At 40.4% G+C, this 72,089-nt stretch overlaps 1 protein-coding gene and 1 pseudogene across 1 annotated transcript; one reads left to right on the top strand and one right to left on the bottom strand.

The window, feature by feature from the left end:
* The first annotated feature begins 29,031 nt into the window (after positions 1-29,031).
* Positions 29,032-38,998, top strand: LOC106374610 (non-specific lipid-transfer protein 2-like). The gene is made up of 2 exons (XM_013814602.3): positions 29,032-29,043; positions 38,424-38,998. The coding sequence occupies exon 2, from the start codon at positions 38,483-38,485 to the stop codon at positions 38,774-38,776; it is 294 nt and encodes a 97-aa protein (XP_013670056.2). The 5' UTR covers positions 29,032-29,043; positions 38,424-38,482; the 3' UTR covers positions 38,777-38,998.
* A 4,625-nt stretch (positions 38,999-43,623) lies between these two features.
* LOC125586939 lies at positions 43,624-46,492 on the bottom strand (annotated as a pseudogene).
* Positions 46,493-72,089: the final 25,597 nt, after the last annotated feature.

The following is a 72,089-nucleotide window of genomic DNA, read 5'->3' as shown; positions in this document are numbered from 1 at the left end:
AGCTTCATCTGGAAGTCACCTTCATTCTTTTCTTGGGCTCCACAAACTCCATAAAGCATCTCATTGATCTCATCCTTGGTGTAGATCTCGGGTACTAGCTTGGTTTGTGTGAATGACCTAGCATGTTCTGGAAGACATAGGTAGTTGTGCTCATCCATTGAGGCTCTTTCCAGAAGACTTCTGATGTCATCCTTGGATACATGAATGATGTGTCCATCTCGATCTCTAGCATGTCCATGATCATCTCTGTAGACTCCATATTCATCATTCTCCTCCCAGTGGAATCTCCTAGTGCCATCACGGTCATAGGCTCTTTTTCCAAACCCTGGATGTCTGTTGATCGATGTTGGGTCTCCAATGTCGATCGACGATCGAGTATGCTGTCGATGCTTCGGCCTGAAACGATCATCCACTCCACCAGCTGTGTCATAGAAATCGTTTGTAACTCTCTGCTGGTGCTCTGGAATGTTGCGTTGTTGCATGAAGAGATTTTCTGCTCCTTGCTCATGAATTGCAGTTTCTACTACATAGTTCCCGTGATAGCGATGATCTTCCCAACTGCCAATTGTGTAATATCCTTTTTGGCACGAAACCTCGGTACTCTGTAGCTCGTTCCTCCTCATAATCCTCATCATACTCCTCTGTATGCAGGGTATCTCTGGTAGGTATCGCAGTGTGTACCGCCATGGTGGAATTGTAGTAGTCATTCTCCCAATCGCCTGGACTGCTGTCGATCGATTCTTCCTTGTGAATGTCGATCGATTTCTGAGGGGCATTGTCGATTGATGTTGCGGTATGAATTTCCTTCGACGCGGAATACTCTGTCTCGTACTCTTCTCCACAATGGCATGCTGCTATGACTCCTGGATCATCAATTCTTCCGGATGACGTATGTGGCTTCATTACTAGAATAGGATCATAGTAGACATGTGGGTCTATGAGCGTCAGGCACAACTGGTTGGTTTGCATGTTGCACATTGCTCCTACTGTTGACAAGAAGGCTCTCCCAAGTAACATAGAAGAGTTCCAGTTCAACTTGATATCCAGGACATGGAAATCTACTGGAACTAGGGCATTTCCAATATGCACCTCCAGGTCTCTTACAATTCCTCCTGAGCTCCTCTGAGAACAATCCACAAAAGTGAACGATTCCTTGGAAGGCTCCAACTTCAGACCTAGATGGCCTGCCATAACCCTAGGTAAGATACTGATTGATGCTCCTGTGTCACACAGTGCATGTGGGAACTCAATACCCTTCACCGTACATGGTATTGCAAACTTCCTAGGATCACTCCTCTTCTTCAGTGTAATCCTCCTCTTCTTCATCTTTTCTCTGGCCTCATAGAACATTTTCCTAGTGTCCTCTTCAGTCTCCTTGGTCTCTCTGAAGAACATCCACAATCTTTGGGTAAAGTAGGCCTCCTCGAATTGTTTCTCCAGTGGAATCCTAAAGACTCTCTTTTGAAAACTCTCCATCTCCTTTTAATTGGCTCCCCTCTTCAGATGCTTAGCAATATTTTCCTTTCTCTTCCTCAAGGTTCTCCCCATATGAGCTTTATCAACTTCCATAGGCTCTGCTGCATCTTCTGAATGTGTACTGGTGGTATCTGGAGGGTTATCTAAAGTGGCCTGAGTGCATTGAGACGGGCGACGTCTATCATTGGTAGCTGCACTCGGTATGTGAGAGGTACGCGTCGGTCGATGGGTACTGGAGGTTGTCGATCGATGGCGGTCTCTCTTTGTCTATCGATGGCGGGGTCAGTTTGCCGATCGATGTTGACATAAATAGGGCTAGGCGGATGTGGGTGTTTTGCTGCGAACTCCTCGTGATTCAAGATCCTCGCGGCATTGCAAGATGTGGTCGACTCTGCAGGCATCGTCGATCGATGCTCTGGAGAGGCTGTCGATCGGTTCTGGTTGAAGTCATGCTTCACCACTTGCCAGAAATCATCATCTATGATGGCATTCACGTATTGCTTCATCACATCATTTCCTACACTTGTTAAGGCTTCTTGCCTCTTAACAGTTTCTCCTGTCTGAACAACCTGCATCTCCAGCTTCTTCATATGAGTGCTCAAAGTGTTGTGTTCAGGTTGTTGTACACACCGTCGATCTTCTCATTGAAGTCCACCGTCATGTTTGTTGGGGTCAAAATCGGTCACGACGGAATCGATGTCCGAAAGTCCTCAGAAAAACCGAATCTCGTTCAAACTTCAAAAGCCGAGGAAACAAATAGCCGAAACGGATCGCCCGGCGAGCTCGGCCGAGACACAAGCCAGCTCGCCCGGCGAGCACGACCGTGGCATGGATCAGCTCGCCCGGCGAGCGCAGCCAATTCTCCGTGGACCATTTCGAACCCGGTCCCATCCCATAACCATGCATCTTCGTCCGAAGTTTCCGTAACTCAGTCTTCGGATCCGTGGATACGACACCAATGTTCCGTCTAAAAAACATTGTCGAAAGTATTCGGAAAGTTGGGAAGGTTATGTCTCTCGAACTGTTTTCTATTCTTCATAGTAGAGCAGGTTACAGTTAACTTAACACCAACTGCCTTGGCTATGCGAAGAAACAGGGTTCCGTTGGAAGAACCATGCCTATACCAACGGCTACTGCGCGAGTAAAATTGTAAAAACGCTTAAGTCTCGATACGGCCCAAAGAGGGTCCGAATTGCGGACAACGGCCCATCTATGGTCCCAAAAGACTTGAGCCCAAAGACTGGTATGACGGTTTATCTCATCCGCGGCAAGAGATAAATGTCAAATTTCCGAAGATAATCACAAAGAAGAAGGAAATATGGAAAAGCCCGCTTCGCGACAAATCTGGCCAAGAAGAGGTAAACCGACCTAAGGAGGAGTATATAAGGAGGACCTAGGACGAAGAGGGAGAGAGAGACAAAAAAGGCAGATCAGAGCAACTTAGCACTTAGAGCAATTTAGGCATTTTTTCCGTTTTTACTAATCGAGCTGCGACTCAACTAGTTTAGATTTAGGTCGCTAGACTAGTGAACGTACCGACAGCTCTTGTAGCCTTGGTCTTTACTTGTTGTTCATGCTCAAACGCGAATTCGGAAATAAGATCCTCTTATTCTCTTTTTCTGCTTATTTTCATTTTATTCTTTCATATTGATCGTGTCGTGTGTGGCCCAATAGATAACCGGGACCTTCAGGGAAGGCTAGGTTAACTTGGCTTTCCTCCGATTAACGAAACTCGACGGTGTGAATTTCGGTTCCCACAGTTTGGCGCTAGAAGGAAGGGGGGGGGGGTACGGATCTATCTCTCTCGCAACCACACACGCTCAGTTCGATATGACGGCCAACGCTGATAAAACTTCAGCTGGAAACGTATCAACGGTCACTGCCGACACCGCGATACTAGACCAGATAAAGGAAATGTTCGCCTCCGCTCAGAAAAAGTCGGACGAACAAGGAAAACTCGTGGCCTCTCTCGCAAAACAGGTGGAAACCTTAACGGCGAAGGCCAGGAACAAAGCCCCGCGCGGGACCACAAGAGCCCGTAGCGGTAGAAGACTTGATTTTGAGACTCCGGGCAATCGAGCTGCACACGCGGACAAGGCTTCCTCAGGCCGAAACCCTGATGAAACGCTCCAGCCAGGTGCACAGCCAACTGCGGAGAACGTTCCACCTCCTACCGAGAGAAACGAAGGAGAAGAAATCGAGCGCATCGACCTGGATATAAGCGACCAGTCTGATCACTCAGACGACAGTGCTGACATGCACCCAAGAAGAACGCAAAGCCAGTCCGCTCGGCAGGACGCGTCATTCAAAAGACCCATGATCGAGGAAGAAGAAAACCTCTATTGGGTAGAACATGAGAAGCTGGCCGAAAAGCAGGCCAGGTCCCACCACAGCCAACACAGACAAGCTCGCAAGGCTGCCAGAAATCCTGATGAGATCCACGATCTCCGCGAGTACATCGTGAAAACCGCAGCAGAGGTGAAAGCGGTGAAATCACAAATCCACCACGCGATAAGCGCTGCGTCCGAGATCGATAGACTTCTCGAGGAAGCACATCAGAACCGGGCCGTTACAAAGAGGATCTTATTTCCGAATTCGCGTTTGAGCGTGAACAACAAGTAAAGACCTAGGCTACAAGAGCTGTCGGTACGTTCGCTAGTCTAGCGACCTAAATCTAAACTAGTTGAGTCGCAGCTCGATTAGTAAAAGCGGAAAAAGATGCCTAAATTGCTCTAAGTGCTAAGTTGCTCTGATGTGCTCTGATGTGCTCCGATCCCTCTTCGTCCTAGGTCCTCCTTATATACTCCTCCTTAGGTCGGTTTACCTCTTCTTGGGCCGGATTTGTCGCGAAGCGGGCTTTTCCATATTTCCTTCTTCTTTGTGATTATCTTCAGAAATTTGACATTTATCTCTTCCCGCCGATGAGATAAACCGTCATACCAGTCTTTGGGCTCAAGTCTTTTGGGACCATAGATGGGCCGTTGTCCGCAATTCGGACCCTCTTTGGGCCGTATCGAGACTTAAGCGTTTTTACAATTTTACTCGCGAAGTAGCCGTTGGTATAGGCATGGTTCTTCCAACGGAACCCTGTTTCTTCGCATAGCCGAGGCAGTTTGTGTTAAGTTAATCGTAACCTGCTCTACTACGAAGAATAGAAAACCGTTCGAGAGACATAACCTTCCCAACTTCCCGAATACTTTCGACGATGTTTTTTAGACGGAACATTGGTGTCGTATCCACGGACCCGAAGACTGAGTTACGGAAACTTCGGACGAAGATGCATGGTTATGGGATGGGACCGGGTTCGGAATGGTCCACGGAGAATTGGCCGCGCTCGCCGGGCGAGCTGATCCGTGCCACGGTTTGAGCGTGAACAACAAGTAAAGACCTAGCCTACAAGAGCTGTCGGTACGTTCGCTAGTCAAGCGACCTAAATCTAAACTAGTTGAGTCGCAGCTCGATTAGTAAAAACGGAAAAAGATGCCTAAATTGCTCTAAGTGCTAAGTTGCTCTGATCTGCCTTTTTTGTCTCTCCCTCCCTCTTCGTCCTAGGTCCTCCTTATATACTCCTCCTTAGGTCGGTTTACCTCTTCTTGGGCCGGATTTGTCGCGAAGCGGGCTTTTCCATATTTTCTTCTTCTTTGTGATTATCTTCGGAAATTTGACATTTATCTCTTCCCGCGGATGAGATAAACCGTCGTACCAGTCTTTGGGCTCAAGTCTTTTGGGACCATAGATGGGCCGTTGTCCGCAATTCGGACCCTCTTTGGGCCGTATCGAGACTTAAGCGTTTTTACGATTTTACTCGCGAAGTAGTCGTTGGCATAGGCATGGTTCTTCCAACGGAACCCTGTTTCTTCGCATAGCCGAGGAAATTGGTGTTAAGTTAACCGTAACCTGCTCTACTGCGAAGAATAGGAAAACGTTCGAGAGACATAACCTTCCCAACTTCCCGAATACTTTCGACGATGTTATTTAGACGGAACATTGGTGTCGTATCCACGGACCCGAAGACTGAGTTACGGAAACTTCGGACGAAAATGCATGGTTATGGGATTGGACCGGGTTCGGAATGGTCCACGGAGAATTGGCCGCGCTCGCCGGGCGAGCTGATCCGTGCCACGGTCGACATTCCGATTCCTAAGAGGCCCATGAGGTCGCCAAACGCACACCTCACGCCGAGCATGGTCTCTCCCGACTACCTCACGACTCTCAGGGACTTTTACCAGATTCCAAGTGGAGTAGTATTTCGGATCCTGAGTGGCAACGAGAGTGCGAAGAACCCTCCGGACGGTTTCTTTACTTGCTACGAGGCCTTCCTGGTGTATTGCCGCATGTAGTTTCCGATCCCTGGTACCATCGTCCGCGCGCTTCACCACTTTGGGCTTTCGATCAGCCAGCTAAGCGTTCCGGCCTTGCAGCATTGACTCGGCATGTTGATCTCGAGTTACGAGCTAGGAATGGATCTTAACCCTGGCGACTTTGAGGGATTTTGGTTCACGAGAGGAACGGGGCTCGATGGCTCATACCGCATGGCGCCAAAGAAGTACATGGCTATAATTCAGGGGCACACTTCACATCCAAAGACATGGTTCGAGTGCTTTTTCTTTGTCCGGATAGATGCGGAGTCTGTCGAGGAGAGCTACCTCCACCTATTCCGTCGGGAGTGGAACTTCAGCCATGGTAATATGAATAGTTATGTTTTTCGTTTTGATACTTTGAAAACATGCGAAGATGATTTTTTTTTTTTATCTTGCAGTGAACAAGATCCTTCGCCGACTCCTGCCAATCTTTTTGCCAAGCGAGATCTTCTCCGCGGCAGGCCGTTCTTCTGGAATTCCTTCACCGTTGAATGGATTCGAAGCGCGGTGGAGCTCCATCGATCTCGAGCCGTCTCTAGGCCTCTTGACGTTCCGTATGACGTAGAAACGGTCATTGATGTCTTGCCTGCTCAAAGGCAGAGAACCAGGTCTCGGAAAGGCAAGGGAGTTGCCTCTGAGAACGTCTTGGGAAACCCTCCGCTGCCAGAATGGAACCCTAGTTTCTCCCCAGGGCAAAGGAGTGGAACCAGCGAGGTTCCCCTTCCCAGCGACTTTTTTGCCGACCTCCCTCCCGGTTTTACTACTCATGAGTCGCTGGACGAAGAGTCGAGGAGAAAAGTAGTAGCCGAAGGCTCTAGCTTAATCAACGAGGTTTATCCTTTGAACTTTGATCTAAATTATATTTTTTTGTTTCCTTTTCTGATCTTAAGTTCGTGCAGGGGATGAGGGTGTTCAATGCGGCGCTCGACGGAAGTTTCCGGGAGTCGCGAATCTATCACTTCAAACCCGAGAAGGCTGAAAGAGAACTCTTTCGGCTTCGGAAGGAGGTCGAAGAACAGAGCCGGAGACAGGCTGAACTCCATTATCAGGCCCTTGTCCGTGCGAGGAGAGGAAAGAGAGTGATTGTCGCCGAAATGAAGCGGAGGGCTGCTTTGTTTGCCACCGAATTTGAGAGCTTTAAGGATGCTCAAGAATTCGTGGGCGATTTTCGCGAGTGCCGTGGCTCGGTTGCTACCCTCTACAAGTCGCAGAACGAGGACTTCTCTTTTCCTGCCGAGGTCGCTGAGATGTCGGGTCTTATGAACGGGTGTTCCCATGCCGAATCCTTGGTTCCTCCGATCGAAGGAAGGGTCCGACAGCTTTGGGATTCCATCGAGGTCTCGGAAGACACGGCGGAAGCGGGAACCATTGTTGGTGATGAAGGTGCCGGAGTCGTGGACGGAGAGGTGGACCAGCCTGCGAGCTCGTTCGGGGTCTCCATGTCCGGGTTCTTTGACTTTGAGCTTTGAGGATTGTTGGGATTATTTCCCTTAGTTTTATTTCAGGATTTGATGTATCTAGACCGAGTGTGGCCGTATTTGATTTATGTGTGTTATGGCCTTGCGAGGCTATGTGAACTATGTGTTTGAGACCGGCCGTTTGGTGGCTTTGGGTCCTAGCCGTTTTTTGCGGCTTCTATATATATGATGAATGATTGACATTCTGTGCGTTTTAGTTTATACTTCTGCCAAGTGTGAGGGAAAGATACGAGTAGTCAGTTCGTATCTTAACTCTTAGTTTATCGTCTTGTTCGTTTGCTCTTACTGAACGAGGGCGTTCTGAAACGTTTAGGAGTTTCGCGAAGTTTCGTGAGCGTATTAGATATAGACGATGGGACATGTTTTTAAGATCTTTGTCTTGGGATGTTAGTGGACCAGTAGGGCTGGGTTTAGGGCAAGACCAAGGTTTACTTTCGGCTCTAAGGCTGTGCGACGACTGATCGGCTCTCGTTTTGCCTGTGGGCGATTTCCACCTGGTTTTTTCCGATTTAAAGTCCGCGACTTGGCGCCTGCTTATATGACTTGTATGGAACGAACCGAGCACTCTCCAGAGACCGTCTGGAGTGCTGACCAAAATTTCGAATTTCTTGTATAGCGCGCTATGGTATCCTCGTCGGATGTAAGAGAACCTTTACTTTTACGAAAGGTTAGACTACGAGTTCTTTTTTAAGAACATTTTGGGTTTGTCCGTCGGGGCCAATCGACGGGCAATTTGTTTTTTTTTTAAGAGTCGCGGACGGATCGTGTGTTTGGATAATATCTCTCGAAAATATTTACGACGTCTCGCTTTTTCCGAAAGGTATATCCTTTGTAGTGAGAAAGTTACGTCTTCGTTTTTAGAGATGATGTATTTGGTCTTGCTTGACCATTGATACGCAGTGATTGTTGTTTAAGTTAGTTCCCATCCAAGGACTGCTTGAAAGGTATGCGTGTTTGGAGACCCTTGTCTTAGGTGTTTCTTAGGTTAATCTCCGATTGTTGTGGCTTATTGCAAGTGAATCGGGAGACCGAAATAAAATGAGTTTTATTGGAAAAGTTTCAAAAATATCGAGTACATGTGTGGATATTCCAAACTTGTGGGAGTATACGAGTATACGTACCCACTCCCCCCCCCCCTTTTGGAGAGGGGGATAGCTGAACTTGTCAATAGGATAAGCTGCCTACGTATCTCTTTCGAGGATCAAGCCATCTCGTAGTTCTGCTTTGTTGTTGCGGGCGTTCCTACTCATTGGATAGGGCCGTTTCTGTTACTTCGGCCGTTGAGGCTTTAGTTAAATCGGCTCCCGTTTCGTGAGTCGGGTTTTCCGCTGGTAGGGCGATGGACTCTGGGATCGCGTCGCTGTCCGGAGCCGTTGCCTGGGCGAGTGATTCTGAATCGCTCTTTGTGGAACCTTCGGGAGTACTCTGAATTTTCTTGACTCGCTTCGGGCTAATCGCAGGGGTGTTCCGAGTTTGTCGTAGCTTATGCTCGGCCAAAAAGAACAGCCTAGATTGTTTCTGGCATCCCCAGATTACTGCTGTTCCGTTTGGTGTTGGGAACTTGATGCTAAGGTGGTAAGTCGACGGTACCGCCTTCATTGCGTTGATCCATGGGGTTCCCATGATAACATTATAGATGGCCGGGTTATCGACTACAGCGAAGTCAATGATTTTCGTGACTTCCCTTGCCATGACCGGAAGTTTGATCGATCCGAGGGTCATTGATGTTGTGCCCAAAAAACCGGTCAGGGGTTTTGGTTCCGGGACGACTTCCCCGAGTTCGATGTTCATTCTCCGGAGGGTGTCGCGGAAAATGACGTTGACCATCCTGCCTGTGTCGATGAGGATTCTTCCCACTTCGAGGTCTCGAATCACCAAGTCGATGACCAGCGGGTCGCAGTGAGGTTTTTCGATTCCGACGGTTTCCTCCTCCTGGAAAACAATCGTATCATTTGGAGCGTTGTCGGTCAGGGATCGAGTCGTCCAGTTAGAACTTGTTTCCACCTTTCTTCCGTAGGCCTTGATGGATGAAACAGAGTCGCGGTAGAATTGCGATTCTCCGATGATCATGTTTATCCTCCGGCGGGTACTATTGTCTCCACAGTCATCCTGCCTTCTTCCGCGTTTCTCGCCAGACTGGTTTGCGCGTGCGTCCCTCTCGGGAGACTCTTTATCAGTCTTGGGAGGGCGGTCGGAATCCAGGATGAGGTCTTTTATGCTAGTGACCTTGGAGAGGTCACCAGCGAGGAGTTTTACGGCTAGCCTTGCCCCGAGAACTTTGCAGTTCGTAGTGGAATGACCTTTGGTCTGGTGGAACTCGCAGTAGGAGTTATCCTTGTACTGGTTCCTGGTCCAGGTGTTTCCGGAGATCTTTCCTTGTTCGGAATTGATAGTGTAGTTGTGCTCGCCCTTGACGTCTTCTCCCTCGTGGTGGACATACTTGTCGTTTCGAGAGCTTTTCTTTTTTGTGGGCGTCTTCTGCGGGTTGTACTTCTGGGAGAGGATTTTCATCTCCTCTTCCATTACGATGAAGTCCGTTGCCATATGAAGAGCATCCTGAATTGTTCTCGGTTTTTCGAGGGATATCCATTGCCGGAATTTCGACCGGTACCAGAGAGTTTTCTTCAGAGCATCGATCGCCACTTTGTCGCTGATCCCGGTGACTCTTGCCATTACTAGCTTGAATCTGTTCTTGAACTCGCGAAGTGGCTCGTCTTCTCTTTGAGACAGGCTCTGAAGCAAGTTGGCGGAAACTTCCGATGGAATTTCGTTTTAGGCGAGAAAACCATTCGAGCGCGGCTCCTTTGAGGTTTTCGATGAAGAGGAGGCAGTAGCCAGCGTCTCGTTCGTGTTCCTTGAGTTTGCACCTCCCCATCGCGATCTGGAAAGTCTGCAGGTGCGCTTTCGGGTCGGTGGTGCCATCGTAGATGGGAATTTTGATCTTCCCTGGGTCCGAGACGTTGGTCTCAGTAATCCAGGCAGTGAACGGGGATTTGCGTGCTTCCTCGAGAAGTCTGTCAATCTCGGGCGCAGCACTTGTCGCGTGGTGGATTTGTGATTTCACCGCTTTCACCTCCGCTGCGGTTTTCGCGATGTACTCGCGGAGATCATGGATCTCATCAGGATTTCTGGCAGCCTTGCGAGCTTGTCTGTGTTGGCTGCGGTGGGTACTGGCCTGCTTTTCGGCCAGCTTCTCCTGTTCTACCCAATAGAGGTTTTCTTCTTCCTCGGTCATGGGTCTTTCGAAGGACGCGTCCTGTTGAGCGGACTGGCTTCGCGTTCTTCTTGGGTGGATGTTAGCACCGTCGTCCGAGTGATCGGACTGGTCGCTTATATCTTGGTCGATGCGCTCGATTTCTTCTCCTTCGTTGCTATCGGTAAGAGGTGGAAGGTTCTCCGCAGTTGGCTGTGCACCTGGCTGGAGCGTTTCATCAGGGTTTTGGCCTGAGGAAGCCTTGTCCGCGTGTGCAGCTCGGTTGCCCGGAGTCTCGAAATCAAGTCTTCTACCGCTACGGGCTCTTGTGGTCCAGCGCGGGGCTTTGCTCCTGGCCTTCGCCATTAAGGTTTCCACCTGTTTTGTGAGAGAGGCCACGAGTTTTCCTTGTTCGTCCGACTTTTTGTGAGCGGAGGCGAACATTTCCTTCATCTGGTCTAGTATCGCGGTGTCGGCAGTGACCGTTGATACGTTTCCAGCTGGAGTTTTATCTGCGTTGGCATCGACGGGAGTCCCGTCGTGCGTTTACGGGTCTTTGTCAGCGCTGGTTGTCATATCGGACTGAGCGTGTGTGGTTGCGAGAGAGATAGATCCGTACCCCCCTCCTCCTTCTAGCGCCAAACTCTGGGAACCAAAATTCACACCGTCGAGTTTTGTTAATCGGAGGAAAGCCAAGTTAACCTAGCCTTCCCCGAAGGTCCCGGTTATCTGCTGGGCCACACAAGACACGATCAATATGAAAGAATAAAATGAAAATAAGCAGAAAAAGAGAATAAGAGAATAAGAGGATCTTATTTCCGAATTCGCGTTTGAGCGTGAACAACAAGTAAAGACCTAGGCTACAAGAGCTGTCGGTACGTTCGCTAGTCTAGCGACCTAAATCTAAACTAGTTGAGTCGCAGCTCGATTAGTAAAAACGGAAAAAGATGCCTAAATTGCTCTAAGTGCTAAGTTGCTCTGATCTGTCTTTTTTTGTCTCTCCCTCCCTCTTCGTCCTAGGTCCTCCTTATACACTCGTCCTTAGGTCGGTTTACCTCTTCTTGGGCCGGATTAGTCGCGAAGCAGGCTTTTCCATATTTCCTTCTTCTTTGTGATTATCTTCGGAAATTTGACATTTATCTCTTCCCGCGGATGAGATAAACCGTCATACCAGTCTTTGGGCTCAAGTCTTTTGGGACCATAGATGGGCCGTTGTCCGCAATTCGGACCCTCTTTAGGCCGTATTGAGACTTAAGCATTTTTACGATTTTACTCGCGAAGTTGCCGTTGGCATAAGCATGGTACTTCCAACGGAACCCTGTTTCTTCGCATAGCCGAGGAAGTTGGTGTTAAGTTAACCGTAACCTGCTCTCCTATGAAGAATAGGAAACCGTTCAAGAGACATAACCTTCCCAACTTCCCGAATACTTTCGACGATGTTTTTTGGCGGAACATTGGTGTCGTATCTACGGACCCGAAGACTGAGTTACGGAAACTTTGGACGAAGATGCATGGTTATGGGATGGGACCGGGTTTGGAATGGTCCACGGAGAATTGACCGCGCTCGCCGGGCGAGCTGATCGGTGCCACGGTCGAGCTCGCCGGCGAGCCGACCGGCAACACGTCGTGCTTGCCGGGCGAACTGGCTCGTGTCACGGCCAAGCTCGCCGGCGAGTCGACCGGCGACACGGTCGTGCTCGCCGGGCGAACTGGCTCGTTTCACGGCCGACCTCGCCGGCGAGTCGAACGGCGACACGGTCGTGCTCGCCAGGCGAGATGGCTCGTGTCGCGGCCGAGCTCGCCGGCGACTCGACCGGCAACACGGTCATGCTCGCCGGGCGAGCTGGCTCGTGTCACTTTTGGACATCGATTACGTCGTGACCGATTTTGACCCCAACAGAAGTTACGCAGGAATGCGTTCTTGATGTCGGCCCAGGATGTAAGAGATACTGGTGGTAACTCTTTAAGCCAATGCGAAGCCTCTCCAGCAAGTGTATTCTGGAAGAGCTTGCAGAATAGGTATTCCTCAGAGACTCCAATGACTATGAATAGCAGATATAAGATCCTCGAACCTCCCCAGGGTGTCCATAGGATGTTCGTTAGATAACCCATAGTAGGGTGTCTGTCCCACGAGTGTGTAGTACTGCGGCTTTAACTCGTAATCGCCCCTCTGGATAGCTGGAGGACGAATAGCTGATCTGTTGGCATAGAACTGATCTGGACGGTTGTAATCAGCCAACGTTTTGGGTCGAGCAGCCTCATCTACAGGTTGAGCAGCTAATGTAGCATCAGTATCGGGCTCAGGGATTACAACCCCCTTAGCATTTATCCTCTGACATGTTGCATTACGCAGTTGACCCTCATGGTCATGAAAGTCTCCATTCTCATCTCGCACAAGAACTAAAGTCGCAACCATGTCTCGCGGCTCAGTACCGATCGATGTTTGGGATGAAGTATCGATCGATGTCGGATGGAAGATATCGGTCGACGGAAGAGCAGCTTGGGTCGATGGTGGGGAGCAAGTATCGGTCGACGAAATTGGTGTCTGGATCGACGGTGGTTGGTGAGTGTCGATCGATGAACTAATATTATTGTCGATCGATTAGGAGCGTCTTTCTTTGCGGATCGAACGTTGCAAGCTTGCAGGATCTAATGAGAATAGCAGTGGTTGTTCCTTGTTGCTTCTGGTAATGTTGGGCATGCACCTGAAAAGACAAGAAAATTTTTATGTCATAAATAGGTTTTAAAGAAGTAACCTAGACTAAATCAGACTAAATCTATAGGCGATCAAAGTTCCCCGGCAACGGCGCCAAATTTGATCTCACTCAAATTACCCTAAGGAGTGAATTACTCTCTCAAATAAGAGGTTCAATTGTAGTACTTACAGATTGAATCCACTAGAAGCTAGGGAACTTAATAAATCTAATCAGAGTGATTAAGCTAGGTTGATTATGATTAAATGTAAATAGTAAGTTGTGAGCAAGGTAGTTGCTCGATTGGTTTAATTTGGTTTTTGGCACTTAAATGAAATAGCTAGACTTGGGGTTTCTATTCAAGTAATCATGATTATAATCGTACAGATGCCTAACAGTTGTATGCATGATATTATAGAGCTCAATCGCTTATGAACAAACCGATCGGCGTTTGCTTTCTAGGTTTGTGTATTGGCGAAACATAGGTGTCGATCGATGATTCTAGAGGAATATCGATTGATACACATTTTGCACCGCCAGTCGATTATTCTATAGAAATATCGATCGGTGCACTCTTAGTCAAGCTTTACACGCGGGTTGAATAATTCTCACTAGGCTCATGATATCACTCAAATTACCCTAAATAGTGAATTACTCTCTCAAATAAGAGGTTCGGATGTAGTACTTAGGGATCGAATCCACAGAGACTCTAGGATTACACAATAGATTATGGTCTTGAAATAAATCTAGATTGAATGGTTTATGGGTTTTAAAGCAGTAAATTGGTTGGTGAGCAAGTTATTGCTCGATTGATTTGTTTTGAGGTTGTTAACAGTTGGGTGAAGTAGCTAGATTCAGGTATATTCTCAGGTATGATAAATAATACTTAATTTTGGAAATTAGGAGTTTATTAATATTAATTGTTCTTGAATTCAAACTAAGGTATAATCTGTTTGATTATCTAATTTGGATCTCGGACCTCAACTCTCGTTATTTTGGTCGCAAGAAAGTGTCGATCGATAATTCTTTGTGAATATCGATTGATACACCTTTCAAAATATCGATCCACAGGGCTATCGCTGTGTCGATCGATACTTTTTCCAGAAAGCTTTACGGACGGGTTTGATTTGTATTCTCTAACTCACTAGATGATTGAACTATATTTCTAAACATCCTAAAAATTGTTGTATCAGTATTACATTTATCAACGTATTTGAGAAACCTAAATCTAACAGCAAGGACTACTCATACATATTCATAAAACTCATAGTTATGATGGTCTGAATAATACTTAGATAAATAATAGTAAAAGTAAACAGAAATACGAAAACAAGGGAGTTCAAGATCTTCTATGTTTTGCAGTAGATGATCTATCTCTCCAACTAAGCTCTCCTCTTTCAATGGTGGCCTCTTGCCTCCTCCAAACTAGGTCTAAAAAAGTCTCTAGGCAAGTCTGCCTCTGAAATAATACAAAACCCTAATAAATAGCCTAACAGGCGGCCAGAGACTAGTGATGTAATTATTGAGACTTTTGTGAATCTTGAAATCTTCTAATTTGTCATTAATTCTCGGATGACTTCATAATCAATCGATACGAGGGACTCGACATCGATCGATATTTGGTGGTGACTATTTCGATACTGAGCTGCGACCGTCGACCATCTCTTGCTTCCAGCGAAGCTCAAAAGATCTCCAAAAAGCTCCAAATGCATCATTTTCTTCCAGATGGTACCTGAACCTATAATTGCTATAAATAGACTCTATATAGTAATAATATATCTTAAAACATTCATAAACCATGGTTAAAAATGGGTAAAATCAATGGTCTATCAACTCCCCCATGGTCTATCAATTAACGGTGGCCATGAACTGACGGACCAGCTCCGGGTAGAGAACCTGTGGGTGAGTAGCAAAGTTCCCCATACCCAACTCAACGAACAAGTCCTCGAGGTCCGGTCGGATGCCTAGCGCACGGACCACGTCTGGATCGACGAACCGCGTCAGTTCTACGGAAACCTGCAGCCACGCGTTGTATAATATGCTATCGTAGTCGTCTCATGCGTTCTCGATCGCACGGTTGCGGCATTCTAAGCTCTTCGCCGCTTTTCGCATGTCTGCGAAGTGGTCAAAGAGTGGGATAGGTCCATCCTCGGGCTGTCTCGGCCAAGGGTCTCTGTCACGGACAGGAGCTGGGCTGTTGGTGTCGAATCTCCTCTTTGTTCTCCTCTCATCAGCCTGTAAACGAAGTTCACAAACAAGAGTAGATTAGCGAGGTTCGACGGTTAGGTTATCGTTGTCGATCGACAGAGATGACTCGATGTCGATCGACAGGCCTTTGAGAAAATCGACCGATAAAACCGATGGTTATCGATCGATATCTCATGCGCGAAAACCTGCAAAAACCCAATTATGCAATTCGATTTGCATGTTACAGAAAATCCGCTAAATCGATCGATTATATTGTTCCACAAACACGAATCGATCGATACAAGATCTAAAATCTCAGTTCAAATCCGATTTCAATTTCAACCCTAGGAAGAACGAAAATTTAGAAAATTTTGTGTTCATACCATGATGATGCCTGAGTTAAGTGATCTAAACGGAGAAATTGTTGAAATTTGAGTGGAATGAAGGCAAGAATCGTCGGATTTGGGTGAAAAACTAGAGAGAAAAGAGATGGGAATGTTTTCGTAGGGTTTTCGGGTTTATGCGAATGTCGACTTAAGTGAGCCCGTGTCTGTCCATTTGATGTCGATCGATGACAATATGTTGTTGTCGATCGATATCGAATTTGTTTTCCGATAATTAGTAGTAATTTTTTATTTTTTATATCCTAAAAATTCTAAAAATTCTAAAATTAAAAATAATGGGTTACGTCCCATTCAGCGCTTATTTTAAGTCCTTAGCTTGACTCGATATTTGAATTTTCTAATTATCGGGAAGGGGGCCTAAGTCAATGGGCTTGATATTTGGCGGTCTAGCCCAATAATGCTTTACTCGTAAGCCATTTACCGTGAATTCGTCTCTTTTATTATTTGTAAGTGTAATGGCTCCATGAGGATTGGCATTCACAACAGTAAAAGGACCAGACCAACGAGATCGGAGTTTTCCGGGAAACAGCGTTAGCCGAGAGTTATACAATAGTACTTGATCATTTGGTTCGAAGAGTCAGGAAATGATATTTTTATCATGATACGCTTTCGTTTTCTCTTTGTATATCTTTGAACTCTCATAGGCTAAATGTCTAATCTCGTCCAGTTCGTTAAGTTGTATGAGCCTTCTTTCGAGAGATGGTTTGATGTCGAAATTTAATAATTTAATGGCCCAGGCTGCTTTGTGTTCCAGCTCAACTGGAAAGTAACATGATTTTCCATATAGCAGGTGAAATGGGGTGGTTCCTAAAGGGGTTTTGAAGGCAGTCCGGTATGCCCAGAGTGCATTGTCCAATTTTCCAGACCAATCTTTTATGGATGTGCCCACGATCTTTTCTAAGATTTCTTTGATCTGTCGATTTGAGACTTCTACCTGCCCACTCGCAGACGAGGTAGAAGTCTATGGTGTACTCCGTTCTTACGGAGTAGTCCTTCAAAAAATTTGTTGATGAAATGGGAACCACCGTCACTTATGACTATTTGGGGTATTCCGAATCTCGGGAAGATAATGCTTTTGAAAAGCTTAATAACTACAGATGCGTCGTTTGTTGGGGAAGCTACCGCTTCGACCCACTTTGACACATAGTCAACATCTACTAGGATGTATTTATTTCCGTACGAAGAAGGGAAAGGTCCCATGAAATCTATCCCCCAACAGTCAAAGACTTCTACTTCTTGAATAGATTTCTGTTCTATTTCGTGTCTTTTACTGATTTTTCCCTTTCGTTGGCATCTGTCGCATTGTGCTATGAATGCATGAGCATCGCGAAACATGGTTGGCCACCAGAATCCTGCTTGAAGAATTTTTGATACCGTTTTAAAGGTTGCAAAATGCCCAGCATAATCGGATCCATGGCAGTGGAATAATATGTCGTGTATTTCAGTATCGGCGACGCAGCGTCTATACATCCCGTCATAGCAGTGTTTGTAGAGATAAGGTTTGTCCCAGTGATATCTCCTAACTTCTCTTAAAAAAAATTTTCTCGTGTACCCTCTCAACTCTTCGGGTTCTATGTCGGCAGCTAAATAGTTTACTATATCAGCGTACCAAGGTCTGTCCTTTGAACATTGTCTGACTACATGCACTCCTCGATGCAGACTTTCATCGACGGGGGAATCACGGTCAGGGTACAGCTTGTTGTGTGCGACGTTAACTTTTACATCGAAGGTGAGGGTTTTGGGATTAGTATCATCGCTCATAATATTTGTAGCGTCGATCGACATACAAACGTCGTTGTCGATCGACCTGGTAATGTCGTAATCGATCGACATTGGATCATTATCGTCGATCGGTGGATCCTCTGAAGTGAGACATACATTCCCGATAAATGATTCCATTTGGTAAACGTTTTCAGTTGGTAAGAAATCATCGATAGGGACATCGTTTTCTATTCTTATCCGAGAAAGATGATCTGCAACTCCGTTTTCTACTCCTCATTTATCTTTTGTCTCAATGTCAAATTATTGAAGTAGAAGGATCTATCGTAGGAGTCGTGGTTTTGCGTCTTTCTTTTGCATTAAGTATTTAATTGCAGCATGGTCAGTATGGACGATGACTCGCGAACCGACCAGGTATTGACGGAATTTTTTGAACGCATAAACCACGACTAGCATTTCTTTTTCTTTTGTTGCGTAATTTCTTTGTGCTTCGTCGAGAGTCCGACTGGCATAATAAACTATAAGCTGCTTTTTGTCTTTCCTTTGGCCTAGAACTGCTCCTACAGCGAAATCGCTCGCATCGCACATGATTTCGAAAGGAAGATTCCAGTCTGGTGCTTGTACGATGGGGGCAGTTACCAAGGCTTTCTTTATTTCGTCAAAAGACATTACGCATTCTGGTGAGAAGTCGAATTTAACTTCTTTACAGAGGAGGGAGGTGAGAGGTCTAGCGATTTTGCTAAAATCTTGTTTGAATCTCCTGTAAAATCCGGCATGTCCGAGAAAACTTCTCACGTCTTTGACGTTTATCGGTGCTGGCAGGCCGGTCATTACTTCAATTTTTGCCCGATCTACTTCTATACCAGCAGAAGAAACTTTATGTCATAGGACGATTCCATCGTTAACCATGAAGTGGCATTTTTCCCAATTTAGAATGAGGTTCTTTTCTTCACATCTTGCCAAAACTTTACATAGGTTATCGAGACAGTTTTTGAAACTGGATCCATATACTGAGAAATCGTCCATGAAATCTTCTATCATATCAGTAAAAATTGACATCATGCATTGTTGGAAAGTGGCAGGGGCATTGCAAAGACCGAATGGCATTCTGCGGTATGAGAATGTTCCATAAGGGCATGTAAAGGTGGTATTTTCTTGATCGTCAGGATGTATAGGGATTTGGAAGAATCCAGAGTATCCGTCAAGAAAACAGTAGTATTGGTGATTTGCCAATCTTTCCAACATTTGGTCAATGAAAGGTAAAGGGAAGTGATCTTTTCTAGTAGCAGCGTTTAGCTTTCTATAATCGATACACATTCGATGTCTAGTGACGGTTCGCGTGGGAATGAGTTCGGCTTTGTCATTCTTCACCACAGTGATTCCGCCCTTTTTTGGTACAACATGCACGGGGCTAACCCAATTGCTATACGAAATCGGGTAAATGACTCTGGCATCTAGAAGTTTGATTATTTCTTTTTTAACAACTTCTTTCAAGTTCGGGTTCAGTCGCCTTTGGTTTTCCACTGACGATTTCGAACCGGCTTCTAGGTGAATCTGGTGCATGCACAGATCTGGAGAAATGCCAGGAATGTCTTCGAGAGAGTACCCGAGGGCCTTCCTGTATTTGCGTAGTTTATTTAATAACAGCGCAAGTTCTCCATTTTTGAGGTTGGCGTTCACAATTACTGGGTATGAATGTTTATAGAGAAAGGCATATTTGAGTCCAGCGGACGGCTGTTTTAACTCAATCTTTGGTGCCTTTTCGGGATCCCATTCCTTCGAGGAGGATGGTTGTCGATCGACAGCTTTTAGTAGAAATCGATCGACATTGATTTCCGAAGCGTCATCCTCTATGTCATCAACGCTTCCAGTTTTCATACTTGTGTCCATTAATCGTGTGTATTCCTCAGCTCTACTACCGACACTAAAAGTTTCCTCTTCACCAGTTGTGAGTACTTTCTCCAAAGGGTCGTCTGAGCATGAGTTTATGAAAGATTCTTCAGCCAATTCACAGATGTCGTCCACGTAGGAAGTCTGTTTATCGATCAAGGGTCGTCTCATCAGGTTGTCCATGTCGAAAGTCATCGGAATGTTTCTGATGTTTAGACATATCCTACCCTCCTTGACATCGATTATCGCACCTGCAGTGGCGAGGAATGGTCTACCCAAAATAAGGGGATCCTCTGCTTCATTTTGGTATTTCAATACTACGAAATCCGTTGGGACGTGACAGCCGTTAATCCTTATTGGCACGTCGTCAAGCACTCCCTCAGGTAGTCTAACGGATCTATCGGCCAGAACCAAAGTTATTTTGGTAGGTTTGAACTTGTCGAATCCTAGGGATATTGCGACAGAATGTGGCATGAGGTTCACGCTGGAACCTAGGTCACAAAGGGATCGAGGAAAATTTTTGTTCCGTATATTGCAATCTAAAACAAAACTGCCCGGATCGGGTCTCTTGATTGGGATCTCGCCTTGGATTATTGCACTTACTTCCTCTGAAACCATCATGTCGCTGCGCTCAGTGGCTGGGAAGCTGTTGGATACCATATCTTTTACATATTTTTTTATTGAAGGTGATACTTTTATCGCATCACTCAATGGCATTTCCAACGTGATCTTATCGAATGCTTTCTTGCAGATCTCTTTGTCTAGCTCTCGATTAGTCTGTGTCTTGTTAGGAGGGAAGGGTGGTAGAGTCCTATACACTCTTTCTACTGCTGGTTCAGCAGGAGTCGGGAGTCGATCGACTTTGTTTCCAGAGTGTCGATCGATATTCACCGTGGTTTGTCGATCGACGTTTGTTCTTTCTTGTCGATCAATTTCGGCATCCTCTTCCATTTCTCCTTCTTCTTCTTCGAGGTCGATGGCCTCTTCCTCAGTGTTGGGCCGCTCTTTTTCTCGAGGTATTTCTGACACGGTATTGGGATCATCGAGGATTATAGGGCGCGACCTACTTTCACTGGTTTCCTCAACTACAGCATGTTTCTCTCTGTTGTTGATTTATGTTGCCCTCGGAATGAGGCGTTTTCCGCTCTCAATAATACGGCATTAACTTGATGTTTTGGGTTCGCGTCAGTCCGCCCACGGAGACGTCCTGTCTCTCTTTTGATGGCGGTTGCGTTTTCTGCGACCCGACTGTCCAGTCTCTTAATGTGTTCACTTAAAGCGTCGAACTTCCTCGTCAACTCACTGAAGATTAAATCTATCTTTCCGTTCAGATCAGTGGCCAACTTGCGATTTCCCGTGAAAGCTTGGTTTAGCCTAGATTTCGCTCTGCCTTGGCGTGATCCAACAGTACCATCGTAATTTTGGGTAAAGCTATCGGGGTTAGGGTAATTATTTTTCAAGGTTTCGCTATCTACGAAATCTATTTGCTGCTCTAGTTCAGACAGGGTGTCATCATCAATTTGGTAAATCCCAAATTGGTTCTGTCCCTCAAGAGCAGGATGGGGCGAGTTTAGATGTTATTCAATTTCGAGTAAAGGTGATTCATCAACTGGGTCGGCTTTCCTTCCTAACTCTACGTCAATCATTTCGTAGGATCTATCCGTAGCTATATTTTTTATCAAATGTTTCGCTTCTTCAGGGTTTCTAGTACTGAAGTTCCCTTCACTGGTTGTGTCAAGCGTGATCTGGTAATGAAGGTTAATACCTCCGTACAAGGTATTAATGAGTTGCCGCTCTGAATAGCCATGGTGGGGGCATTCAAGTTGGTAGCTCTTGAATCTCTCCCATGCGTTTCTGAACGATTCCCGTGGACCTTGGCGGAATGTGGAGATTTTCTTCCTTACATCCCAGTAGTGCGCCTCATCGAAGAATTGATTTATAAAAGCACTTCTTATCTCCTTCCAACAGGTCAGAGATCATGTTGGTATTTGGTCTAGCCATTTTCTGGCGTCGCCTTCTAAGGAAAATGGAAAGAGTTTACAATGATTGTACTCATCATTCATCAATTCTTCTAGATACTCGATGTGATCGTGCGGTCGCTCTGAGACGGTCCCACGGAAAGGGTTTTGACGTACCATAATTAATATTCGGGACTGATCCCGAATTTCTTGGTATCATCTTTTGGTAGTCTAATTGCGGACCTATTGGAATAGGTCTTTCCAGGGTTTAAGTAGTCTTCGAAAGGAAATTTCCATTCATTATCTCTTTCTGAGATAGATTTAATTTGAACAGGGATTTCAGTCCCTTGTTCATTCATAATTTGGTTATTTGCTTGCTTAGTTGACCTTTAGGTTTTCTGAGGACTACTCTTTCATTAGCATCATCGGTAAGAGAATACTTACCTGCTTCCGGCGGGGTGCTGTCGATCGATGTTTGATGTGCATCGTCGATCGATATTTCTGTCGACTTGTCGCTCAATATCGCTGTCGATATGTCGACCGACATTGCTGTCGCTTCGTAGATTGATGTTCGACCGAAATCCATGTCTTCCATCTTGAAGCTCATGTGTCAGCAGGAAAAGAAAGAAAACTTTTAGCAATTTTAGTAACAAAATCTAGATTAAATTCTAAACTTAATCTAACGGTAATAAGAAAGAGTCCCCGGCAACGGCGCCAAATTTGATATCACTCAAATTACCCTAAAGAGTGAATTACTCTCTCAAATAAGAGGTTCAGTTGTAGTACTTAGGGATCAAATTCACAGGGAGCTAGGGAACCTAATAAATCTAATCAGATTGGTTAAGCTAGATGGATTTTATGTTTAAATGTAAATAGCAGGTTTGTGATCAAAGTAATTGCTCGATTGATTGATTGGGGTTTTTTTTGGTACTTAGATGAAAGTAGCTAGACTTATGGCTTTTATTCAGGTGCTTAATAAGTTGCATGCATGATATTGTAGAGCTCAACACTTATAAACAAACCACTAGGCTCTCGCTTTCTAGGTTTGTATATTGGCTAGTGTCGATCGATGATTCTAGAGGAATATCGATCGATACACTTTCTGAAACATCGACCGATTATTCTATTGGAATATCGATCAACGCTTTTGGTCAAGCGTTATTGTGCGGGTTGAATGTGCTCACTAAGCTCACTATATCAGCTCTCGCCTTACTCTTAGCAAGACTTAGCTCAGTTAGGATGGTTTCAGGGTGAGATGAAAGCTATCGCTTATGTCTACAACTCCTAGGGCAAGTTCTAGGTAGCCAATCTAGAAACATGCATTAATGACAATCCTAAAGATCAATATCACAACTTAGTAATCTATAGTTGGGGCTAATCTCTCATAACCTATTTAAGCCCTAAATCTAACAAAGAGAACTACTCAGACATGGCCAAGCAATTCATAACAGCAATTAGGTATAAAAACTGCATTAGATAAATAGATAAATATCAATGGAGTTCCAATCACAAATCTCTTTGGATCTTCTCTCCAATCTGCTAAAAATCCTAAATACCTTTTCTGTGAAATCAGTAAAACAAGAAAGCACAATTTGCCTCTAACATATTGGCAAAGCTTATATAATTAGGTTAAAACTCATCAGTGGTAATCTTATAAATAAGTGAAGACTTGGGCTCTAAGTCAGCTGAGACCAAACTGGCTTTATGCGCGCTTCGCTGTCGATCGATGTTACGATGTGAACATCGATCGATTATTCCTCTTCAATATCGACCGATGGTCGTGCTCGATGGTCATCTCGGGTGATTACTCCAAATATCTCCAAAATGCTCTAAAATCATCACTTTCCTCCAAATCACTCATAATCCTATAAATATACTGAATAGACTCTATAATATAATAATTAGTAGTTAAAACACTTATAAACCATGGGTAAAAGTGGGTCAAATCCATGGTCTATCACCAAGCTTTAACGCGCGGGTTGAATGTGCTCACTAAGCTTCCTAGATCAACTCTCGCTTTACTGTAGCAATCTTAGCTCAATTAGGATGGATTCAGGGTGAGATGCAATTGATGACCTTTACCTCAAACTCCTAGATCAAGTTCTAGCTAGCTAAAGTAGAAACAGGCTTTAATGACAATTCTAATGATGAATATCACAACTTAGCAATCTATAGTTGGGGCTAATCCCTCATAACCTATTTAAACCCTAAACCTAACTAGAGAACTACTCAGACATGGCTAAGCAATTCATAACATCAATTAGGTATAAAAACTGCATAGATAAATAGATTGATATCAATGGAGTTCCAATCACAAATATCTTTGGATCTTCTCTCCAATCTACTAAAAATCCTAGAAAACCTTTTGATGTGAAAATAGTAAAACAAGAAAGCACACTTTGCCTCTAACATGTTGGCAAATCTTATATAATTAGGTTAAAACTCGTCAGGGGTAATCTTGTAAATTTGGTGAAGACTTGGGATTTAAGTCGGCTGGGACCAAACAGGCTTATGCGCGCTTCGCCGTTGATCGATGTCACGATGTGAACATCGATCGATTATTCCTCTTCAATGTCGACCGATAGTCATGCTCGATGGTCAGCTCGGATGCTTTCTCCAGATATCTCCAAAATGCTCCAAAATCATCACTTTCCAAATCACTCATCATCCTATAAATATACTAAATAGACTCTAGAAGATAATAAATAGTAGTTAAAACACTTATAAACCATGGGTAAAAGTGGGTCAAATCCATGGTCAATCACTCTCGTGCCTCATCACCCACTCTCATCACCGAAACTTCATCGCATGTTCTACATCGCTCGGGACCTCTCTCTTCCCTCATCATCGAGACAATCGCCACTCCCTCATCTCCTGAGATCACACCTATCTCCCTCATCGCCCAAGACCCCTTCCTCTCTCCTCATCTATGTCCTCATCGCCATGTCCACGTAGCCCATGCTCCCTCATCTCCATGGCCTCATCGCCCATGCTCCCTCATCACCGGTCATCATCGCCCATGACCTCACGTCATCTCCTCATTGATCTCACTCAAATTACCCTCAGGAGTGAATTACTCTCTCAAATAAGAGGTTCAATTGTAGTACTTAGGGATCAAATCAACAAGGAGCTAGGGAACCTAATAAATATAATCATAGTGATTAAGCTAGGTTGATTATGATTAAATGTAAATAGCAGGTTATGAGCAAGGTAGTTGCTCGATTGGTTTGATTGGGTTTTTTTGCACTTAAATGAAATAGTTAGACTTAGGGTTTGTATTCAAGTAATCAATATAATCCTACAGATGCCTAATAGTTGTATGCATGATATTATATAGCTCAATCGCTTATGAACAAACCGATCGGTGTTTGCTTTCTAGGTTTGTCTATTGACCAGATATAAGTATCGATCGATGTTTCTAGGGAATATTGATCGATACACCTTTTGCACCGTCGATCGATTATTCTATAGGAATATCGATCGACGCGTTTTTAGTCAAGCTTTACGCACGGGTTGAATAATGCTCACTAGGCTCACTAGATCAGCTTTCGCCTTACTCTAACAATCCTAGCTCAATTAGGACGGATTCAGGGTGAGATTCAAGTGTTAACTTGTGCCTACAACTCCTAGGTCAACTTTCTAGCTAGCTAAACTAGAAACATGCATTAATGACAATCCTAATGATGAATATCACAACTTAGCAATCTATAGTTGGGGCTAATCCCTCATAACCTATTTGAACCCTAAATCTAACAGAAGAACTACTCAGACATAACTAAGCAATTCAAAACAACAATGAGGTATACAAACTGCATAGATATTAAGTAGATAATAATGGAGTTCCAATCAAAAATCTCTTTGGATCTTCTCTCCAACTCTACTAAAATCCTAGAAAACATTTTGCTGTGAAAACTAGAAAACAAGAAAGCACACTTTGCCTAAAACATGTTGGCAAATATAAATATTAGGTTAAAAAATCGTCAGGGGTAATCTTGTAAATTGGTGAAGTCTTGGGCTCTAAGTCGGGTGGAACCAAACGGGCTTCTGCGCGCTTCGCTGTCGATCGATGTCACAAGGTGTGCATCGATCGATTATTGTCTGTAAATGTCGACCATTGGTCTTGCTCGATAGTCAGCTCGGATGCTCTCTCCAATTATCTCCAAAATCATCACTTTCTTCCAAATCACTCATGATCCTATAAATATACTAAATAGACTCTAAAACATAATAATTAGTTATTAAAACCCCTATAAACCATGGCTAAAAGTGGGTAAAATCCATGGTCTATCACTCATCGTCAAATCCTCATTGCTATCATGCCTCTCACGCTTCCTCATCAACTATGCATGTCACTCTTTCGCATCGCCCATAACTCACTCTTCCTCATCGCCCATTCCCCTTTTCATCATGTCCTCATGTAAATTCTGTCTGACACAGCCCACTTACAACTTAGGAAAAGAAGCAGGCCAATGTCAATGACAATTTATCTTTAATTGGAGAGGATACTGGAAGAAAACAGGATAATTGAATATTTTCGGGAAGGATACACTCGTATCCCAAAAAATAAGGACAGATAGAAGAAAATGGAAGACATAGATCTGTACGGAAAGGAACTCAGCCGACTTTGAGAAAATATATAAACAAGGCTGAGACAAAGAAGAAAAGGAGAAGTTTTCGCAACAGTAACTCTATGCACTTAGACACTTTAGCATTTACTTTCACTTTTATTTGTTTTCTATTGGTTGCACCCGATTACTAGACGAACGTCGCAAAAGCAATTTGATCTCTTGTTCAATTCTTTGTAAATTGAATTACGTTCGGCTTGATCCTCTTAAGAGGTAAATAGGTAGGCTTTTATAGGGATCAGTCTGAAATCAATAAAAACCTTTCACATCTCTTTTCGTCTTTTTAGCTTTTTCGTGTTTATGTAGTTAGACAGAGAATTCGGACCTTCAAAAAAAGTTACCATTTCTTCTAGAACAAATTTCGTCAGTGCAAACTTCGATTTCGACATATATTTGGATATTAGAATTTTTTTCGTCAAGATAATTTTAGATATTATATTACTTCATTTTTTCTTTAGATGTAGGAAAATTCGTTATTATCTAAATTCATTTTTTTTTAGTTTTAGAAAAAAATATATTTTATTAGTAAAGAGGGGAACATTGTCTGACCCAATAATCAAAAGCCTAAAACCATGTACAATTGTTCTATTATTCTACACCATCCTTTTTGTTTTTTTACATTACACATCACTCTCTCTTTCATCCACGTCATCATTCAACACTCATTTATTTTTCATATCATACAATGGTTTTTCTTCTTGAAAATTCAACACCCCACCATTTTTGTTTCAATTTTTTAATGTTTTTGTTTTTTAAAAAAAAAATCAATAACAAATTAATCTGAATAACATAATTATTTTCCTGATAAAAAAATATTTCTAATTTTCAGTTTTAATTATAAAATTTTGTTATGATATATTTTTTTATTTATATAAATAAGATTTTATCAGAAAATAATATCAAAATTAGAGTAAAATTATTTATGTACCCAAATCAAATAAACCAAATCTCTATTTGTTAAGAATAAAAGATGATGAATTTTGATATAAATTGTTTTAATAAAAAAAACGTATTAACTATAAAATAATTCATTTGAAGCAATGAGGATGAAAAAAAAATCTAAATAATTCCAACAACCAATTAGAAATTACTAGTTCTATGGACTTTATATTTATTTTTTAAGAAAGAAACAAAATCTCAGACTTTCACTCGCTAGTTAGGAGCGTACAATTCAAAGATGTAATCTGATTGGTTTATGTCTTCAGTGTGGATCCCTCTTTCTTGGTTTCAACCCGTTGAATCTTTTCAACTAGGTTTAATCCACATCCTTTTTTTTCTTGTTGAAACATCTTCATTGTATATGTTCAGTAGTTGAATAATATTTTCAACTACCCCAATGTAAGTAGTCTAATGCAGGAGGCTGGTGTTGTACTCTTAAGCAATAGGATTTTTTTTTCTGAGTTATTTTATGCCCAACAATAACGGACTGGTAAATGTTAGAAGACACACCACTCACCCGGAGGGATGATCTTAAGTGCTTATGACAATGTATACGGGCCCAGTTTTCAGCTGTATGAATATGATTAGAGTGCAGCACACCATGATAGTGGGTAATCTTATTAGTGCCATATATCAGTTAGTGACATATTAGTGACAAGATATCATAAATAAGTTATTTCTGTCTGTGTTATGAAGAGATGGCACTAAAGAAAACTTTAGTCGGTAATAATGGGTAATCTTATTAGTGCTATATGGAGATTCGTATCTCTTGCCGGCCATCAGTCGACTTTCGTGGAGACGGTTATCAACCGCTCTTAAACCCTGATTGGATATTTCAACATTGATTATCCCTTATAAATATGACTTCGGTGTGTTCCTTCGTACCCAGTCTCTAGAAGTTGAAGTGAAATTTTGTTTCGGGTCTCTTTCCTCCTTTGCCATCTCTATCGTTTGTTATGTTGTAGTTTTCTTTAATAATGGTCTTGCCATCGAGATTATCTCTGATTGTATTTAGCTCTGGTTGTATTTAGCTGAACCCATTAAACTTTAAGTTAATATAAAAATTGGTGAAAAAAATTGTTGGTAAGTGTTTTTTTTGTCTACAGCATAGACAGACTCATGTAAACTCTGCAAACCAAACTGGTAACTCCGCATCCATATGGACTACAAACGACGGTTGCTTTCTTGCACTGCGTGCTAGACTGTCCGCCCTTAAATTTTGAATCCGTGGTATATGAACAAGCTCGGAGCTGTTGAAACTTCTCTTCAAAATCTTGATATATCCTCCAAATAACTTGCAAAGGCTGGTCATTCTTCTGGTTCCGGAACCATCTTCACCAACTGAGAATAATCCGTTGCAAATGAAACTGTATACTGTCTTAAATTCCTCATACATTCCATTGCCCAAATAAGGGACTCTATCTCCGAATAAAGGGGCGACTGACTCACCCTTGTATTCCTCACTCCCATTAAACCACCAAAACCTTCCAGTATGCTATACCACCCTTGTCTCGAATAGTTATCATGATTTTTCCAAGATCCATCAGTAAAACACCATCTACATGGGATAGCCGGAACTATTGTTTCTCCTGGTAATTGGGTTTGATCGGTTCCCTGTGTAAGGAACATTTGTGCCTTAGCCCAAAGTAGTGACTTCGTTTATGACAATCTAAGAGTGTCTCTAGGATCAATATCTAAATTACTAAAGACTTTGTTGTTTCGTCCTTTCCATATGTACTATAAAATCCATGCAAATTGATGATCTTCCAATTCCAGAGAGACCCTCCAAAATAAATGATTCATATTTGTAAACAATGATTGAGTAGAGAAGATGTCTGGATTCGATGGAATTCGTGAAAACAGCCAAACTTGAACCGCCCATGGACATTCAAAAAACACATGATTTATGGATTCCTCAGGTGCCCCACAACGTGCACAAATTGTATCCCCCTGAAGACCTCTCGCCCTTAAGTTTTTCTTTACCGCAATACTTCTTGATACCAAATGCCATAAGAAATGTTTCATTTTTCGAGGGCACTGTATTTTCCAGCAGAAAGCCTTCAGGGGAAAGACTGAGGGACCATACTCCGAAAACGTTCTCTCTTTGTCTGGATACACTCGTTCTACTTGATAACCAGATTTAACCGTGTATCTCCCATTATTAGTGAAATGCCATTCATCACGATCTGCTATCGGATTTCGGCTTAAAGGTATACTTTCAATTATTTTCACATCGTGAGGATCCACCAATGTCCGAATGACCTGTAAATTCCATGTTCTCGATGCCCCATTGACGAGCGAGTCCACTGTAAGGTCTGGATAAAGGTTTTGTTGTTTTTTATTTGCTTGTCTCGGGTGAGTGGATCGGAGCCAAGGATCATTCCATACTGAGATAGAAGATCTTTATCCCACCCTTTTGATTAGTCCTTTGCTAACCAGAGATCTAGCAGAGACATTATTGCGCCAGCCATAGGACGAGGAGTTCGATCTAATTGGTTCCAGGGGTGATGCATTCTTGAAAAACCGTCCATTGAAAACACGAGAGAACAAAGTGTTTGGTTTCTCTTTCAATCGCCAAAGTTGATTCCCAAGCATAGCTGTATTAAAATCTGTTAGCTCTTTAAATCCTAAACCCCCTTCATCCTTAGGACTGCAAAGTTTATCCCATGACTTCTAGTGCATACCTCTAGTATTGCCCCCTGGACTCCAACAAAATTGTGACACCGCACTAGTTAGCTTCTTCATAACCGTTTTTGGAATGCGATAACAGGACATACATGGTTTGGCAAAGCCGTTACCACAGATTTGATGGTTACTTCCTTTCCCCCTTGGTAAAAAACTTAAAAGTCGACCCATTTATTCTATTATTTAGACAGTCCTGAATAAAACAAAAGACTTGTGTTTTTGATCCTCCCAAATTCTTAGGTATTCTAAAATATGATCCCATTCCGCCTAAATTATGTATCCCTAAGATGTCCCGTAGATCATATCGGTTGGGTTCCTCAATCTTGTGCTTGAATTGAATTGATGATTTTTCAAAGTTTATTTGCTGACCCGATACCACTTCGTATTCCTTTAGAATCCTGAGTATTTTCTGGCATTCCTCTCTTTGTGCTTTGCAAAAGAAAATACTATCGTCTGCAAAGAGCGAATGAGAAATTTGAGGGCAATCTCTTGCAACCTTTATGTCCGTCAGTTGTTTCTCTCTCTCTGCCTTTTTGATATTTGTGATCAATGCTTCCGTACACATGATAAATAAATAAGGAGATAAGGGATCTCCCTGTCGTAGACCCCTCTGTGGAATTATGTGTCCCTTGGGTTGACCATTCAGTAAGACTCGGTACTGTACCGAAGAAATGCATTCCATCATAAGTTGGGTCCAGTGATGATCAAATCCCATCTTGGAAAGAAGCTCTTGAATAAAAATCCATTCAACTCTATCATAAGCTTTACTCATATATGTCTTTATGGTCATAAATTTGTTAGTACTCAATCCATTAAACATCTACTGAGCCATGAGGATATTATCAGAGTTTAATTTTCCCGGCACAAAGGCCGATTGTGTTGCTGAAATAAGTAAGGGAAGACAAACCTTTAATCTCTGACAAAGTACCTTTGATATAATCTTATATCCTACATTACAGAAACTTATAGGTCTGAGCTCTGCCATCCTTGTAGGCCTCTCCGTCTTAGGAATCAAACAAATATTTGTAGTATTTAACCGCGAATCCAATTTTCCAGAGATTAAAAAATTATTGACCATATCCAATAGATCATTTTTATTATATGCCAGAAGTGTTGAAAAAATAGTGATATCATTCCATCTGGTCCTCGAGCTTTTTATAGATGCATCATAAAAATGGCTTGTCTTACTTCTTCCTCGGTTGCTAGCCTGAGTAGCCGCTGGTTTATCTGGGGAGTGATGATAGGTGTAATTTTATCCAAAAAACCATCGAATTTTGAGGGATTAGATGTCTGAAAAAGATCATCAAAATAATCCACTGCCACCTTTTCGACACGTTGTTCCTCCATTATCCAGTTTCCATCAGAGTATCATATAGCCCCACTATCCTATTACGAGCTCGACGTTGTTTTGTTAGGGCATGATAGAATTTAGTATTAAGATCCCCAGATGTATGCCACATGTTACGACTCTTTTGTTGCCAAAAGTCTTCCTCATCCTTATATGCTTCTTGTAGCTTCCTTGATACCTCCAGTATGTCTTCCTGAATTCTATTATTATCGGATTGAATTTCTTCCAGTAATTTTTGAAGCTCGCACATCTTCTCCTTTCCATATGGTGTGTTATTCTTTCGCCATGTAGCAATTTCATGGCGACAATTTGTAATTTTCGCTACAAAGTCACCCGAGTTCTCAGGTGTCGATTCACCCCACCTCTCCCAATTGAATCCAACAAACCATCTTGTCCAATCCATCTTTTGTCAAACCAAAAATGTCCCGGTCGTCTTGTTACTTTATTCTCAAGATAAGCCACAATTGGTCGATGATTAGAACTCACCATTCCTAAATATTCTGTGTATGAACATGGGAAAAGCTTATGCCAATCTTCATTTGCTAACGCTCGGTCCTACCAACATCTAACCATTACTTTATTTCTTCTTTCCTTGCCAGGACATCTGATTGCCCTTGGCTGGAAATTCCAGAAGACCAGTATTCCTAATCATATTGTTGAAAGATACAAAAGATTCTGCACTCCGTAAAGCACCACCGTCTTTTTCATGGTTACCAGTAATCTCATTCAAGTCTCCAATAATAAACCACGGATCTGATCTTGCCAGACCATATCTTGTTAAACATTCCCATACTTGTTCCCTCAATTTTTGTACCGGTTCTCCGTATACAAATGTCATGAAAATTTTCTTCCCAAGTACGACTGCTTCCACATTCATCATCTGATTACTTGTGTACAAAATATTAATCTGATACTCATTATTATAATTTAGTGCTAGTCCCCTACTCGTACCAACCGGATCCACCATAACCAAATTATCAAAACCAAAATGAAACTGAAATCCTTGGACAAAAGCAAAATCTTGTTTTGTTTCCGGTAAAAATAAAAAAATCTAGTTTGTGTTTATGCTATATCTTTGAGATAACTTATTGTCCACTTACTTCTCGTACCTCTGCAATTCCTGCTGAGAACCTTCATAAAAAAAAATATTGATTTGCTCCTCCGAGCTTAAAAACGGGTGAAAAGAAACCCTATCAGTCCCGGAAACCCTTATACAATGTGAAGTTTATGATTTCAATCGAAAATAGAGATTTCATATCCTTGTCCTCATCTATCTTATTAAAGTAGAAATACTTTAAGCTTTTGTTTGGCAACTTAGATAGTAGTTAAAAATAATAATGTTGTTTGAAAACATGGATAGCAGTAAGTTAGAAAAAAAAAGTAATGGGCTTATGCTATTAAAAAAATTGGAAGTCCATTACATTATATTAAAAAGTAATGGGCTTATGTTACTTGATATACATATTCAAATCTAAATAATAATTTAAAATTGATTTGTATCAAAAATTCATTCAAAAATATACATATATTAAATTTTTGATTTTTACTAACATATTTTTAAATAACCATTATAAAAATGTTTTCAATATATATAAGAAAAATACAATATAAAGCTCAATTTCAAACACCAACTTAAATTATGGTTTTTGTATTGCACATTGAAATTTAAAAATATAATATATGTGATTATTTATATGATTGTAATTATAAAATATTATTAATTATAAGATTACTTATTTGATGGTACGTATAAAATACGATTAATTATATGATAACACATATTTTTGTAACCTATGATGACACATGTAGGATATATAATAGTGATTAGGGGTGGGCGTTCAGGTTTGTTTTCGGGTCTGTTTGGTATTTCGTGTTTGGTTCAGATCATTGAGGATCCGGTTCGGATTTTGATAACCAATTTAAATTATTTTAAAAAAATTTAAATTTATTATATGCTTTAATTTTTTTAAAATCTATAACCAATAGAATATATTATATATAAATTTGAATAACATATGTCAGAGTACTTAACTTAACATATAAATTGGTAAAGAGATACGGTGAGCCCTCGTTGTTTGTTGTTCACCCTTCAGTCCACATTGCAAACAACGTTTTGTAATCGAAGAAAACAAATTAATATTCTCGAAACTATCCCAAGAGTTGTCCAAACAATGATGTATATGGTACCCATCTGTACTGATCCATCTTAGAAACCATTCCTCACAAGAGAATCTCTGACCATTCCAGCCACTTAGTTGTTGATAATAACAGACCTTCAAACTATCCCAATTTGTGATACCCGTATTCTCTAAAATAAAATAATAAATAATAATCATAAAATCTCCATTTTATTAATCTTCATAAGTAGTCTGTAAACACCATAACTCTAATAAAAGGGATAAATCCCGAAATATCGATAAAAGCATAAAAACCGCAAGTCTGAAAAAGAAAGAAATAAAACTCCCAAAGCATCAGTCTGATAGCAATCACTCATGCTCGTCAGTCCCGCCTGAAAGGGGAAAGAAAGGGAGGTAGGTTTTCTAAACTTCCAATGTGGGACAAAATAAAAGATAGAATTGAGCTTTAATTTTAATAAAGCCAAAAAATCTCCACCAAAAATCAGGGTCATTACAATTATCCCCCACTCAACCGGAATTCGTCCGGAATTCGTCCCGAATTCTAGAACGGAACCCGAGAAAAACTTCAACGAATACGAAGGAGAGAAGAACACGAGATGAAAACAAAGGAAACAAACAGAAACTTGATCTTCATCTACACCTAAAGATAAATTCAAAAACGCTAACAACTAAATAAATGATTCTAGACAAAAGGGTGTCACTTTTATTTTGAAATTCCCAATCCCCATTGAAAACCGCTTAAATCGGAGTCCATAAATCGCGCCGGGACATATCCCGCTCTGATACCAAATTTTGATACCCGTATTCTCTAAAATAAAATAATAAATAATAATCATGAAATCTCCATTTTATTAATCAGCATAAGTACTCTCCAAACACCATAACTCCAATTAAAGAGATATATCCCGAAATATCGATAAAAGCATAAAAACCGCAAGTCTGAAAAAGAAAGAAATAAAATTCCCAAAGCACCAGTCTGATAACAATCACTCATGTTCGTCAGTTTCACTTGAAATGGAAAAGAAAAGGAGGTAAATTTTTAAAATTTCCAATGTGGGACAAAAAAAAAAAAAATTGGGCTTTAATTTTAATAAAGCCAAAAAAGCTCCACCGAAAATCAGGGTCGTTACAATCTTGAACCTTGAAACCTTGAGAACCTTAACTGTACTTGGTATGATGAGACCAAGTACAATATCTCTTCCACTGCTGATGACAGAGTCCAAACGTACCAGCATCCAAGTTGCTTAAACGGCGCCACAGGTATATTATCAGAGCAAAGTGTAAACCATCTGATAACATTATCGGTGAATAACCAGTGTTAATGTTGACATCTCACAAAAAATATTATTCTAAAGAGTTAGTGCTGATTCCGTTCAATATGATTTATGTTAGTAATGAACAATAACTACGCTGGTAGAGTGGTAATGATGAATAGTAGGGCTGGGCAAATTCTGATTTGATTCATTACCGGTTTCGATTCTAACCGAAAAATCTAAATATCTGTAATTCTATAAAAAAAATACTAATATGTAATATACGTAAGATTCAAAGCAAACCACAAATACTAATATTAAAAAAATGAATATCTGATCCGATCAGATATATGCATAATATATACTTATATTTAAAATATATATATATATATGTAAGTTATGTAAATATTACATATAGGTTTTAGAGTTTTTTATTTTCTAAAATTTTTGGATATCCGAGTGGCTAGGAACGAATCAGAGAAGATAATTGATTTTTTTGGACAAAACGAATCGGAGCACAAATACCTTTAAAAATCTAGATATTCAATTCGTGCGACCCCTAAATTGAATACAACAGAAAACAAACTTCTTACGTGTACTTTTTTTCGAACCGACTTGAAAGTGTACCTTTTTTTCCCCATTCTCCACCAACTTTCTGGATTGTAAATTGATTTTTAGCAGAAAATTCAATACAATAGAAAACAAACTGTTGAACATTTTTTTATCTGGTAAAATTAACTTTTAGTTTATTTTGAATGACAAAGTTTAAAATTTACATAGTCTGTCCTAATTCTAAAAAGCCGTGAAATAATTGATTTTCTGTCAGTTACACTCACCTTTGGCCGATTTTCCAATTATCATTTGTTTTGTAATAACTAAGAATATGTCACTATGTGAATCATAAATTGCAGTGCAAGTGTGTCTATGTAATCAAAAGCAATGGCGTCAAAGGACAATGCATATAAGTTACAAAAAAATGACAATGTAAATGCATTGGGACGAACAAGAAGTTAATAACATTGTCAAAAGCATATGCTAAATAATTAACATATGCTAAATAATTGTTTTCATGGATTCTATATATAAAACATTTCTTGTAATTATCAAATAAATAAATGTACATTCAATATAACAGTTAAAGAATATCCAATCACATTCCATTTTTAATTTAAATATTTTTTTTTTGTCGTCAACAAACAGACTCATATAGACTATGCGAACCAAGCTGGTAGTTCCGCATCCATGTGAACGACGAAAGACGATTGTTTCCTTGCACATCGTGCTAAGCTATCCGCCTTTTGGTTCTCCGTTCGGGGTACATGAATGATCTCTGAATTTAAATACTCCAATCATATTATATTTTCTACTCCATAATAAAATGAAAGATGAGTTTACTTTTTAAATGGAGTATTATATTTTTATTAGTTTATTGCTCTATTTTTTACTCTAGAATGAACCTGGTTGAGAAAAAACATACTTCATTACAAGTTACAACATTTTAGAAGAAAACTAAAATTTTACGTTGGAAATGCTGGTATTGAGAGAACTAGCACTAACTTCAACAGTGCCATGCGATAACATCCAGAGGCCTAATGCAATTTTTATTTAAACTGATATTTTACAATTAGAAAAGTATTTAGAAGTGATATTTAAAATCCACATGCTAATAAAATTTCTTGCATAAATATTATCCTTGGAAACATCAGTTTTTATGAATTAAAAACAAATATAAATCATGAGGGTTAATAGTATTATAATTATTAGAACTTTAGATAATATATTAAAATTAATTTGAAAAACTGAGTTCGTGAGGGTTAAACTCACGTTTAGACATCCCACCATCAAAAACTCTTAACCATTGTACTATATATGAATGAGTTGGTTAAATTTGGACCCTAAAATATTTGTATTGTTTGAGGTTCTAAAGCAAATGTTTTTTTCGTTTAATTGTAAGCACGGCTCTGAAGTTTGAAATAAAAACTCATTCTTTGAAGAAAAGTGTGAAGGAAAGAATATTTTACAAATTCTTTCTCAAATTATATCCCATATCCAGCTATCTACATATTAGGCCTAGGACGGATCGGGTATCCAGGCAATTTTAAGGTATCCGGATCCGGATCTTTATCCGGCGGATCCATAATTTTACTATCCTTATCCGGATCTGGGGTTCTCGGATATCCGGGTGTCGGATATCATTCTAAAAATGATAATATCCGGCGGATATCCGGATCTGGATTTGGATCCTTAAAATAAAAAAAATATTATATCAATATATATAAAATATTTACAATAATTTAAAACTAAAAATACATATAATGTTTTTAATTATTTCTATGTATAATATTACAAAATTTACATAAAATTTATATATACTATTATAAAAATGAAAATATATTAAATAAAATTAATTTTTATATATAGATATTACTATTTTTGAAATAGTTATTAATAAAACTTACGGATCCGGATATCCGGACTAAAAAATAAAATATCCGGATCCGGATCCGGCTTTGACGAATCCAACATATTACTATTCGGATCCGGATTCGGCCCCTCCGGATATCCGGATTTTCAGATCGGATCCGGATCGAATCTCGGTTCGAATCCGGATCTCGGATAAAAGTTCCAGGCCTACTACATACGGTTTAATAAGCATAATTATCTTACAAAACTCAAAACAGTTGAAGTAAATAAAGCTAAAAATGTCTGATGTGACATGAGAAAATTTCAAGAGCATATTCAACTCCACTTTATTTTTAACTCTAAAATAAAGTTTCCAGTAAAAATGTTCTAATGGTATTCTGTTTTTTTTTGTTTATAATAGAATATAATATTGGTTTACTTTATAAATAGAGAAATCTATTTATTTTTTGTTCATCACTATATTTTTCGATCAAAAATAGAGTACTATTTGAGTAGAATCCAATTTTAGAACAATTTCAATGAGAGTTTTTTACTATGGAATTCTCGGCTTACATACTAGTGTATATATATAATAATTATTATTATATTAAATGTATCGTAAAATATTTGGAAGCTCAACCTATAATATGTCAAATGAAATATTATCGGTTACGTTTGCAACGGATTATTCTCAATTGGTGTTATCTTGAAGACATTAAAACTTTGAAAAAATGCTTCCTCAGCTTGGATATCATTTATGTACCTCAGACGAAGAATTTAAGGGCGGATAGTCGCACGCAGTGCCAGAAAACAATCGTCTTTCATTACTCACATAGATGCATAGCTTTCTTCCTGGTTTACAGAGTCAGTTCGAGTCTGTATATTGATGACAAAAAAAAAAGAAATATTATCGGTTGAGTTTCCAAGAATTCTAAAATATTTACTTATAATTTATAATATTTGTATCTTCTAATATTTTAAGAATTTTTGGTTAGATACTCCCATTAGATGTGCTTTAATAGATTTATTCTATTTTGAAGAAAAAAATATAGTAAACAATTTAAAATGATCTAAACAGTATCCAATTTTTTTTTTAAATTCATATTTCGGTCAATCCACGAAATTTGATTAAACTAGTATTAACTAAAACTTACAATGAAGTGAACTAAGGTTTATTTAACTATTAAAATAAATTAGCTAATGCTCCACATTTAATTCTGCTTTTCAGATAAACAAGGCAACAATTGCTTTTTTTGTTTTAAATAAAATTGAGATCGCTAAGTAGGGGTTATTGGTTGTTGTATTTTAATGGATTTGAAAATTCGAACTAAATCTAGTGTTATTGGTTCTATGATTTTCAAATCTGTATTAAAATCATGTGTTATTGGTTTAATGATTCATAAATTCTGTATCAAATCAAGTGTTATTCAATCGTACGGATTTACTAATATATTTGATTTTATAATGGATTTGAATGGATTTGTTTGGATTTTTTAGTTAAAAATACAAAGACTCAAATCCCAGAGAAAACCTCCAGATTTGCATATTTTACTTGGATTTATAAATACTATATGGATTTCTAAATCAATCAAAATATATAAACTAATAACACCTCCTATGCCTTAATCATACTTTCCTTCTCTATAAATAGAAGGGACTGTTAATAGATATAGAGCATACTGATTACTGAAAACAGAACAACCACAAGCACAAACAATCAAAGAAGCGGAAAATGGTGAAGGTGATGTGGGTTTCCGTTTTAGCTCTCGTGGCAGCGCTTCTCCTGGTGACGGTGGAAAAAATTCCGGTGGCCGAAGGAGTGACGTGCTCGGTGACTGAATTGTCTCCATGTTTGGCGGCGTTTATGTCATCTTCGCCACCGTCGGCGTCGTGCTGTGCCAAGCTGAGAGAGCAGAAGCCATGCCTTTGTGGGTACATGAGGAACCCTAGCCTCCGCCAATATGTTACCTCACCAAACGCTAAAAAAGTCTCCAACAGTTGCAAGGTTGCTTCCCCACACTGTTAATAATGATTAATAAGTGACAAGTTTAGCTGATTATGAGTGTTAAGTTACAAGTTAAAGTGGGTCTGGTCCTCTTTCATTACTGTTTAATATAATAATGGGTGATGATGATCATCATCATGTTTGAATATTATCTATATTTCTGTCTTATAAAACATGAAATATACTTAAGACCCCAAGAAAAAACATGAAATATATTTGGTAAAAGAAAACTGTCTTTATAAAAATGTTTCATCGGATCTCTATTACAAATTATAACATAAACCAATATATGGCAATGCTATACACACATTTATTTTGTTTCTGTTCAAGAACAAAGGCATGAAAGAATAACAATCATTGTAGTTACAATTTTAAGTATCATCTGTGTATCTTGTATAGAAATTCTTAGATCATTTAACTTGTGCGTAACAAATACATTTGTAAATGTTGAGGTTCATTCATGTGAAATACTCTTCTCTACCGCCACAAGTGATATTCCTCAAAGCCATTATGCCTTAAACCTTCGTTACGTTATAGTTTGAATATGTCACCTCACCATGAGCCGCCTCTTGAGTTTGGGATGAACCTTGAACTTTTGTGGGCCCATTGTCTTTTTTAGGACTAAATGATGTTGGACCGGGTTCTCGTACCAGGTGTGGAGTGGGGTGAAACCCTCGTCCAACAATATCCCCTACGTTCCCCCCCCCCTCCGGAATTCGGTGTGTCTCAGGTCGTCAGACAGGCGGGGTGTTGATTCTGACTTGGGTGGTGTATTTGAGGCTGGTGGTTTACGAGCTTTAAAATCCGGTTCGAGATTCCGATTCAGTGAATTTATTGTGAGATTTCATTGATGTAAATAAAAGGATTTAATTTTCTTTTTTTGGAAAGCGAATCGCTTGTGGCGTGGCAATCATTTCCTTTTGTGGTTCCCATTTTCTCATTATAAACTGTCTGCCTTCTTTAATTGTGTCTTACTTGCTCTTGTCGAAAGAAATTGAAAGGTTTGTTCTTCGTTTTCTCTATCTCTTTTTTCTCTATCTCTTTTTTCTTTTCAGTTTGTGCGATATTGTTTTTATCAGATTCCATAGAGATTTCGGTTCGATCCTACTTCTTCTTTTGTTCCCCGAATGTTTTTAACTGCTATTTTTTATTTTCATCCTTTGCCATTGTTCTTGATTGTTAGAATCATCGCTTCAAGGGTCTGATGTCTAGGGTTTCCGTAATGTGAATGATTTTTTTTGATGTTGCATTTCGTTGTTTGTCGTATATTTTTTATATAGTTTGATCATTCATTTAAGCTTACGCCTTTCGTATACCTTTTTTGGTGAGTCTCTCTTTTGTTATTCGTGTTTCCTTTTTATGCCTCTAACCTACTAAGTCTTTTTTGCCTTCTGGTTTTAGTTTCTCTTTCATCATTATAATGACTCTCACGAACAGATTGATTTTAGTCGAGAAAAATCCCGTAAAACCAGTTTGGAGTTGGTCCGACCTTAAGTAAAATAAAAATCGATCAATGTCTCGATGGGACTGTCTAGTGGTTGACTGACCTTCCCAAGATAGTTTTGGTTGAATGTATATAAAGATTGATGAGTTTTTGGTCGATCTTCGAGAGAAAGACGGGAGTTGATGGTCGAGGAATGAGTGGTCGAGTGTTACTTGGAAAAATTGACATGCTTCGTATTCTTGTTCCTGATCAATCACATGACTTGGACCTTCTTAGTTTGCTTGCTGGTGTAATTAATCAGTCATGTGAATTGCACCTGCTTGCTTGGTCAACTGCTTTATTAAAAGTCACATGATATCACAAGCTGTGTGCTTGTTTCCTTGCCAGACCAGAACATGTGAGGAGCACGTGTCTGACGGGAGCTTTCTTCAGGGGAGGGGAAGCTGAGCAGCTTGCCGCTGGAAGTGCTGAAACTGCTCTCCACATGTCTGTGCACAATCATACTGTGGTCTGAGTGAACCAACAGCTGAAGTAAGCTCAGGTCTTATTTAACTCCTTCCTTGAGCTGCTTGGTCGTCTATAACCACAAGAAAACTGAGAAAACATTTATAGAAAATCAGAGAGAAAAACTAAGAGAAAATCATAGAAAATCAGATAAAATTCAGAAAACACCTTGGATGATTTTTCTTCGTTACCTTAGCTCAGTGTGTTTCTTCAGTGTGAAAGATCAAAAGGTGAGATATCCAGAATATACCCAATGTCTTGTTATGTTCCTGATTTGAACCGATCTTGATCTCTCTTTCTAATCAGACCAGCCATGAGTTAAGCTTGAAGGAGAGCATCATCTTATTTCATCAGGCCATTAGTTGTTGTTGTAACCTTCAGTTTCTTTCTTCAGTCATGTCCTGATCAGAACCGGGTATTAATTAGTTAGGCTCTTGTCATGGATCAGTTGTCTACACCATTGTATGGTTCCGTTTTATTTAGTTTGGATTAAAATCAGTCTCATGGAACTCTAAGCTAAACTGATATGAGCTGATTGGATTTAATCCAAACTGAATTAATTTTGTCCTGAACCGAACTGTTAGGAGCTGATCATAGTTGAATCCAACTAATCTTAGCTGAGTCTAACCGTATTGAGTTCTTCTTGAACTGGGCTGTTCCAAAATTAATCTGAACTGGACTTTCTAAACCGAGCTGAACTTAACTGAACTGATAGGAACCAAACTCAACTGATGTAAGGTTGAACCGAACTGAGCTGACTGATGAACTTGTGTGTACCACCTATTCTGTTTTAGGTTCAGATAGTTGAGGAGAGTGGTCGGATCAGTCGGATCCTTCGTTGTTGTCATTCTGAATCGGAAGTGTACCGGAAGTGGAGTGTGATTAGCTTGAGTTCGGGTCTAGTCTTCCTTAGCCAATCTCATAGAATCAAATGTGAGTCTTGATAGTCTGTCATGTATCAAACCGTAAAAAATTACTCAGAAAAATTCAGATCGTTTGTTCTTGTCATTGGTCTTTCTTTTATAGGTTTCCAAGAGTGGATCGTTACGGAGACGTGATTTCCTGCGAGTATTTTGAATTTTTATGATCGTTTTAACGTATCGACCTTCGTTACATCAAATGTGAGTCTTGATAGTCTGTCAGGTATAAAACCGTAAAAATTCACTCAGGAAGAATTCAGATCGTTTGTTCTTGCCATTGGTCTTTCTTTTATAGGTCTCCAAGAGTGGATCGTTACGGAGACGTGATTTCCTGCGAGTATCTTGCATTTTTATGATCGTTTTAACGTATCGACATTCGTTACATTATGGTTTGAATATGTCAAGCAAAGACTATATCTTGAGCTCGGGATTGACCTTGAATCTTCATGGGCCCGTTATGTTTTTCAAGACTTAATAATATTGGACCGGTTTCTCGGACCGAGCATGAAATAGGAGCATGAAATAGGGTGAAACTCGCCTCCTACAACACACTCACCAGATAATTATCAAATTTACGAACAGCAACATAACCGTCTATTTCCCTCACTATCTACGGTCGGGTATTTTTGATATTTTGGTTTTCTGATTTATTTAGATTTGATTTATTCGGTTTTATGGTTTATCAGTTTTGCAAAAAAAAAAAATGAAACCAAATAATTTTTTTTATATATATACAATTAATTTTCTTTTGTCTAGGGTCTATCAGCTTTATAAAAATGAAATCATATAAGAAACTATTTAATCGGTCTAATCAATTCTTTTATCTGTTTTCTTCTTTTATATTCATTAAAAGTGATATGCATAAACACATTTACTTCTAATATTTTATTTTATTTTATGCATTAAAACAGATAGAATCAATATTAACTGATGTCAAAATATTAGATAAAGTTAGTATTAACTGTTAACTAATGTCAAATTGTTAGATAAAGTTAGTATTATAGATGTTTTATATAATGAGAAAATTATTGTTACAAATGATGATAACTTAGTTTGATAATTATTTTAATATACTAAGTTCACTAATAATATATTATTAGATTTTGGTTTTTATTCATATAATAAATTTAGCAAGGTTTTACTTTTGAAATTTAATTTCTCTTTTTATTCTATACATTTATTTTTTAAAAAAATTGAATGAATGTTAAATTATATTCATCAAAAACATCAAATGCAACTTTAAATCAAATTCAGTCTTAGATATAAGCTTTCTACTTACAACCTCGTGCTAAACCAAAATCGCAGCAACCCTTCATATCTCTTGTTATCTGAACAACGAAGAAGACATAGGCGATTTCTGATACTCTTGTCAGTAATATTTTGAAGGATCCCAGCACAGGTGTGAGGCTCTTGTTCCTCTCAGTCCATAAATTTAAGACTTTGAAGCTTGGAGTTGTTAAAAAAAAAAAAAAAGACTTTGGAGCTTGGTATTAATAATTTATAAAGTTAAGTTAAGTAATGATAATGAGAAACCTAATTTGTAAAAAGACAAAGCATATAAATTATGAGTCGAAAGAAATGTATTTGCCTCTGAAAACCCGAGCAAGAACTCTGTTTTCAGGAACTAGAAGAGTTGATGCAACTAGGTATCCTGTATTGAGCTATAGAAGAATCCAGGGAGATGAAAAAATCCATAAGAGCTTCAAACGATCCTTGTTGTACAACCTAATCTCTAGAGAACAAGAAATAACAAAGAACAAAGGAACCACCATTGAACAAGGATCCTTGACATTTCTTCTCGCAATTCCAAAACAGAGGTTTAGAGATTCTTCAATTCTCTTAGCTTTGCGGATTTCATTTTCTAGTAACATAGTAATCTATAAGTTTAAAAACCTTGAAAACAAAATATTTTTAAACAGGGAGAGGAATACAAAATTGCTAAAAGAAAACAGAAATTAAATCCATGTATGAGAAAAAAAATACAAATAACAACACACAAGAAACCAAAACATAAATTGATATACACAAAAGAATTACACAACTTTTGCTTGGTTTTGTGCAAGAACATAGACAGATAACGAAATATCACTTTAAAACACACAAACACACAAATTACTTATCGCATTCACAAGAGCAGATCTGGGATTTCAACTTGTTCTGAAGAAGAAGCTACTTCACTTCGCCGTCGTGATCGATGCTTCCTACTAGTTCTCTCCCCATTCTTCTTTTTCTTTTTCTTCTTCTCTGAGTTCTGCGGTTTTTCTCTTCTCAAGGTCTCTTCCTCCTGCACTACTAGATTTGAATTCCCTTCGCCTCTCTCTCTTTTCCCTTTTTATTCACCAGAAGAGCGCTCTGAATAGCTCGAGACAGAGATTCATCGTCAGTTACACTCTCCTGTTTCGTTTTCGCTTGGGAAGTAATGATTCTAGATTCATCTCCCTCGTCCAGCTTCACCACTACAGGCCTCGATTTACGGTGTTTCGCCTTTCTCTTTGGATCCAATGGATCCAGCAATATTTCGCTTGCTAAATCATTAGCCGGAGGATAATCGTTTGGTGTGCCGTTGCTATCCGGATCATTCTTTTCAGAAGTAAGGTAGTACATGCCATGCCGTTTGCGGTGTTCAGCTAGCAGAGATGAAGATGCTTTAGGTGGAAGAGATGTCGATGATGACGAGGCTTCTTGTTGATCTCTGATTCTGAGATTGGAGACAGAGAAGCTGATCTTGTCCGCGCATGGAACCGAATCCGATTCCACTGGTTTAAGAAATTTCCCACAGATCTCTTCCAGATCCCCAAGATTCTCTTCCAGCTCTAACCCATCCGGTACAAAAACTTTTTCCTGTGCATTTGCAGAAATGGGGCCGAGCTCTTCTGAGAACACATCTTCCATGAATGCTGTGACTCTACAAGCTTCTGCTTCGTTGTCTTGAAGGTTTACTTTCTTAGCTATATCTTGCTTTGCCATACCAATGAATCCTAAAACGTTCTTAGCTCTCTCCTGCACTTCGACATCATAGGCTCCAGATAACGGCCATACACCAATCTCAATCACATTCACCAAATTCAATATAGACTCATATGTGAAAGCAACCGTTGATGAAGAGCCGGAACTAGATTCCTGGGCGGAGAAGTAAGACCCGAGACAGAAGACAAGAACTTTGAAAACTGAGTGTATGTATATAGCTCTTATGTAAGGAGGCAAGAGATCAGTGCGTGGTTGTACAAGCGCCTCCACGAGTTCATATGGATTCTTAGCGAACTCAACGTATTCACCTGAAACCCACGAAGCTGCGGATAATATCGGGTGCAGGAACAAGTTACCGAGCATTGCAGGATCAATCAGAAGTGCCCAAGAAACACGAACTAGCTGCGGTCTAGCATCTCCGACCCTCATGCCAATATCAATCAACTGATGCTCAATCTCTTCCCCTCTTTGACAATTTGGGATTCTAGTCATTTCACCGAGAAGAGACACATACCAATTAAAGTCAACTATGATCTCATATGCATTCCTCGAGCAGACAGACAAGACAGAAATAATAATCTCGTTGCAGAACAAAGGGTCTGATTTGAGCGCATAGTTCATAAGAATCCTGGAGATCTCCGACACGTTATCCTCAGTCACCATTGCCATTAAAAGATGCAAGGCCTCCAGTTTAACATTTGGATCCTCATCGCTCAGAGCCTTAACGACAGCCTCTTTGTTCTCCAAAACCGCCCACAGGTGCTTTGGAGCAGCAATAGACAAGGCATGTAGACCGAGATACTTAAGATTCGGATCATCCTCCACTAGAAACTCCCCGATCTTTGCAACAGCAAGTTTCACAGCTGCTTCGTGGTCGCTCAAGCTACTCACCACGGTTCTAACACACTCAAAAACCAGAGATTTTGCAACTGTCCTCTTCATATGTTCACAGATCGGCTCAGCCACTTTCTTACCCAACCTCGGCTCAACCGAGGCCAACTTAGCAAATATTTTAAGAACTTTAATCAGAACCCAGTTGTTCCTAGACTCAATCAGTATCTTAAAGAACTCAGGAGCTAGTGGAAGACAAGAGCTAGGATCTTTACTGGCGAGCTCACAGAACACTCCAACGACGGCAGAGAGAATCTGCGGATCAGAGGTTTCAAGATTCTCGACAAGACGCTTGAAACATACCTTAACAGCATCAGGATACTTGTCGAACACTCTCAAAACCACACCAGTCGCTTTCTTCCTGACGAAAGACTTACTACTACCCAAGAGAGTAAACACCTCAGGAGACAAATCCCTAGCTAAGTCATGAGTTCCAATCCTAGACAAACATTCCAGACCTAGACTTACCTCGTACTCGTTGACACTGTTCAAATCCTTCCGCAACTGGTTCGTAATCAGAAGCAGAACCGATGTCTGGTCGTGAAACGATTGAGTAATCGCTTGATAACCGATCCTCTTGTGATGGAATCGTGAAGAGGAGACGACTTCGACGGCGTGGAAAGCCGCCCACGACATGTCCACGCCGTGGATGGCGGCGAGGTAAGAGAGCTTGTGAAGCGCGGTGGATTTAGTGGAGAGATCTGTGGCTTTAATCTCGCGGCGGATTTCTTCTAAGGCTCTGGAGATGAAAGATGATTCTCCGAGTAGTTGGAGACGAAAGCCTTTGATCAGATCCTCGAGGCTTCGCTGGAACATGTTGTCCATCAGATGATTGGAAGACGACATTGATTCAGGTGGGTGAAGTGCTTAAGTGTTAAAGCTTTTGATCAGATCTCGGAAGGAGGCATGAATTGATCAGATTCAAGGGCTTTTCAACAGAAAATAGTGCGACTTTATTATAATAAAAGCAAGATTTGAGCCGATCAAATGCATGCCAAGGAAAACCAATAGAGCCTTTGTTATAAAATAATTTATAATTTTATAGTATTGAAAAATTTAAATAAGGGAAAAAATTTATACCCTTATGAGAAAATAACACTGATAACAAGAGAGGATGTGTTATTAGAAGAGAAGGAATGGTGTGTTTACAATCGATCGAAACGATCGTTTATATAGAAATGAAAAAGTAGGATTTACTGTGCGTGCATAGTGACACGGACTCCACATAATATTCATACACACGAAATGTCAATTTCGGTGCGTGTATTCTTGACTTTCATCATTCACGTTCATAACACTTCCCCTTGGAGATCAGTGTCACTATCATTTCCTGCTTAACGTCTATGTTGCCTCGTTAAAAACCTTTCTAGGAAAACCCAATGGGAAAAACCATAGTAAGGTAAAAAGAGTACAACTACATAAGCTCCCCCTCGAATGAGCAGTCACAGATCCTTCTGATGACGCATTCCAATGTTATGGACATGTTTTCTGAATACTGAAGTCGGAAGTGATTTTGTGAAGAGGTCAGCTGCATTGTCGCATGATTGAACATATCTTACTTCAATCTCTTTCTTCTTCACGAACTCTTGAGTGTATGAGAAGAACTTCGGATGAATATGCTTCGTTCTATCGCTTTTGATATATCCGTCCTTTGTTTGAGCAACACATGCTGTATTATCTTCATATAGAATAGTTGGCTCTATATTTTTGTCAATTCCACTGCTTGAACAGATGTGTCGGCTTATTGATCTTAGCCATACACATTCTCTACTTGCTTCATGGAGTGCAATGATCTCAGCATGATTTGAATAAGTAGCCACGAGTGTTTGTTTCTGAGAACGCCAAGATATAGCAGTGCCTCTGATCGTAAAAACGTATCCTGTTTGCGATCGGGCTTTGTGTGGATCTGAAAGATATCCTGCATCTGCAAAACCAACCATTTGACCCTTTGAACTTTTAGGATAAAACAAGCCTAAATCAATGGTCCCTTGGAGGTAACGAAAAACATGTTTAATCCCATTCCAATGTCTTCGAGTTGGAGATGAGCTGAATCTTGCAAAAAGATTCACAGCAAATGATATATCAGGCCGTGTACAATTTGCAAAGTACATCAGCGCTCTAATTGCACTTAGATATGGTACTTCCGGACCAAGTATCTCTTCTTTCTCCTCAGGTGGTCGAAATGGATCACTTTCAATATTAAGTGACCTAACGACCATCGGGGTGCTAAGAGGAGTTGATTTATCCATGTTAAATCGTTTCAACACTCTTTTAGTGTATGTGGATTGATGCACAAATATACCATTTTGTGAATGTTCTATTTGTAGGCCAAGACAATACTGTGTCTGTCCAAGATCTTTCATCTCAAATTCCCCTTTGAGATAATCTGATACCTTTGGTATTTCCTTTTGAGTTCCGATAATGTTAAGATCATCAACATATACCGCGATTATTACAAATCTGGATATTGTTTTCTTGATGAAAACACATGGGCATATAGGATCATTTACGTATCCTTCTTTTATTAAATGATCACTAAGACGATTATACCACATACGTCCAGATTGCTTTAATCCATATAATGATCTTTGCAATTTTATTGCACATAACTCTTTAGGTTTGGAACTTAATGCTTCTGGCATTTTAAATCCATCTGGGACTTTCATGTAGATATCAGTATCTAATGATCCATATAGATAAGCTGTAACAACATCCATGAGACGCATTTCTAGATTTTTATCAGCTGCTAGACTCATCAGGAATCTAAACGTAATGGCATCCATAACTGGAGAATACGTTTCTTCATAATCGATTCCAGGTCTTTGAGAAAAACCTTGAGCCACTAGACGAGCTTTGTATCTCGTAACCTCATTTTTCTCATCTCGTTTTCGAACGAAAACCCATTTGTACCCAACTGGTCTCACATCTGCAGGTGTGAGCACAATAGATCCAAATACTTCTCGTTTATTAAGCGAATCAAGTTCAGCTTGTATTGCATTTTTCCATTGTTCCCAATCATGTATCTTTTGACATTCATAGACAGATCTTGGTTTTGGATCATCGACTTCTTCATTTATTTCATATGACACAATATATGAGAAAGCATCATCAAGATCATTTTGTTCATTTCTATTCCATATCCTTTTATTATGGATGTAGTTGATAGAAATTTCATGATTACTTTCTGACTCATGATGCTCAACTTTCTCAGTATCCTCATTATTTGTTTCTTCCAAAATACTTTCTGCTATTTTAGATGTGTCATTTACCTTGACATCCTTTTGTTTTCTGGGATTTTTATTCTTAGAACCTGCAGGTCTGTCACGCTGCAGACGTGTTTTAGACTCTCGTGTATCGTCCGCTTTTCCTTGCTCATTTGATATTTTGATACAAGCAGGAGTATTCACAGCTGGTATATGAGATTTAGTTACCGTCTTGGTATCCGCAAATGCATCAGGTAGCTGATTAGCTATACTCTGTAAATGCATGATTCGTCGAACTTCTAGTTCAGACTCTTTAGTAGGAGGGTCAAGATATAGTAATGAAGGTACACTCCATTTGATATCATTTTCTACATTTTTGTTTTCTCCCCCTAGAACTGGGAATACTTTCTCATCAAAATGACAATCGGCGAAGCGAGCCGTAAAGACGTCACCAGTCTGTGGTTCTATATATCGTATAATTGATGGAGAATCACAACCAACATATATTCCCAATCTTCTTTATGGTCCCATCTTTGTACGTTGTGGTGGTGCTACAGGCACATATACCGCACAACCAAAGATTCTAAAGTGGGAAATGTTTGGTTCTCGACCAAACGCTAACTGCAGTGGGGAATACTTATGGTATGCACTCGGTCTGATCCGAATGAGTGCTTCTGCATGCAAAATGGCATGTCCCCATACAGAGGTTTGGAAGTTTTGATCTCATGATCAATGGTCTTGCAATCAATTGTAGACGCTTAATTAAAGATTCGGCCAAACCATTTTGCGTATGAACATGAGCAACCGAATGTTCAACTTCAATTCCCATTACCATACAATAGTCATTGAATGCTTGGGATGTGAATTCACCAGCGTTGTCTAGTCTAACTCTTTTAATAGTATAATCAGGAAACTGTGCTCGCAGTTTGATTATCTGAGTTAGGAATCTCGAAAATGCCACATTTCGAGATGATAATAGACAAACGTGTGACCATCTACTGGATGCGTCAATTAATACCATAAAATAGTGGAATGGTCCACAAGGTGGATGTATAGGTCCACATATATCACCTTGAATCCTTTCAAGGAACTTTGGTGATTCTTTATCGATTTTGGTTGTCGATGGCCTTACGATCAATTTTCCTAGAGAACATGCAACACATGTCATTTTATTCCCTTGAGAAATCTCCTGGATTTTCAGTGAATGACCATGTGAACTTTCTATGATTTTACGCATCATTGTAGTGCCTGGATGGCCAAGGCGATCATGCCATAATGTGAACTCTTCTGGGTTCCGTTTTACTAAAAGATTTGATTCGATCTCATCGATATAAGTATGATGTAGTCCCGAAGGAAGTTCTGGAAACTTTTCTAATATGTGTTTTCTGCCACATTTCTCAGAAGTTACATACATGTATTTCTTTCCATCCTCAGTTGCAGACTGAGTATCATATCCGTGAAGATATATGTCTTTAAAACTCAACAAATTCCTTTTAGAACTTGGAGAATATAGAGCATTATTTATGGAAAATTTTGTTCCATTCGGCAAAGTAAAGTTTGCTTTACCAGTTCCTTCAATCACGTCTGCAGGACCTGATATTGTATTGACGACAATTCTTGTCGGTTTTATATCAGAAAATATCTCTTTTGTCTCAGAATAGTGTGCGTTGTTCCACTATCTGGTATGCATATTTCACGAATCCGTTTCTTGGATTTTGCTCCATTAGCATTATGATCAATTTCTGAAATTGTCATAAATATAAAAGGAAACATAAAATTCATTCATATAAGGAAAAAAAACACAATAATTATACATTAAGGTGATGTTAAAACATCATTATTTGTTTAAAACAGGAAATGTAATAATTATACATGAAAATATTGAAAACTATTCAATAGTTTTATTATAAGCATTTCGGCTCTCTTCAGGAGTAATCTAGTCCAGCTCATTAGCGAAGTCGGAGGCATCGAGGTACGATGTTCCTTCAAAGTTTTCAGTGAGGTTCACTTCTTTAGCTTTGCCTTTCGTGGACTCTTGATATAACTTACAGAGATGTGAAGGAGTACGACAAGTACGAGACCAATGTCCTTTACAGCCACATCTGTAACACACTGTCTCACGCTTCTGGGTGGTATCCTCTTGAGTTTCTTTACCCTTGGAAACTTGCCCGGGTCTAACCCACTTGTTAGATCCCCTCCATTTGGGATTGTAAGTTTTTCCACGTTTGTTGTTGAAACGGCGACCATGACCTCGATTGGCCTGGTTTCTCCTTTCCGAATTTTCTATCGCCGTAGCATTCACTTCAGGGAATGCTTTGGCTCCCGTAGGTCGGGAATTGTGGTTTTTGATCAAGAGCTCATTATTCTTTTCAGCTAACATGAGCACAACCATCAATTCAGAAAATCTCGTGTACCCGCATTTTCTGTAAATTTCTGGCAAGAAGTGAAGCTGTTTGTGGAAAGTGATATATGTTTTATTCATCATTTCTGCCTCAGAGACAGGATTACCACAATACTTCAGGAGTGCAACTATCCGCAGGACAGCGGAATTGTAATCCTCAACCTTCTGAAAATCTTGGAACCTCAGATTTTTCCACTCTTCTAGAGCGTGAGGAAGGTTGATTTGTCTCTAGTTATCGAACCTTTCTTTTAAAGTTTGCCACAGTTCAGCTGGGTCCTCGACGTTTGCATAGTCGTGCGTTAGATTTTCATCTAAATGCTTCTTCAAGAAGATTATCGCTTCGGCTATATGCTCGGGTGGTGATTTGTTACCGATTACAATTGTTTCGGTTATCTTTTTCATCACCAGATATAGTTTCACGTTTGTGACCCATCCGGCGTAATTTTCGCCAGTTATTTTTAATGTCGGGAACTGGAGTTTCTCGATGTTTGCCATTTTGAATTTCTAAAAGCACATAAATAAAAATTAATAAAATATTATTAATATTAAAATGAACCGTTTACATTAATCATGCAAACAATTACAAGGAGAAGCGATGTAAAGAAAATTAAACCGATATTCATCTTAAATTCACTCGGAGTAAATTCTCCAACGAATAAACCATAAATAGAAACACAAATAAAAATGGCACATAAAAACAAAAGTGCGCGAATCATCTTTCTTGAAATGAAAAAATTGGAGGAGAGCGATCTGAAATTTTTTGAGAGAAGATGAAATGTTTTGGATGAAAAAATGAAGTGAAAATGAGTTGTATTTATATATGAAAATCACTGTTCATGACCGTTTGAGAAAAGGAAAATTTTTGAAAATTTTTCTTTGTGACCGTTGGTGATATATCGAGTGCACCAAAAATCAGTCTGAAAATATTGTATTAAACAGTCAATCAAATCTATAAAATTTCATAAAAATTAATAAAAGTAAAAATTATGGCAACAAATCATGCGACGGCTCAGCCGGTCAATACAGAGTAATAAACTATACGGCGGCTCGGCCGACCAATTAACAATAAACAGAATATAAGGCGGCTCGGCCGTCCAATTAACAATAAACAGAATATAAGGCGGCTCGGCCGACCAATTAACAATAAACAGAATATAAGGCGGCTCGGCCGACCAATAAATAAATTAAATTATTAATAAATAATATAGGCGGTATTCCGGCCATTTTAACATGATATAAATAATAGTAGAGACGGTATACCGACCATTATAGCAGGGTATAAATGATACAAATAAATTTTACCAGAACTGAGAACGATCGTGCTGATAACGTGTTATAAAATAACTTATGATTTTATAGTATTGAGAAATTTAAATAAGGGCAAAAATTTATACCCTTAGGAGAAGATAACACTGATAACAAGAGAGGATGTGTTATTAGAAGAGAAGGAATGGTGTGTTTACAATCGATCGAAACGATCGTTTATATAGAAATGAAAAAGTAGGATTTATTGTGCGTGCATAGTGATGCGGGATCCACATAATATTCATACACACGAAATGTCAATTTCGGTGCGTGTATTCTTGACTTTCATCATTCACGTTCATAACAGCCTTTAAATAAAAAACATAAGAAAAAAATTGTGACTAAAAAGAGACAAAAACTTAAATTGCTTTACAACCCAAATTCAAGCAAAATTCAGTACGAACTTGGCAGGTCCGATTGCCATAACCAAAATTCGCACCGTCAAATTTGTTACCCAAAAAAATAGAAATTCTCAATTTTTTTTTAAGATCCAGATTCTCTGCGAAAACTAACAAATAAACGCAAAAATACAGAAAAACAATAAAACGAATTAACAAAAAGTAGATTTTTATTTCGAATTCCTGTAAGAGCGTAGTGATTGTTACCTAAAGCCTTAAATCTAGTTGAGTCACAGCTCGATAACAAAAAACGAAAATAAATACAAAATTTTTTTTGATTGATTTCAGACTGAACCTTATATAAGGTTGCCTACTTACCTTTTTCGAGGATCATACCAAACATAGTTCAATTAAAAAGAGTGGAACAAGAGATCAAACTGCATGTGCTAGTTCGTCTAGTATAGTACAAGTCATAGAAATCATGCATGTCATGAATAATGCTTAAGGTTTCTAAGTGCAAAGAGTTCTAAGTCTAAAAAACCGTCCTGCCTCTTCTTTGCCTCGGATGTGCTTATATATGTCTCCAGAGTCGGCAATCTTTCCTTATCTCTTCGAGATTTGAGTTTATCCTTTTGCGGATATCTTTCCTTATCTTCTCAAAGTTCATGTTTATCTTTGAAACATCACATTATCCTCTCCTTCAATTTTTCTTCACCCAAGTCGAGTAAACCGTCAATGCATTCAGGCATGTTCTCATTCTAAACCATAAATGGCTTTAGACGTGTTTTAGGCCACTTCGGGCCGTTCACGACTTATGCGTTTTTAAAACGATTATTCTCAGAGAAATCGTCGATTTGTCCGATGTACGTTTTCTATGACGTTGGTCTTACAAACCGAACCAAATCAATTCACTAAGTCGATAATATGATGGTATTAAGTTAACCTATATCATCATGATGTTTGACTTGAACTCTTACGAGAAAACAACGTCATGCTTGTTTTCTTCGTAAAATCTCAACGAAAACTCTGATTGAGACGAAACGAAAGACATTTCGATAAAGATTCAAAGAAGAACATGATGAGAGCCTTCTAGGACGATGAGAAGAGCTGTGTGTCTATGTGAAGACCCCTGCGAGGTGATGTGAGCTTGTGAGGCAATGTGAGAAGCCATGTGAGGCAATGTGAGCCAGTCTGGCGAGGTGAGGAGCGGTGTGAGGCGATGCGGGCCTGTATGGCGATGTGAACATGTCTTGCAATGTGAGGAGTCGTGTGAGGTGATGTGAGCATGTCTGGTGATGTGATGCACTGTCGGGCAATGAGACGAGCTCTATGAGGCGATGTGAGCTGGTAGGTGATGTGAGTCTGTCTGGCAATGTGAGGAGCCGTGTGAGCCGATGTGAGCCTGTCTGGCGATGTGAGGAACTGTGTGAGGCAATGTGGGGAGCCATTTGAGGCAATGTGAGCCTGTCGGGCGATGTGACGCACTGTCGGGCGATGAGACGAGGTGAGTGCGTCGATATGATTACGTGTGGCGATGTAAGGGACTGTGCGTGGTGATGTGAAGCTGTGTGGCGATGTGAGGGAGTGTATGTGTCGATGTGAGGGAGTCTGTGTGGCGATGTGAGGGAGTCTGTGTGGCGATGTGAGTGAGTGAGAAGAGTGATGATTGCTTATTTCTGTTCTCGTTATCTCCGTTGGGTGCTTACTAGAATTTCGGAACTACTTCGTTTGTTTTACGCAAGTTTTTCTGTAAATATTTCCCGAAAGTTGTTTTACTATGATGTTTTTCGCGGAAACTTTCTGAATTTCGTTTGATGAAAGATTGTTTCGTAAAACTCGTTATTTCTCGCAAAACCCTTCCGCAAGAACGTTTTTCCGATATTTTCATGTTTGGATATAAATTCTTCGGATGAAATATACGAAGTTTGTTCTTGTATCCTTATGCAGATAAGTTTGGCTTATGCCGTATAGTTTTCTTTGACTTTTCCAGTTCATATTTACTTAAGGAACAATTTCTTGGAGGGTTTTAGCCGTTGATTTTGCCATGACCGCTTTTGACTCCTTCAAGCTCGTAAAATTTTACGTGTAATTTCTTGCGAGGTAGTGATAGGCGTGTTAGGTGGAACTAAAAAAATGGGAAACCAACACGCCTATCACTACCTCGCAAGGGTGACCCAACCACATGAAAAAAAATGAGACGTGAGAAAACCAACACACAAACTAAATTAACAACCCTACAAGCCAAACAAAGAGAGTTAAACTATCATCACTGGCCAATCGACCTAGACAATAGCAATGGGAAACCTAGGTCAAACAGCTGCAGTCTTAAAAATTTCTGAAACTTGTTTACCACTACAAGCACGCACAATCTTGACAGCCGCTGAATTCGAGAACCAAACTACAGTTCTGAGGCTTCTCGAAAGTATCATTTCACCGAAGACTTGTGTTGGGATCAAAATTGGTAATCATGAAATCAACTGCAAAAATTGCGATAAACCTACTAAGTATTTATTCCCAAACAAGATTCAGCGGAAAATTTCTTTCTTAAAGATTCGTACTAAACGATAGGTCTTACAAAAAAGGTTTACGCGAAACAAACTTCGAAAGCAGCCATGAATTGATTAGAATTAAGGGCTTTTTAAGCGTAGCGGAACTCCCGATCTCCACGACGAATGGAAGAGGGAAGGATAAAAGAAAAGAAATTTTAATGGGCCTTTTTAAAAGAAAATAATTCGTCTTGATTTTAAAAGCGAGATTTGAGCCGATCAAATGCCAAGGAAAACCAGCATTGCTTTTTTTTTAAAAGAAAAAAGGAAGATAAAAAATAAAATTGTTCAAAAAAGGAGAGATAAAAAATAAAATAAAATCATTGATTCTCTCCCGAATGGGACATTATTAATTTATTATAGACCCTTACAAATCAGATTCAAGAGAAATTCATTACAACAATATTGGCCGGCCCGATTAGTCGGACTACCCATCTAAGTGTTGACATAAAGTAGAAGTAAGCTGTCAGACTTAGAAAGTAAACTGCCAGACTTGAGAATTAAGCTAAAGACTTATAAGGTTTTATAAGGCTTTATAAGTTTTATTTTATTGAAGAGAAGAAGAAGAGAGAAGAAGACCGTTGAAGATATTTTAAAACAATGAATATTTTATTATATTGTGTACTGAGGCAACTTACCATTAAATACTTGTACCCAGATCCAAAATTAAATTAATGAAATTATTTTCCTCATTATCTCTCTCTCTCTCAAATTCAAACATTACTCACTCTCTTGTTCATCCTGTTCTTCGTTTTCTTTCATGGTATCAGAGCTTTAAGCTCCTATACCTCTTACTCGCTTCCGCAAACACTCTTACTTTACTTCTCTCTTCATTCCAAGCATCTAATTTCTATGTTCTTGCAAGAATATGTCTTTGTCCACTGGATAATAGATCTACTTTTGCTTGTGCTCATTTCTCTGGTTCTGGTTCCACAGTTACTTAACTCAAACCAAACTCAAAAAGAAGTGATGGAGCAATACAAGTCTGTTGTGATTCCGGTTACTCTAAAAGGAGGTAACTACGTTACATGGTCTAGATTGGCCAAAACTGCGCTTGGAGGACGAGGTCTATGGGAGCACATCACCACGAGTGAGGTACCAAGAAAGATCACCCAAGGAGCTGACGGCAAGGAGATTGTAGTGGTGGATGAAGGCAAATGGGGTCAGGAAGATCTCATGGTGCTGATAGCATCCTACTCTCCTCCTTGATGAAGTCTACGTAGTTCTAATACAATCTTAAACTAGGATCAGAGAAGAGATCAAGTACTCGTGAAGACCCAACAACATAAACTACAAAACGGGACATGAAAAAACCAATACAACGAACTAAATTAACAACCCTACAAGCCAAAGAAAGATACCCAAACTATCATTACTGGCCAATCGGCCTAGACAATAGCAATGGTAAACCTAGGTCAAACAGTTGCAGTCTTAAAAAATTCTGAAACCTGTTGATCACCACAAGCGCGCAATCTTGACAGCTGATTTATCTGATATCCGAACAACAGTTCTGAGGCTTCTCGTCGGTCTCACTTCACCAAAGACCTGAAGGTTACCAAAAAGAAAGAGGGTGCCGCCTAATATGGATAGGGAAGAAGAGAGGGTTGACATCCTAAAAAGCAACTGTTTCGCTATAGATGATGCAACCGTGATAAGATCATGTGGGCCTCGTATGGGCCAATATCAGACTTCAGAGTGAAGCCCAGCAGTGAGGAAAATATCTTTTACGTTTTAGTATTTAAGTTATGCTTTGCCTTGTAAACAAACTATCGAATTACGATCATCAAATCAAATGGGTTCAATCCCTAATTTCTTCCTCTCTATCTTCTCTTCTACCTTTGCTTTTCCTCAATCTTCTCCCCTTTCTGTTCTACACAGATAAGCTCAACCCCTGGGCTTATCATTGGTATCAGAGCACAGTTATCCTCTTGACTGTGAAAAAAAAAATGAGTTTCAGTGATGAAAATTTGCGGATGATTGACAATCTGATTGACAAGTTAACTCAATCATTGAAGCAGATGGAAGTGGATCGAAAAATTTGTGAAGAGCTTCGGCTGGACAGTCAGCGACTGCGGGAGGAGTTTCGGAAGCGGCCGTATGGTGAATCTCAAGCTCATAACGCTTTTATCCCTAAAAGGTTTGAAGATCTAAAGCTCAACGGAGGTATCAGGCTCAGAAGGATTCCGATCACGCTCACCTACCACAAGTCTAGGTTTAAGAAACGGAAAAGATGGCAGATGAGAGAAAACTGCGATCCGTCGGTTACACAAAAACATGAGATATCAACAAACTCTTTGCGATTGGGTGTGAAGAGTGTGGGAATGAAGAAACAGTACCATCAGAAGAAGAGAACAACTCAGGTGAAGCTTGCGCAAGCATGTAAGAGCTTGGGAATGTTCCAAGATTCTCCAAGTTTTAGAGATCCAAAAGATTGTACGAAGATCTGTGTGGTTAAAAGGCAGATCATCGACACCGGAGTGAGGCGAGAGACTCATCTCTTCTGGTATGAGTTTACTTCCCATGAGCCTACGGATATAGATGGTCATGTCGATACGAGGATAGGAGATCAAAGTATCTTCGCGGAGGAGATCAAAGCTCTAAAACATGATGATCCTGATGCTGCGATGGAGTCTTTGCAAGATGAAATATCAATGTCGTCTGAATCAGGGAGAAAAAGCAAGTGTAAGAGTCCTGTTGAACTCTCTTATGCTCAACATCAGAGTGGACAACGAAGATTTCATAAGGTCATGTTCAAAGTTAGGCTTCGCAGAAGCTATAAAGTAACAGCTGAGAAGGTTAGAAAAGATGGTAATACATTTGCACAAGATGCTGATAGTCTTCGCGTGAAGCGGTCTTGGTATCTGAAAAGGGGTGTTATCTGGCGATGCTTCCATAGAGCTCGGGTTAAAGGATTGGCTCATTTCTCAAATGAGATTTCGCTAATGAGATTGGACAAGGGTGTGATGGAAGTCGGAACGTTGCAGAATCATCTCACACCACATACGCGGAGGGATCGAGTAAAGAAGACGCATAGAAAACTGCATCCCAAGAAAAAGAGGTTGATGGTTGCTAAGGTTATGGAATATCGAGGCTTTCATAAAGCTAGTGTTAAGCATAAATAGAAACGTTCATATACGAGGTTTAGGAAACCTTGTAAGATGGTGGTTTCAGAAGCTCTTTACAATAGACGATCTTTGCTTCAGAAAAAGCTCAGAGTGAAATGGGGTTATCACAAGACTAGAAAGAAGAAGTTGAGTGTTCAGAAAAGTCTCGTTAAGGCTTTGAGAGAGTTAGACCAAAAAGAGTCAGATCGTAAGTACTCTGGTGGGAGGCATATGGAACCGCATTACGGTTTAGAGGAGAAACAATCATGTAGAGATTCTCATTCTAACCATGTGTGGAAGCCAGGCAGGATATCTTTGAAGCTTCCAGGAACCCTATGGAGTCTCGTTGGTGAAAGCTAAAGGAGAGGAAGGTTACACGAGGTTCAGTGGCTCACTTCCTCAATGGAGAAAACTACTGCGATGAATTAGTTCATGTTCATAATCTTGGAGTGTGGGATCCAGGTGAAACAGGATTTGAGAACAAATATTGGTTACAACAGGTTCATCGTTGGGAGAAGGTTTAGAAGATAATAAAGCTGCTCTATGGCCAGGAGATGGTACAGCGACAACACAGTTACAAGAATACTCCATTAATACCTTCAGAGTTTACACATGAAAGTGCAGAGCACATCTCGAGCTACATTGAGTCCAATTTTCAAGAGTCGGTCACTAGTGTACGGTGCCTTTTCCAGCATCAAATTTGTGAGGACTGGGTGCATGAAGCTTGTTAAAGCCGAAGCGCAGGTGCAAGGTGGAGGAAATGAGAGTGAGATATTGAGGATGCTCAGCAGGGCTATTGCTCTCTTTGTAGAGATTGCTTCTGCCAACTTGAGGACAAGTCGGATCTCTAACGGGGGAGTATTGCTTCTACCAGGACGATCAGTTCTTGCTCATGATTTTGCATTGAGTGATGATGGAGAAACAAGAGATGGGAGTTCCCAACAGCAGGGTCTATTACATCTGGGACACAATCGCAGCGAGTTTCGTTGGCAGTTAAATCCTCAAGGTAGTTTAAGCAAGAATGGTTATGGAAGTGGTGCGTATTCGAGCCGTGGGATGAGTGATGCTCTCGTGAATCACACAAGGGAAAGGCCCACCAAGGGAAAGCTCCAAATTATGGTGGCTTGGGAAGAACCATTCACGATGGAGTCCTCGGGAGAGCATTCAACTGCAATCTTCACCCACAAGCTGTTTCACTTACCGAGACCACCGAGATCATTCAGCTGCAATCTTCACCCACAGTCTTGTAGCCATATACTTTTGGAGCTTATGAGATTGATATCCACAACGTGGGAAGCTGTTTTTATGGCTTTGATAAAAACTGAAGGTGGGAGCAATGAAGATACTACAAATGGCTGGAAATGTTATAGAAGATACTCCATGTATACATACATCTACGACAATGACGTGAGGTATATGATGAGTCTGGAGCTATTGATCATGCAGGTGGTTTATAGCCAAGTTAAAGGAGATGAAGTTGTAGTGACCGCTTTGAGACAAACTCTCCTCTTCACTCAAGAAAGGGTCCATTTGCCAAAGCCACCGGAGCAGCGGAGCATAGTGTTTCAGTTTGCTTCGACTCATGGTGCTATTACTTGCGCTGGCAGTTCAGATCACGAGACAGGGAGGAGATGACTGAAATGGCTTTAGCTTTGGTTCAACTTGAGGACAAGTTGGCTCTTCATCAGGGGAGTATTGATAAGATCATCTAGGCCTCGTATGGGCCAATATCAGACTTCAGAGTTAAGCCCAGCAGTGAGGAAAATATCTTTTACGTTTTAGTATTTAAGTTATGCTTTGCCCTGTAAACAAACTATCGAATAAGGATCATCAAATCAAACGGGTTCAATCCCTAATTTCTTCTTCTCTATCTTCTCTTCTACTTTTGCTCTTCCTCAATCTTCTCCTCTTTCTGTTCTACACAGATAAGCTCAACCACTGGGCTTATCAAACCGTCAAGCAGACCCAGAGCCGACAAGCGCAGTGAGAGAGGGAGCAGGAGATACAAGATCCACCGGATCTCTGCGCGCATTACTGGAGAAGACGTCGGTACCTGACCTGACCGAGGAGACAAAGAGAAAACCCACAAAGACACTGGGGGAGGATACGAGTTAAACGCGACACCATGGTCCCAAAAACAGTGTCTGAGACACCACACAACAACATTTTTGGGAGGTCTAGAGAATCAAAACCACATCTAACCTTGTGCACCTCTCAAAGGCGGAGGAGGGAGGAAGAGCAGATCTGAAAAATCACCACCACTGAAATTCCTAAAAGCCGACCCTACACCACACCAACTACCGCAAGAAACTCACCAACGCTCCAATAGAGTGAAGGAGCCACCGGGTCCAGACCCAAGGCCCTGAAATCTAGGTCGAACAGCTCGGAACCCACTGATCACCAAAGAGACATCAATCATATCGAAACACTGAGGCTGGGGAGGGCAGAGAGAAGAAAAAATGAAATGGATCCTCTGACTTTGATTGAAGAGCCCGTCACCGCAGAGAGAAGAAGTAGGAGACATCTTCTTCTTTTTTAGAGAATTTTTTTAACAAAAACAACAACCAATATAGCCTTTTTCATAGGGAAAACATAATATTTTGATCTCTAAATTTTTTTTACAGCGGGCATGATTGGTTGGGCTTTATCATCTTATTTTAATTTTATTTACTTTTAAATCACTAAATTTTATCGATTATTTACTTTTAAATCACTAAACTTTACCAATCATGTTGTAATTTTATTTTTAATAGTTAAAACCTAAATCAAGTTTCTATAAACTTTTACCAATCAAGCTTCAATTTTATTTTTAAAGCTATAGTAAAAAAACTAAAGCAAAATTTTTTTAATGTATTTTAGGTAAAAAATCTAAAGCTTTCTTTTATAAGCTGTAGAATCTGTGAAATAAAAAACTATCTATAATATCAAATAAATTAGATAATCATAATTAAAAACATCTATAAATATTTAATTCAATTTTGGGTGTTGTAAAAATTATTGAAATATTTTAAATAAAATATATATTATTTACATATCACATTTTAAATATCAATAAACTTTGAAAATTCATAAAAACTATTAATATAAATTATTTAATTGATAAAAAATAATTATTTTATACATACATCACAGATTTCACATATTTTATTTTAAAATATCTACAACCTATAATTTACAGCTACAACAAATTTAATTACAGCAAAAGTCTCTGCAAAAAAGTCTATAGTAACAACTTTACAGCTACAACCAATTTACCTACAGCTAAACTTTTACGGCTAAATTATTAGAGCCACATTTGAACCAATCATCACCCGTGTCTTTTCTTAAACAAACAAATAGTAAATGCGATTTCTTACCCAAACCATACAAATATTTGAATTCATACGTAAACTTAACATCGTAACACGAAAACCTACATTCACTAACCACACATTAATCAACTGTTAATTCTGGTGAATCAGCGTCCACGTAACAAACAATATCTCAAAACAACGTCATTTTTGAATTAGAAATGAACCGCATCTGTTGCTGGATCCTGATCCGGGAGAATGTGGCCTTAAGACCACTACGGAATTTTTTTTTTGAGTATTTTTCTGTGATCCTTCAAAAAAATAATCTTTCAACGAGTTTTTCAATATTTCATGAGCAGTTTTAGCTTTTTCTTTTATGTTTCTTGATTAAAGCATTCATATATCGTGTTTTTGACACCATTGTGTATATGCTTTCTAACTTGTTTTCAATGTTTTATCGAGTTAGTTCAGTCATTTTAGAATCATTTCAGGTCAGGAGTAAACTGAGGAGCTGAAGGAAGAAGCGTGAAGAAATGAGCAAGAATTGGAGTCTTTCCCCGCAGAACAATCATGCGAAGCAGTCTGACGGTTGATCCCACCAGAAAAAGCCTGGCGATTGTTCCCGACATTTATGGAAGTTTCCATATCTTTCAAAGATGTGCCCTAATCAATGATTTCCTCCTCTGACGTCGATGGCGCCTCCATATAAAAAGCCATCTTTATCTTTATTTTTGGTACGCTAATTTTGCAAGAAGACTAAGAGCTAAGAAAGGTGGAATAACTGTTATAACAAATGAAAAGAATGAATTGATCCCTACTAGAACGGTCAGTGGACATCGCATGTGCATTGATTTTCGTAAATTGAATGCCGCGACTCACAAGGATCACTTTCCACTCCCTTTCATTGATCAAATGCTTGAAAAATTGGCTAATCACCCATACTACTGCTTTTTAGATGGTTATTCAGGTTTCTTTCAGATTCTCATCCACCCAGATGATCAGGAGAAGACGACGTTCACATGCCCATATGGCACGTTTGCCTACAGGAGGATGCCGTTCGGCTTGTGCAATGCTCCTGCGACCTTTCAACGTTGCATGATGTCCATTTTTACTGATCTGATTGAGGACATAATGGAGGTTTTCATGGATGAATTTAGTGTCTATGGAAGCTCTTTTTCTGTCTGTTTGAAAATTTTGTGCAGGGTATTGCAACGATGCGAGGAGAAAGATCTGGTGCTCAACTGGGAGAAGTGCCACTTCATTATCAAGGATGGGATTGTTCTCGGACATAAGATCTCTGAGAAGGGGATCGAGGTTCACAAGGCAAAGATTGAGGTTATGATGAGCCTGCAACCACCAACATCAGTCAAGGGAATCAGAAGTTTCTTGGGACACGCTGGTTTCTACAGGAGGTTCATCAAGGACTGTATGTCGAGAACATGCAGGATACCCTTGCCGCAAACTGTTCTGCAGACTTTTCCACAGATTGTTCCGCAGACCAGGAACACTTCATTGCTGCGATCAAGAAGAGATATTTCCACCTACCTTTGTTTGCTGAGATAGCTAATTTTTTAGTTACGGAGAAGGAACCAGTTGAGTTTACTGGTAATGAGAAGAGGAAGTTTCTGAGGGATGCAAAACTCTGCTTTTGGGATGAACCTTCATCTTGTTCCTATATCGACACTGCAAGGATGGAGTGTTCCGACGATGTGTTCCGGACACTGAGATTCCAGGGATCCTACATCACTGCCATGGTTCCTCTTATGCCGGACACTTTGCAGCTTTCAAGACCGTCTCCAAGGTCTTGCAAGCCGGTTTCTGGTGGCCCACAATGTTCCGCGATGCTCAAGCCTTCGTCTCCAAGTGCAATTCATGCCAACGACAAGGGAACATCAGCAAGAGGAATGAGATGCCTCAGAATTTCATACTCGAGATTGAGGTGTTCGACTGTTGGGGAATAGATTTCATGGGACCATTCCCACCTTCGTACAAGAACGAGTACATTCTTGTCGCAGTGGACTATGTCTCAAAGTGGGTGGAAGCAATCGCCAGCCCCACTAATGATGCACGTGTTGTGACCAAGATGTTCAAAACCATCATCTTTCCAAGGTTTGGAGTACCTAGAGTGGTCATAAGCGATGGAGGCACCCACTTCATCAACAAGGTCTTCCAAGGCCTCTTGAAGAAGAAAAGTGTCACGCATAAGGTTGCGACCGCATATCATCCTCAAACAAGTGGCCAAGTGGAAGTGTCTAATAGAGAGATCAAGAGCATCATGCAGAAAACAGTAGGAACTACACGCAAGGATTGGTCCCTCAAATTAAACGATGCACTATGGGCTTACAAAACAGCCTACAAGACACCACTCGGGACCACCCCATATCACCTGGTCTATGGCAAGGTGTGTCATCTCCCTGTGGAACTAGAGTACAAGGCGGCATAGGCTGTCAAACTGCTCAACTTCGACATCAAATCAGCCAAGGAGAGGCGCTCCATCCAGATCCACGAGCTAGAGGAGATCAAGCATCTCGCTTATGAGAGCACAAAGATCTACAAGGAAAAGACCAAGGCATATCATGACAAGCAGATCATCAACCGAAGCTTTGAACCGAATGATTAGGTCTTGCTTTTCAATTCCAGATTGAAGCTGTTCCCTGGAAAGTTAAAGTCCAGATGGTCAGGACCGTTTACCATTAAAGAGGTCCGCCCCTATGGAGCAGTTGTGCTGCAAGACACAAATAGAGGAGAGTTTGTTGTTAATGGTCAGCGTCTCAAGCCATGCCTTGCTGAAAAAACAATCGCATAAGGTGAAGAAATTCCCTTACGCGATCCCTCCACAGCCTAATTGGCTACCCAAAGTCAAGCTAGTGACTTAAATCGAGCGCTTGGTGGGAGGCAACCCACTGGTAAGTGTAAATATGTTTTTCCTCTCAATTCTTCTATATTTTGTTTTGAATTTTTGTTTCAGGAAAAAGAAAACTAAAGTTTCCTGGAGGAACAATCCTTAGACTGTTCTCGCTGGAGAACAACTGCTCCCTCAGGTAAGTGTCCGGACCCTAAAAAAAGAGAGAAGAGGAAGTGGTTAGGGTTTGTCTATTTAAGGCTAACCCACCCCACTTCCCCACTTAGCCCCCACTCGCTGCAAACTCCTCTCCCTTAAGGATAGAACCCTAAGTTAAACTCTTTAAACTCCCAATCAATTGTCACGCTTTTTGGTTCTAACTCCTTGGAATTTCGAGTTCATTCTGTTTTTGTGGTCATGTCTCTCAACCAATCAAGGTAACAAATCGACATCTCCCACAATCGCGCATGCAAATCGCGATTTGTGGTTCTCTCTCTTTTCTTCTTCTCGCACTCTCAATTGATATTTGTTAGCAACATCATTGAATGAACACATCCTAGGTTGCTAGAATGCTAGAAGAATCGAAACTGAAAAAGAATATGAACCGCCTTGTTTTGAGATTTGACTGTGAATTGACAATAGAATCCGACTGTTCGCGCGCCTAGTTAATGAGGTTTTACTTAAGTTTGTTGATTGATTTTCTGAATGGTTTAAGTTTATGGTGAATCGCGGGTCATTATTCTTAATGTTATAGTTGGGTTGTTTCGAAATTGAATGGACTTGAGTTTAATTGAGAATGGGTAAGATTCCATCTTTTTCAAGACAACCCACGAACTTTACTAATCCACAACTGCTTGTTCTGTTTTACAAATGCCTCCACGGACCAAGCAAAAGTCGGTTAAAACCACAAAGATAACCCGCGAAAACTATGTGCCACCTCCAAACCACAATGCTCCTACTTCATACCCATGGCCGCGTGCAGGTAAAGAGGGTCAGCCAATCACTATCGACGACCCGATGCTCCTCGATTTCAACTGTGAGGGATGTGATAAGGAATCTGCGAAACAGTACAACTCACTCCTTCACATCGAGATCCTGCCCACTTGCTTCGGTTACGCGAACACCCTTATCTTCCTTGGGCTCGACACTGATGTGTTCGAAACACTCCACGCCATGGGGATTGCTCCTCTCTGCTACCAAACACATGAGCTCTACCCTGACCTCTTCCGCAAAGTGCTCACTACAGCTCACATCGGGTACGACGACCCTTCTAAGCCTACATATGAGAACTGTTCCTTCTCATTCATGGCTGACGGCAAGTTCTGCTCCCTCTTGCTTGACAAGCTCAACGAGATATATGAGATTTTGGATGAGCGTAGAGATGTGGCGGTGATTACTAAGTTCACGCCAACATACAGTTTTTGGGACCTCATTGCGAACAGAGCATTCACATCCCGCAAAGTGTAACAGTCCCAGATCAGAAACCCTACTCTAAGGGTGATTGCGAAGATGGTCTCCAACCTCCTATTCGCTAAGTATCAGACCTCAAAGGTCACCAATCAAGAGCTGCAGATGCTGTACTCAGGACTTGAGGACGAGATTCGCAGAGCTAGAGACATCCCGATCCAGTCGGCTCAAACTAACCCTGGGTACCATCTCATATGGATTTTCTATTCACGGCGGGACTGCTTGATGTGTTAGGGGATTTTTTTGTAGGATCTTTGTGAGTACCACGGAACGATGGATAAGCTGGTAGTATGTATGTGTTTGTAAGTATTTCGTGGGGATTTGAGGTTAATAATAGAGATGTATTATTGAGTAAACAAGCCGGAACTACAATGATTGGTGTGTAAACCCTAGTTCTAGCCGCCTAGCTCTAATCTCTAAGTCTTGAGGAGTCGATCCCTTGCTTTTGGGACTTAGGAGCCCTTATATAGTCGCCTTGAAGTCGGTTTGATTTAGGTTGAACTCTTCCATATTCGGAAATATGGAAGGTTCTCCTTATCAAAAATCTTCCATTTCTTGGAAGGGAGGTCGGTCCCTGGGACTGGTCCCAGGGTTCCTTTTAGCGGGGACCTGGAGCGTTCCTTTATCGGGGACCCAGGGGCCTGGGTCCTTCCCAGAGGCTGGAGGAAATGATACCGGGGTATTTTTCCCTGACATGATGAGGGCCGAGAACAAGTCTTAGGGCAAGAAGGATCGCTGTGGTAGCCTACTCACTCATCTGTTCAAGTACTTTGGGATCAACCTCAGATCATACGCGGTCAACCATGAGATCGAGTACATCGACACCCCTTATCTGATCGCTTGTCACATCCTTCGCGACAAGCACACCTACAAGTTCGTGGACAGTGACGGAAACATGTTGTACTGCAAGCTCCCGCAGCCACACCTCAAAAACTTCAGCACGATCGAGAACATCCGCTTCTTGCCTGACCCGGAGTTCATGTGCGCTGATCCACGAGCATCACCTCCAGATGATGACATGTGATACGTCCTAGATCTGGAGAAGGATCACTCAACTGGATTTTGGATATGAACTCGCCAAAGATGGGAGAACTGGGTGATTTGAAAGGCGACACACAAGGTTGCGGAAAGACCTTATGATACTACCGGCTTCGATTGTGGTTTGGAATGTTACGTCAAGACCAACAAGGAAAGATATGTTTACTTGGAGAATCACTCGACAAGGAACAAAGACTGTTCTAAGCAAAGAACAAAGAGATAAACTCATAAACTTAAGGGAAAAATCGATTGATTGATAATGAAGAAGAGTTTACATATTTATAGTACTTGTGGTAAATGAAAGACATTAATAAAAACACTTAGGAAATAACAAAATTGACTGAGAATGTGGAAAGTCAGTAAAGAAACTCTTCAGCTTCAGATCTGGTCAATGTGACTCTTCGGCTGATATCTAGATTCATTCGATCCAGTTGAAGTCACCGCGGTAAGGAGCTGGACGAACGCGGGACGGTCTGGACAGTCAGTGGCCTGATCAAGCAGTGTACTGATGCGGCCTAAGTCTTCAGATAGTTGGATGATTCGTGCCTTAGAGAAATCTGAATGATAGAAGTCCAAGTGGGAGTCGGACATTGGCTCGATCATTGGAACAGTCGGTTCGTGCCAAACGGACCAAGAGAGAGAAGTCTCGATCATTTTGGGAAACCTCACGATCCAAGTCAAGTCTGGCATGATCCAAGTCAAGTCTGGCATGATCCACGTCAAGTCTGGCATGATCCACGTCAAGTCTGGCATGATCCACGTCAAGTATGGCATGATCCAAGTCAAGTCTGGCATGATCCATGTCAAGTCTGGCATGATCCAAGTCAAGTCTGGCTCGTCTGTTAACTTTGGCTTGTCGAGATGGTTGGGAAGGACGCGTACTGGTTCGGTCAGATCGGTCTTCAGGACGTGGACTTGGTCGAAGCTTCATTCCGGATGTAAGTGGGTCGAGGCGGTACACGGCTCGATCGTCCTGGGTGGTACGGCTAAGAAGGCGAACCTCGGCTGAGCTGTCCTGAACGGTCTGATCTCCATTCTGGTACGGTTCCATGTACTGATCCATGGACTGAGGCGCATCATTGCCTCTCTCTTCAAAAGGATTTGTCCTCAAATCCATTTTACCTGAATCAAAAGAAAATGAATCAGACAAAAAGAATTTTAAAAACAAGTAAAATTCAATGAAGGATAAATTTGGAGAGAAACTTCCTTGGAATTTTGAACTTGTTTTCCTCGAGTACTTCCAGTTCCATGTTCCAAGAACATAAGTGTTGTGTCGACCTCCTCTGCTTGCTTCTTTGTGAAACTGACCCTTTATATCCTGCACTTTCAAAACAACTAGAAGAACTGCATCAAATCTGCGAAAGAAGTATTCAAAGGGTTTCTCTATATCCTTAAGACATCAAAAACAGGATCCAAGCTCTTATGATAATTATCAAGCACGTGGGTAAACACCAAGCAAGTAAACTGATCACCAAAAACTGGTTTACTAATTTCATAATCAAGGAAATCTGTGAAACAGTTAGGAAAAGAATGAGACAGTGCCAATTTTGAAAACTTCTCGTCATGAACGAGATCAAAGTGATTCTTTGGCCTAAGCAATTTTGGCTTATGCTTTTTCCTACACCAAATTTTTTTCAATGCACAGCTCAATGAAAACAAACCATGAAAAGGTTTAAACAAAACATTTTTTAACCAGGTAAAGATGTGATTTCGCTTAGAAATTCTCGGTTTCAAAACATTTTCATGATGAGCAGAGTCAATCAACCCATGATCCTTACAGTGCTTTTGGTTTGGACAGGAGGTTGAATGAGGAAACACCTTTGGTTCATGGAGGATCGGTTTTGGTGCAGGCCGCTTCTTTCTTGGGTCTGAATCCCCTTTAGAAGTCTGGTACTCGCGGATAGACGGGCTGGAGAACCTCCGGTTTGGAAAATTCATAACTCCTTCCTCCATGAAGATTTTAAAGTGATTCCAAGCCTCCGTGAATCCTTGGTGAGTTGGCTTTCCAGGGAAATTGGATTCATGACAAAAGACCTTCTGAATGTTGAGATATCCGTTTTGGACTGAACCCCTGTTGCTGGCATCTCCAAGGTAGCCGGTTTGGATAACAAAGTTTCTCCAAATCTCAGGCTGTTGGGCACGGTCAACGCTTTCATTTCTCAGAGGCTGAACCTGTCTTTCCTGGATACTCAACACAAACACTAAAAGATCAGAATAAATGTACAAGACAAATACTTGTTCAAATGAAAAATCAAGATATCTTTTTCAAGAACAAGTAGCACATATTTCAGTTTGTCAAGATGCACATCAAAGTAGACATTAAAGACCAGAATTTTATCAAGATATGCAACAATAGTATTCATTTTCAAGATGTGCATATCCTTCTCAACATCTGAACACACAAGCTTAAGTTCAGATTGAGAATCAACTATCAAAGACTCAAGATGTTTTTCAAAGAAAGTGTTGTAAACCACAATATCATCAAGGCTCAAAACAACACAATTATCAAGAATTGATCTCAGAAAATGCCATATTTTATCAGTTTCAGAACTCAAGAGATCAGACTGCAAAACAGAATCACAAAAATCACGATCACAAAAATCAGTTTCAGTTTCAAATGATTTCTGTTTCAGCATCAAGAAATCGTCCAATGCACAAGAGGATGGAAACAAATCATCACTAATCAGTGGATGTTCAGAAGAACTTAGATCAAAGCCATTCTCTTTGAAAACAAAGGAATCAAAAGATTTTCTAGCACAAAAATCAGTTTGTTTCAAATCAAGCTCAAGAGATTTTTCAAAACGAACAAAGCCTTTGCTATGCTTTAAGAACTGATCAAAACTCAAGATTATTCCAGAATTGATGCCATTGTCTTTTTGAAAACGTGGTTGATCAAGAAGTTCATCAGGTACAAAGATTTTAAAAGAATTAATCATTCTTTCAAAAACAGATTTTGAAACACAAAAATCTTTCACCTTTTCAAGACCAAAACAAATCGCATCAAGAGAACTGATCTTAACAAACATATCAGGCTGAGAATTAAACAAATCAGATTGCTCACAGTGCTCTTGAAGTTCAAAAGACAAAGGGGCAGGAGGAGTTGTGCCGGGATCAAAGCAAAGATGGCTCTCCATAGCGATGGAGGTGATGTTTGTTATTTCTTCATCAAAGACTGGGCCAGGTTCGTCCTCCTCATCAAAGATAGGATCTAGATCTTCATTAAAAGATATCCTAGTGTCAAGACGTGGTCCTTGATGTGGTAAATCTAGTGGTTCTTCCTCAAAAACCTGTGGAGACAAAACAAGACTACTCGGATGCTCCGGTTGCAAAATGGTTAGTTCTACAATAGCATGTTCAATATCAGTTACAAACTCAGGTTCAAGAGAAGGAAGATCACATTTATCTCACAAGTCATCAAACTTTCAATTTGCTCTTCATAAGATTCATCAAAAATGGGTAAAGAATCTGAAAAATCTTTAAACTCTTCAACATGGGTTTCAGATTTACCTTTAGGTTTTTCACTGATGAACAATGATGGCTCAGCTACAGGTGCACGTGTGGATGTGCTCTTCTTATGGACCTGGCTGACGTACTTGAGGGCTTTCAACATCTCCTTCTCAAAGTTGTCACAAAACTCTTGGACATCAAACCGTAGAGAATACCTCTTTTGAAGATCAATCATTTAATCCTGAAAATTTCTCAAATCCTCACACTCTCTAGTGTTTATCTTCACCCACACACGTGTTTCTCTCGGAAATTGAATGGTCACTCAACAAGTTGTCTCTCAAAGTTCTAAGAGAACAAGACTAGTAACAAGTTAGGATCTCCAAGCAAACAGGGGTAGTTAGATAGAAAGATAAGAACTTTATGGGTTTTGAAATCCGTATTAACCACTCTAAGGCTGGATTTCTCTTCAGCCAGCATGATTTCTCTTCCACCACCTAGCCACTAATCGAACTTTTTGATTCTTTTTTTTTATTTTTTTATAGATAGATCTCTTTTTCTCTCTTTTTTTATATAGATCTAGTGGCTGGTAAAGAGATGGCCCGGATTTGAGATAGATAGAAGAAGATGAACAGATTTAGAAAATGGAAGATGAGAAGATGAAACGATTTAGAAAGATGAAAAGATGATACCGATTGAGTGGCTCTGATACCACTTTGATACGTCCTAGATTCGGACAAGGATCACTCGACGGGATTTTGGATATGAACTCGCCAAAGTTGGGAGAACTGGGTGGTGTGAAAGGCGACACACAAGGTTGCGGAAAGACCTTATGATACTACCGGCTTCGATTGTGGTTTGGAATGTTACGTCAAGACCAACAAGGGAAGATATGTTTACTTGGAGAATCACTAGACAAGAAACAAAGACTGTTCTAAGCAAAGAACAAAGAGATAAACTCATAAACTTAACGGGAAAATCGATTGATTGATAATGAAGAAGAGTTTACATATTTATTGTACTTGTGGTAAATGAAAGACATTAATAAAAACACTTAGGAAATAACAAAATTGACTGAGAATGTAGAAGGTCAGTCAAGAAACTCTTCAGCTTCAGATCTGGTCGATGTGACTCTTCGGCTGATATCTAGATTCATTCGATCAAGTTGAAGTCGCCGCGGTAAGGAGCTGGACGAACGCGGGACGGTCTGGACAGTCAGTGGCCTGATCAAGCAGTGTACTGATGCAGCCTAAGTCTTCAGATAGTTGGATGATTCGTGCCTTAGAGAAATCTGATTGATAGAAGTCCAAGAGGGAGTCGGACATGAGGGTTAGTCCATTGGCTCGATCATTGGAACAGTCGGTTCGTGCCAAACGGACCAAGAGAGGGAAGTCTCGATCATTTTGGGAAACCTCACGATCCAAAGTCTGGCATGATCCAAGTCAAGTCTGGCATGATCCACGTCAAGTCTGGCATGATCCACGTCAAGTCTGGCATGATCCATGCCAAGTCTGGCATGATCCAAGTCAAGTCTGGCATGATCCATGTCAAGTCTGGCATGATCCAAGTCAAGTCTAGCTCGGGTGTTAACTTTGGCTTGTCGAGATGGTTGGGAAGGACGCATACTGGT

This window comes from Brassica napus, chromosome C5 (assembly GCF_020379485.1).
Source record: "Brassica napus cultivar Da-Ae chromosome C5, Da-Ae, whole genome shotgun sequence".
In the NCBI taxonomy this organism is placed as follows: domain Eukaryota; kingdom Viridiplantae; phylum Streptophyta; class Magnoliopsida; order Brassicales; family Brassicaceae; genus Brassica; species Brassica napus.
The sequence above is the reverse complement of the archived record's forward strand: the minus strand, read 5'-3'. Positions and strand labels throughout refer to the sequence as shown.

Excerpts from the sequence above, each read along its gene's own strand:
- LOC106374610 (XM_013814602.3), top strand. The coding sequence starts at position 38,483 with ATGGTGAAGGTGATGTGGGTTTCCGTTTTAGCTCTCGTGGCAGCGCTT.